At 33.5% G+C, this 72,089-nt stretch overlaps 1 protein-coding gene across 2 annotated transcripts; it reads right to left on the bottom strand.

The window, feature by feature from the left end:
* Positions 1–24,615: 24,615 nt before the first annotated feature.
* On the bottom strand, positions 24,616–38,006 carry LOC131029253 (homeotic protein knotted-1). 2 transcript variants are annotated; one of them, XM_057959662.2, is made up of 5 exons: positions 36,127–38,006; positions 35,313–35,429; positions 34,892–35,027; positions 25,450–25,706; positions 24,616–25,214 (listed from the first exon to the last, which is right to left on the bottom strand). In XM_057959662.2, the coding sequence occupies exons 1-5, from the start codon at positions 36,697–36,699 to the stop codon at positions 25,029–25,031; spliced, it is 1,269 nt and encodes a 422-aa protein (XP_057815645.1). In that variant the 5' UTR covers positions 36,700–38,006; the 3' UTR covers positions 24,616–25,028. The 2 variants fall into 2 exon arrangements, with proteins under 2 accessions (XP_057815645.1, XP_057815647.1); XM_057959664.2 differs by having other exon boundaries at positions 25,450–25,685.
* Between the last annotated feature and the right edge of the window lie 34,083 nt (positions 38,007–72,089).

The raw sequence follows: 72,089 nt of genomic DNA, 5'->3' as shown, positions 1-72,089 counted from the left end.
AATCTTATTGTAAGTCAGTGAGACTTCCCTGAGGTTGTAGCCTTCTGGGCCATTATCTTTGGAGTAGTGAGCTCTAGGTGGTGTGTCTGAATGCATGTGCATTCCCCAATGTAATATTTTCACATGCTACTATAGAGTATCATCTTACTATGGGTAGGTTCCCACCGTGGGTTTTTCCTTAACCAAGTTTTCCACATCAAAATCTTGGTGTTGTGTGTTGTGCTCTCAATTTTCTTATCTTTGTTAATGTTGTAGTTCATCAGATCTATGTTTTGTGATTAAGTTTGATATTTCGCTAAAGACTAATTCACCCCCCTCTCAATCCTCCTTCTTGGTTGCTGCTAACATGCGCATCCATGTGTGAGAAAAGAATATGTGTTCAAGTAGTGATGTGGAGAGATACATGTATGAACTATGTGTTAACTATTAGATTAAATTTCTAGAACATATTTGAGGTGTCATTAATTATTGTGCTTTTAGTATAGAGAAATGCACAAATTGATTGAATGGTTGGGACTAGACAGCTATTCAATTAGTTGGGCATATATTATTTGTCCCTTCTTATCATGAAATAGTCTCCATTAATCTAAACTAAATGTAATAAATTTGGCATAAAAATTACTCTAAGTGGCACCATATAGGAAAATCAATATATTGCCAACCTTGACTTTGTGGAATAGTCAATTATTGCCTAACCAGGTACTAGTTGTATTCATGTTACTAATGGAATTATTTGCCACCAAATTGATATCAGCAAAACCTAGGTCTATTAGATGTTTAGATTGTGTGGGCTCTAGAAGAGGAGAGGATTATAGTTTGACTAGCTTCACATTGAAGAAGTATGCAAACCCAACTTGTTCAGTATGTCAATAAGACAACTGTCTCACTAGTTGTGTGTAGTACAATGTAGAGACCATAGTGTAAAGGTTAGATCTTGTAATATGGAGAACACAATTGTGGATAAATTTAGACTTTTTCATTGACCTAAAATATGCACTGCGGTAAATGCACCAAGATGGGGAACTAAAGGAGATCTTAAGATGCCATTTTTTTATGAAATCAATAAATTTTGATCTTGGATGAGAAATTGAATATAGTTATTCTCACAAATTGAATATGCAACAAGAAAAAGAGTTGCAATGCTACAAATCAACTTTCTAAAGTACTATTTTTTTTGTAAACAGTAGATATTAAGGTTTCAAAAAGGGGGGCCACGAAAAGTGGTCTTATTTTTATGAAAAATTATAACATAGTGTCTAGTGTGCCCACCTAAAATGTTAACTTTTTTAGTCTAATTTTAGTAATCAATATGCTCCTATTAATATTCTCTCGTTCTCTATATCTCACTCTCATTATCTCCCTTGAACTCTAGACTTATCTCTCTCCCTATCACTCTTCCTCTATCTCCTCTATCTACCTCTCTCTATCTCACTCTCTCCTCTCTCTCCAAGATCTAGACCTATCTCTTTATATATAATCCACACTAGCTTATTTGAAATATTTGAGAGATTTTATTTCTTGTAGTGTGGCTTTCACTATCATGTTGCCTCTTTTTTTTTTTTAAAGCTTTGTTTTTCTCACAACAAATAAAGTTTGATAGCGAATAAAGCATGCTTAAGTTTTTTTTAGAATCTTCAATTTTTCTTTTTCTTAGATAAACAAACTCTATTCATATTCAAGTTTTGTATTCTTTTTATAAGAAACAATAAAAGGAGAACTGTTGTATACAATTCAATAATGAAATAGAGTTTTATTGAAATCATTCAGATCATTTTTTCTTTATCTTTGTTATTTTATTTTGTTGTTATTTTAAATCTTCATATAGTATCAAAGCTAGTATTTTCTTTTGGGTTAAAGATTTAGCTGTTGAAATTTTGCCAAAAATTTATCATGTTGAATTCTAATTGCTTGACTATTCTATAATTTGATGGAAATGAGTATAATTATTGGTGCATCAAAATGATGACATTTTTTATAGGAAGGATTTGTGGGAGATTGTTGAATCAATTTATGCAATGCAAGCTGATTGGAATACTCTCATATCCAATGATAAAATAGCTAAGAAGGAGGCTAAGAAGAAGAATGTTCAAGCCTTGTTTCATATTTAAATAGCTTTAGATAAGATCCTATTTCTAAGAATTGCAGGAGCAATGGAAACTCGGGATGCCTCGAAGACTCTAAAAGAATATTACCAAGGTAGTGATCAAGTCAAAGTTGTCAAGCTACAGACATTGAAGAGAGAATTCAAGAATTTGAAGATGTAAGAAGCTGAAAGTGTGAGTGCCTATTGTGTCAAAGTAAAAGATGTGGTCAATAAGATGGCTACACTTGGATAAATTATGAACAATGAAATTGTGATCAAAAAGGTGTTGAGAACTCTCACACCAAGGTGGAATCATGTTGCCATAATCATATAAGAAAGCAAGAATTTGACTACTCTTCAATTTGATCATCTAATTGGATGTATAATGTCTCATGAAGAAGGATGAGAGATTCATTTGGAGAAAGTAACGTGAAATCTTTTTCCTCCAAATTACAAATCATAAAGAATAAAGATGCTAATAGTATCTCAAAAATCAATCAAGACCAACATAAAGGTAAAAATCAAAATTATTCAAGAGGAAATAGAGGCAAAGGTGGTTCAAGAGGTAGAGGTAGAAGTAGATTTGATAAAATGAATATCCAATGTTACCATTGTAACTGGTATGACCACTTTGAAAGGGATTGTAGATTAAAAGAAGGTAAAAGTGTTCATTATGCTTAGGAATGTGATAAAACCAATAATCCTCCAAATATTTTACTTTTATCTTATGATAAAGATGATTTTAAAAACAAAAATAAAGGAAAACTAGGGGGGCGGGGTGAATTAGTTTTCATTGGATTAGACCAATTAAGCATAATCTCAGATTTCTATCAACTGCAGCAAGAGTGAAGATAAACACAATAATAACAACACACATAACACTAAGATTTTGACGTGGAAAACCCAGTCAAGGGAAAAACCACGGTGGGAACCTACCCACAATAATATGATACTCTGCAGCAGTATGTGTAAATATTACAATGGGGAATGCACATGAATTCAGGCACACTGCCTAGAGCTCATTGCTCAAAATACAATGACCCAAAAGGCTCCAACCCTCAGGGAAGGTTCACTACCTTACAATAATGTTTAGACTACAAACCAAATTATATGAACTGCAAAAATAGTATCTTCTAATGCTTGATGACAGTTCCAGTTAAGCTCATTTGTCTTCCCTGCAAAAATCTCTGCTCAATACACTATAGCAAAGGATAAATTCTCTTATACGCACATACACCACTCTTTGATAATGAATACACCACATTGACACCCAAATTACATGATTATAACACCTATTTATACAACTCATCAACCTTGACTACAAGGTTGGCCAAACCCTCAACCCTCAATTACAAAATTACATCACACAATACATAAATAAACCATCGGATCAATATAATGCCACAAATGACATATAATGGACCTAAATCAAACCTCCAAAATTGCATCACCACTAGAAATATCACCACAATCAACCACAACACACTACACCACCAAAACTACAGCATAACACGAAGAATATCACCTGATCAACAAAATCACCAATATTGTGCACAATGATCAATGTAGACCACCAAAACAAATAGTACATGATCAGGAAACACCAACAAGCACATTAGAACCATCTGCAATAGCTACACCAACACCACTTATTCAAATCTTCATTGATCAACACACTAACTGTAACGAACACTTAACAACAACAATTTGGACTAGAAAGCTGACTTGTGGAGCACCAAATCATGAACCATCTGAAGTGAAGAACACATGACCATCCAAAATACTCTCCCAAATCCACAACCAAGGATATGATCATACCTGAGCACAACGGATCAAATACCAGATTCTGCCAACCATAGAACGCAGAAAAGCAATCTTCATACTAGAATCCACAACTCAACCAAATCACCACATAGCATCATGGAATAAATAAATAATGAGTTATCTCTAGTTGATTCAGCATCCCAAATAGATAAACTAACCAGATCAACTCAATGCAATCACCGGAACGCCAAACATAGGAATATGTTGACATCAAAGAAAACAACATATCCTAGCAGTAGCAATATCCAACAATCTCCCTCTTTGGCATTGATGGCAACATATGAATATGAAAAACAGTCAATGCAAAGGAATGAATCAACACCAACAATCTCCAACAAACTCCCCCTAAGATCTTGCACACAAAGGCTTAAAGATAAAGATTTTTCACATGCTTCTCTCCCCCTTTGACAGCAATGCCAAAGACAGAATATAATTTATGCTTCTCTCCTCTAAGAAGGAAAATATCCCCCTTAGGATAAACTCACAACTGATCATCTGAATCACACACTGACTACTCCGACTGAGTAGCAATACCAACTCATCAACCCGGATAGGAAGATAAGGCTCTGAAATCCACTGGATTGATGCAACTCCATGCATCTAGTTCTCATCAGGAGGGGAAGATACCCATAACTTGTCTCTCAAATAGAAAAATATATCTGCAAGCAAAGGCTTAGTGAAAATATCTGCAATTTGATCCATTGTAGATACATATTCCAATCTGAATTCTTCATCACTGACCTTCTCCCTCAAGAAATGATATTTTATTGACACATGCTTTTTTTTAGAATGCAATATCGGATTCGTGGAAATATTGATAGCACTTGAAGTATCACAATATATAATAGTAGGCTCATCATAAATCACTCTAATATCCTTCAACATCTTCTTCATTTAAACTACCTAAGCACAGTTACAAGCAGCAGCAATGTATTCAGCTTCAGTAGTAGATAGAGATACAACATCTTGCTTCTTACTGGACCATGAAACCAACTTCTTTCCAAAAAAGAAAGCTCCACCGGTAGTGCTCTTCTAGTCATCAACGTCACCTACCCAATCAGAATTAGTATAGGCACATAACATGAAATCATCATTCTTCGAATACCATAAACCATAGTCGACAGTCCCCTTCAAGTATCTGAAAAATACTCTTCACGGCTCAGTAACATGAGTTTCTTTAGGATCATCTTGAAATCTAGCACAAAGACAAACAACATGCATAATATCTGGTCTAGTCTGAGTTAAATACAACAATCCACCAACCATAGATCTACACAAGGTCTGCTTAACTTTCTGAGATTCATCATTCTTAGACAACTTGCATCCAGTCACCATAGGAGTTCCAATAGGTTTTGAATCATCTAACCCAAACTTATTCAATAATTCCTTCACATACTTAGATTGAGAAATGAAAATGCCTTTGTCAATTTGTGTACAATCCTAAGAAGAATTTCATCTCACCTATCATAGACATCTCAAATTCCTTTTGCATATCATCAGCAAACTTCATACTCAAATCATTGTCTCCTCCAAAAATAATATCATCAACAAAGACTTCAACAATCAAAATGGTATCACTATCACCCTTAAAGTATAAATTACTATTAGCAATACCTTTACAGAATCCCAAACCAAAATGAAGGCTAGAGAAAGGATACCGCGGAGCATTGTGGATAAGTATGATAAGAAAATTTGTTTTGTAATCAAAAGAGATGAAACATGGATGGAAGTTGTTACTCCTAGAACTATTTGGATAACAGAGATGAGATATGAAATTGATCTAAATAACACTTCTTGATGCACCTAGGGAACCTTTAGAAGAAATTTTTGGTAGTGCTGAGACTATTGAGAGTGTTGTTTCAATGCAAAAGCAGAGAAAAAATCATCCAAGATGGCTAAAGAAGTCAAGGAAAATGTGATGAACTTGAGTGGTATTTCTGCTAGTGAACTAGAAGGACTAGAACCGGTAGCTCACGTTTCACCAATTGTCACTTCTTCTGATACAAACAGTGGTAAGGTAGCAGAGTTCAAGAGAGTTGAAAGGAGGAAGATGAAACCCTCACCGGTACCTTCTCCTTCTCCTAAAAAGGCAAGAACATTAAGGAAGAAGCAGCAGGTTGTAAGGGAGCCTAAGAAGAAACTAACTCCAAAGAAGCAACAACCTAAGGCACCAGATACCCTTACACCGGAAGAACTGGTAAATGAGATAACTCAAGATGGTAATCTATGAAATGTAAATAAACTTTATCATTCATTCAAGGATTCTGATAAGGACACAATAGAGGAGAGCATCATTTTGCATCTTGACATCTACAAGAAATTTTTTATTGAGGTTGTAGATGATTTGCCTAATGACTTGTACATAAGATTAGAAGCAAAAAGGATGTCAGTTCTGGAATTGGACAAAAAGTTAAAGGTTGAAGCATTTTTGGTTGTTCACTCTGTTAATTCTAGGGAAGAGATTGATGAACTGATTGTTGAAGCCAACTGGTCAGTTTTTATGAGTGGTCACCGGCAGGTCAGCCTAATGGCTAGGAGAGTGAAAGAGATAGCTGATGAAATTGCAAACAAATGGGACATATTTTTTGTTGAAAAAGAAAAGAAAGAGGAAAGGAAGAGACAAAAAATGGATAAATCTTTTGCGAAGGTATACCAAAAGGACAAAGGTGGGTGTGTGCAGGATCGTGGTGTGCCAAAACAGGCCATTAAGTGGCAATGAAATTTTAGAAAATCAGAGTTATGCAACTTGACATGAAAATTTGAATAAGTTGTGAACATTATTTTTAAAATATGCAAGAAGAGAATATATAGAAAATTGAATGTAGTTTCTAAGCTACTAGTTGTTTTTTGGAAAAAAAAATCCTATTTGATGAAAATTTCAAATTTCAATGCAGTGGTACTAAAATTTTAGGAAAAAAATAAGAAGTAGACCTATGTCTGACCACCCTAATCACAATCAAATCATTATATTTTTTTATAATATTTATAATATAAGTATTAGACTCATGTCCAGATGTGACACATTTTTTATTTTTTTACTACAGCTTTTCATAAATTCAGAAACTCCTACGTCTGACCACCTTAACTTGGTCAAAACCTTATGAAATTTAATTTTTTTTAATTTTTCCCTATAGTAGACGAAGCATAGGATGTGACACATGTTTCGGATTCAAAAAATGTTATATCGTTTGAAAGTTATGAGTGTTTTTCAATCAGTATATCAATCAAGACTATTGTCAGAATTCAATTAGAAAATAAATAATAATTATTTATTAAAGTCGAAATAAGACAAGCCTTATATTGTTGGAAAGCTGGGAACATCCTTAAAAAACCCTTTTCGTTTTATCAATTTTGGCTACAAAAAAAGTCATCAGCCACCAATGTAAAGTCTGGAAAAATCAAGGAATACTAAAAAACACATTTTTTCAGTTGACTTTCTAGGCTTGTCACTTCCAAGCCAAATACCAAAGCATTCCTGAGCCGAAATTTGAAATTTGAAAATTTGACTACAAAAATCGGATATCCGATTTTAATATATAAATTTGTGGTCCCCAAAATTTTCCCATTGCCGCCTTTTATTTACTGAACTGCCACATTAATGGCAATGGCAGAAATCCGATATCGGATTTTATTAGTCATATTTTATAGAGAGAGAGAGAGAGAGGGGAGAGAGAGAGAGAGAGGGGGGGAGAGAGAGAGAGAGATCGGATTTTATTAGTCATATTTTAGAGAGAGAGAGAGAGAGAGAGGGGAGAGAGAGAGAGAGGGGGGGGAGGAGAGAGAGAGAGAGAGAGAGAGAGAGAGAGAGAGAGAGTGAGAGAGAGAGAGAGAGAGAGAGAGAGAGAGTAGGGGAGAGAGAGAGAGAGAGAGAGTAGGGGGGAGAGAGAGAGAGAGAGAGAGAGAGGAGGAGAGGGAGAGAGAGAGAGATTACGAGAGAGAGAGAGAGAGGAGGAGAGGGAGAGGAGGAGAGGGAGAGAGAGAAAGAGAGAGAGAGAGAGAGAAAGAGGAGGAGAGAGAGGGGGAGACACACACACACACAAAATTATATCGTTATGGGTCATATGTTGTCCTAAGAGGTCATAAGACACAATATGACCCCTTAGGACACAATATCCGATTTTAATATGACCCCTTAGAGAGAGAGAGAGAAAGGGGAGACACACACACACACACACACACACACAAAATTGTGTCGTTATGGGTCATATGTTGTCCTAAGAGGTCGTAAGACACAATATGACCCCTTAGGACACAATATCCGATTTTAATCAGTAAATTCTCTAACTAGATTTGTTTATTAATATATAAATAATTAGTAATATGATATTAGGGACAGGGACAGGGACAGGGGGAGTGAGGGGAGAGAGAGAGAGAGAGGGAGGGAGGGGGGAGGGATAGAGAGAGAGAGAGAGAGAGAGATTAGGGGAGAGAGACAGAGACAGAGACATAGAGACAGAGGGAGAGAGATGGGGAGGGGGAAGGGAGAGAGAGATAGAGAGAGAGATTAGGTGAGAGAGAGATAGAGAGAGAGATGAGGTGAGAGAGAGATAGATGGAGATATTAGGGGAGAGGGATAGAGAGAGATTAGGGGACAGAGAGAGAGAGAAGGAGATGGAGAGAGAGATTAGGGGAGAGGGGGAGAGAGAGAGATTAAGACATCATAGGACATCATGACCCTTATGAGATTAGGGGAGAAAAAGAGAGAGAGAGAGAGAGAGAGGTTAAGACATCATGAACCCTTATGACCTCTTAGGACACCATATGACCCCTAATGACACCATATTGGGTCGCTTTGGGTCATATTGTGTCCTAAGGTGTCCTATGGTGTCTCAAGACACCATATGACCCCTAACAACACCATAGGACCCCTTAAGACACCAAATCATGTCATTAGGGGTCATATTGTGTCTTACAACCCCTTAAGACACAATATGACACCTAACGACACAATTTGGTGTCTTAAGGGGTCCTATGGTGTCCCAAGACACCATATGACCCCTCATAAGGGTTCATGGGACACCATATAACCCCTTAGGACACCATATGACCCCTAACGACACCATAGGACCCCTTAAGACACCAAATCATGTCATTAAGGGTCATATGGTCTCTCTCTCTCTCTCTCTCTCTCTCTCCCTCTCCCTCTCCCTCCTCTCTCTCTCTCTCTCTCTCTCTCTCTCTCTCTCTCTCTCTCTCTCTCTCTCTCTATAAAATATGACTAATAAAATCCGATATCCGATTGCCATGTGGCAGTTTACTAAATAAATGGCGGCAACGGGAAAATTTTTGGGGACCACAAATTTTTGTACTAAAATCAAATATCCAATTTTTGTACAAAAAAAAAGGAAAAAAGGGTTTGTGGGCCATTTTGTAGATTCCAATGGCCCAGAGTCTATATATTTTGTTTTCTATTGAGGATCATGGGTTTTCAGACAGCTAGAGACAAATTTGTGCTTTTGGGAGATTCTTAAAGTGAAAACTTACATTGTCAATCACGAAGGAGCATATGTGTGGAGGGAAATGGGGAGTAGTAGTCGTCAGAAGTCTAAACACAAAAGAAAACTTTCAAATGACCAAATTGAAGTGTATAGACAAAGAGATAGAGAATGTCATAGGAGGAGAAGACAAGGTATGCTAAATATTGCTAATGTTACTTCAACTGAAGAGGAAATTGAATTTGAAAATGTAGATTTTGAAAGTGAAAACATTGAAAATTTTGAAAATGTTGAAAGTGATAATGAAAATGCTCAACATGTGGAAAATTTTGACATAGGAGGTGAAAATGTGGAAAACTTTAACATTGAAGGTGGAATTGCTCAACCAAGTGAACCATATGTAACACCTAATTACTTTAGAAATGAAGACCCTCTCATGGATGAAAGACAAATTCCAAATCCAAGACCTTCAAGAACCCCAAAATGGTTATTTGAAATCGATGAGAACATTATTGCGAATCTTGAAGGCAAGAGGTCAACAAGAACCGTTCAGTTGTGGGCTACACAACTTTTCAGCCAAAATTTTAGCAATAAGACATTGACCGAGCAATGCCAACTCTTTGTTCAATTGCTAAAGATGATAAACATGAGACCATTGCTAAACAAATTGAAGATTTGTATGAACAAGAAGATGGAGAGAAATTCTATTATTGCAAAAAATATATTTGACGCTCTCAATTCTATTGGAAAGAATACCAAAGAAAGAGATAAGAGAGCCGCTTGAAGAGTGATTACAACCTCCTTAGTAAGCCATCAATTGAGGAAGGCTCGTCAAATGAGACAAACTTGTGTTGATTTTAACATAAACCGTAAAACTTTGGATAGAGCACTTGAACGAAGACAAAGACTTGACGATCCACTTCAACAAGATACATGGGTATTTGGTGGGAGGCTTCCATGTGTTGATAGAAAGTTGACTGACAATGTGAAGGAAGAGATTTAACAATTTTGGCACTCTAATTCTAGAGTGTCACCCAATGTAAAGGACGTTTTGAAATTAAGAATCGGCAACCGAGACCGCACACCGCATCCCAAACGTTTCTTGGAATCAAGCCAAACAATGTACAAAATTTTTTGTGAATTACATCCAACTTTGCAAATATCACAAAGGGCCTTTGAATCTTTGAAACCATTTTATTGTGTTCCTCTTAAGATTCGCAATACCTGTTGTTGCAAGTACCATGTGGAGTTTTCAATGTACCATGAACTTTTATGTCATATTCGTTCTATGATGCATACTAATGAGATGTTGTAGGAGTGTGGTGCAATGCTATTTCTAAGATCATCAAGAGACTTGCAAGACCTATTTTTTATGCCCTAGAGATGATGGCTACTATTTCTATAGAAATGATTGTTTGAATGAGAAGTGCTCAGAATGCGGTGGGTTGTCAAAGTTTGTTTCATGTTTTCATGAGGGCAGCGAACACGAGTTTGGAAATAATTATGTTGAGAAAAAAAGATATGAGACAGTGAAATATACTTTGAAGAGTGGAGGTGAAGGTTCTAGATGCGAATTAGTCTCAAGAGAAGTGAGTATTGCTGATTTTATTTTGGATTTTAAGGAAAAAAAAATTTCTTTGACAAGTATGCAAAGCACACCCATAGGTCTCAGTGGTTGGATCAACAATTCAGAATGTGTAATAACTCTTTCCCAATTGGCACTATTGTATCGGTGGTTGATTTTGCAGAGAACTATACATTGCAACCACAGAATGAGGTACAGTCTCAGTACTACAATTTAGTCTAGATTGTTATTTTTGTTCACATTACATATAGACATGCTCCTAATAGTACAGAAGAGGATAGGAAGATAATCAGGGAGTATCATTTTTATATGAGTGATGATAAATCACACTCCTCCGAGTATGTGCAACATTCTTTCAAGAATTTTTTTGAGTTCTTGCATGAGAAAGATATTGCAATTGACCGACATATAATATGGTCAGATAACTGTACGGGTCAATTCAAGAATGCCCGTATGTTTTATTGGTTGAGTAGAATGCATGTGGAGAGGCGTATACGTCATATTTGGTGTTTTTTTTAGGCAGGGCATGGGAAGGGAGAGCATGATGGAGCAAGTGCATGTTTAAAGAGATCTCTAGTTAAGGAGCAATTAAAGATTTCAACTGCAAATTTCTGTGATGCACGTTCTATTATTGATTGGTGTAGTTCAGCATTGTCACATGGAGGTGCTCTTGATTCAACAGTGAGCAGATTATTTTGGTTGGTTGAGGAGGGAATAGTGGGAGATAGATTGGATTGTCAAACAATTAAAGATTCTTCAAAGATGCATTCATTTCACAGCTCAGATGCAAGTACATGGACCATTTGGACTTGAGCATTGGCTTGTTTTTGTCAGAGTTGTGTTCGGTGTGATTGGGATCAGTGTGAGTCAAGTGAGTGGGTTGATACGTGGGTTCCCCACTATCTAACTCCTTTATCTCAAACAATATCCTTGTCAAACGATGACATGGAAAGTTCACTTGAGTATGATCGTCTATTATATCTTGTACAACCAGGACATGTTTTTGCAGTTGTTGCACCGCAAGGGAATGAAGAGAGATCAAAATATTGGTTGGCACGATGTGTACAGGGAAAAAAAAAAGCTAACACAACTAGTGACAGATGATGATGGGTTCACATATCCTACAGGTTCAATTGTTGTTGTGGGAACTTGGTTGCGAACATGCATGATTAGAAATAATGGCATACCTGCATTTGAAGACTATGAGAGACACAAAACCATTATAATGTATTCACACCTTATTATAGCTACAAATGTCAAGTTGTTGAAGCATCAAGAAAAACCGAAGACTAAAGAGCTATGGACAGTGACTACTGCTGATCATGAAGCAATACTGGATACTCTTAAACAAAGAGATGACCCTTCAGGCACACTTAAGTAGTAGGTCTTTAATGGTGCCTTTTTTTTTTATCATGCATTTCATTTCGAACAATGATCATTAAACCTTAATGATCAAGTTTGTTACGTGTATATTAAGGATGTCTTGAAAATGCAGGTCTATTGATGAACATTTTTTTTTTGGCAACACAGTTTTTGCATGCACATAGCGGGTACACGATATAATCAGAAGGGACGTATTTTTGCAACATGACTTATTATCATGCATTTGATGAGCTTTACAATTTTTGATGATATAATTATCGCAAAACCCTTATGCTCATGCAGGTCTTTATTGATGATATACAATAGTACATCACATTATGATTTTTGATGATATATAGGTTCATGCTAGATCATTCGCCATTGACAAGACCCTCTCTTAGTGATGTTACATATTCTTTTGTGCATTATTGAGATAAAATTTTGTGCATAAACATTAAGTCAAGTGAATGTATTGCTATTTAGAAATGACCATATCTACCATTATCTTCAACCATGCAGAGAAATGCAGTGAGAAGGGCTTTAATCAACATGTGTCTTTCTTCAAAGTTATGCTTGTATACTTTTTTAGAGAAACTGGTAAGTTTCGTAATTATACAATCTTGTGCGTCTTAAAAATGTTTGAAATGATCTATTTATAATTTGCCAAACTAATTTATATTAAGTGTTATAATTTGTTTCTTGTAGCACATTCATTGTACATAAAAAGGTTACTTATTTTTGGTCTTCATTTATATGCAGGCATTGTTGTACGTAAGCTTTTCTCTTAGGACATGAGGATGTCTGATGCAGATGAAGTGGGATGTTGTATTTGTATATGGATGTGAATTGTTGTAACATTGTTATGATGATATACAATGCCCATGAGCAAATTGGTTTAGTTATATTGATGATAATGTCCATGTATCTGTACATGAGTACATTGGTGTAGTTGTATTGATAATGAAAAACAAAATTATGTTTGCATATCCCTTCATGGATGTCACATGCAAGTGTAATGGTAATTATGTGTATACAATACATGGAAATATTCATGATCATTATGTGTCTAAAGTGTAATGCTTGTTTATATATAATTTTAGTGCTCAAGGGACGACGCCGGTAGGGTATGACCCCGAGCGTTGGATCGAGTGGGGGGGAAAAATAGGAGCATGCATAAGGTAATAATGCCTAAATGGACATGTTAGAGCAGACAGTTCATCATCACGACGAGCAGAATGAGAAATCGGCCACACGACAACATTCGATTGAGTGAGACTGACGATTTTTTTGCCAACAGAAAAATTGCTGCCCTAATAAAACCGTAGGGCAACTTGAAAAACTGAGATAGGATTTTGTAGGGACCCCTCTCGTGGCCCTGTAGGTTCAAACGGATCATTCGCAGGTGCCACAGATTCCGAGTTAGGGCCCGTCAACGTTTGACAATTTTGAGCACTTAGGGCAATCAAGGGACGACACCGGTAGGGTATGACCCCGAGCGTTGGATCAAGTAGGGGGGGAAATAGGAGAATGCATAGGGTAATAATGCCTAACTAGACATTTCGGAGCCGATTGTTCATCATCGCGACGAGCAGAACGAGAAATCGGCCACGCAACAACATTCGATTGAGTGAGACTGATGATTTTTTTGCCAACTGAAAAATTGCTACCCTAATAAAACCTCGAGCGTTCGACCGAGGTGGGGGGCACAATAGGACCATGCATAGGGTAATAATGAATTGTATCAAGTATTGTTCATTAAATGAATTGTATTGTATTGTTCATTAAATGAATTGTATTGTTCATGAATTGTATTATTCATTGAATGAATTGTATTGTATTGTTGATTAAATGAATTGTATTGTTCATTAAATGAATTGTATTGTATTGTTCATTAAATGAATTATATTGTTCGTTATAAAAACAACACTTACGATGAAATGAAATGCATTGTATTGTTCATTATAAAAACAACACTTACAATGAAATGAAATGAATTGTATTGTTCATTAAATAGCCATTATTAACCATTGTTAATTATTGGAATGAAGATTAAAGATTTCCATGATAACACCACGCACAGATGAGCAACAATTTATATGATCGAATATCAACTTCTGTATATATAAAAATGTCAAATGATTACAAATGTATGTCCATACACAAATATGGCATAAACGCCAACTGAAACAAAATGTATGTCTAAATACGTGAATGTATGTCCATATACAAAATATACATGCCAACTAGACATGTAAGCATCCCAAAACTATCTATAACATCCTAAGCTGCTGATGGATCATCAAAATCGATCCTCTTCGCCACACTGCTCGGCTCTAAAGGATCCTGCACAAGAAAAACAAACCACGATTAATATTAGTTATATTATATAATTCACATTCGAAAAGTTAACATAAAAATGAACTATAATTGAACTATTCATGTTTACCTCATCTCCACGTTTTCTCTTCAGCTTTGCAGGATTCTTGATGTATGTCTTCGGTAGAGGAGGTATATTTTGAATATTTTCATACACAACCTACATATGTTCAAAAACATGACATTGATACAAGTTAGCATATAATTGTCACTGATAATAACAAATTATATCTACTAATCAAAAAATAAAATAAATATACATCTACTTGAGGCATCTCTTCTTCTTCTTCTTCAGGTATACTAGATGTAGTCATGAAGGATGTGAAGCCAAGAATTCTCTATATATCTACACAACAAGTATATGAAACTATCAATCTATGTCTAGACATGTATAATCACTATAAGTTATTTAAACTATTCATTCAATCATATTTGCATTCAATTACCTTTCCCTTGTCCCCAACTGCACCACCAGATCCTAAATCACATTGCCCCACACTCATGCTACTTGTGCCCTACAAGAGTAAAATAAGATATATATGCAAGTTACTACGTAATCTAATTAATACCAATATAAATGATGAGCATGTATGTACAATAAAATACAAACGACTAGGTGCAATAATATATGTACCGTCAAGCTATCAAAGCCAAATGAAATGGCTGACAAGGTGCCCTCCTAAATCTGTCTCAACTCATCCTCGGTCATCAACTGTTAAATAGACCATGTAAATAAAAATTAGTACTTAATATTATCTAATTTATAAATATTTAATTAAAATATAACATGAACTGTGAAAATACAAATCTTACCACTACATCATCAATGTATGATGACGGTGCCTCCTCACCTCTAGCATGTGAGGACTCCCCAGGGTATCCTCTAGTCTGTGTAATAACATCTGGTGCATCATGCATCTCATGCACCTCATAATCTGCACTGTCCACAGGAGGATCAATGGGATGTCCAACTGGACCCAAGCATATGTGCCCACACGTGACACAACTATGGGGCATGCATATGTGTGGAGCCGAGGATGACGTGTCAACAGCACTGGATGCACTGCTACCATCAAGAGTAGGTTGAGCTACTGACACAGCCTGAGAAACCAAAAGGCTACTCAAAGAGTGAATAATCAATATGGTTCGTGAAGCCACCTCACAAATGATATCAGGATGCTGCACTGCAGGTGGGGGATCAACAAGAGGAGGGGAGACATATGGGCCCTGGACTACTCTGACTGCCCTAGGTCTATTTTGGGGCATACCTAAACCTAGACCCTGGAAAGGTTGGATGTCAAAGTAGTTCACATGTTTGTTTAAAACAAACTTAGCATACAATTTTTTTATGAAATAGAAGGGGATATCAAGATTGTTGTTGGGTGGTTTGTCAAAAACCATCCACCAATGATCCTAGAAGTTTTTCACAATCCCATCATGTGTGCACCATTTAATAGAAAGTTCTATTTTTTTGGGATCTACGAGCTGACCAGTATGGGGATTGACAAACAATGAGACGATTTCGGCTTTGGATATCTCGAGATCCTTGATATCCTTATACGACAAGCCATCTGCATATTTTTCCCTCATAGAATCTCACCACAAAAGGGCAGCATTGTGCTCCTAAGTCATGGTTTCCATACTTTTTATGATCGACATGAGAGGATCAAACATTGGGTTTAGACAAGGGATCCTATGATATACTTCTGCAATCCCCCTCAATTCATTCAAATTTTGTGCAATCAAATCCTGAATTGAGGGGGGTTTTGGCAAATGAGGGTTTGGTTGTTGCAGTTGTGGTTGGTCGGGGTTTTCATTGTTATCCCCCGTTTTTAACCCAATTGAATGCAAACAATTAAATTTAGTTAACAAATTTAAACAATTAGGTATTTGATTTTAAAAAACCTAGTTTTCATGAAAAAACCATATTTTCAATGAAAAATAAAATAAACATTAACAAAAAATTATAAAAATTAATGAAAATGATTGAAAACGATAAAATTCTTATCTCTCAATCTATTTTTTAGCAATTTTTTGCCAAAACACCGGATATCGAGTGCACCAGATATCGGATTTTGATGAAATCGTGCGGCCCGTGAGTTAAAAATGACTCACGGGCTGTCATTGTCGAAATATTAAAGTCTCCGAAAATTGGATATCCGATTTTTATACTTAAATTATTTTTAAATAACATATATAATATAATATATAATACGTATTGTATTATATTATATATATTAAAATATATAATATAATATAATATAATATAATATAATATTATATTATATTATATTATATTATATATATTATAATATATAATATTATATAATATAATATAATATAATAATATATTATATAATATGTATTATATAATATATTATTATACTATATAATACGTATTGTATTATATTATATACATTATAATATTATATAATATAATATTAGATATAATATAATATAATATTATATTATATAATACGTATTATATAATATATTATTATATTATAATATAATATAATATAATAATATATTATATAATATGTATTATATAATATATTATTATACTATATAATATGTATTGTATTATATTATATATATTATAATATATAATATAGTATATAATATAATATTGTATTATATAATATATTATTATATTGTAATATAATATAATATAATATTGTATTATATAATATATTATTATATTGTAATATAATATAATATAATAATATATTATATAATACATATTATATAATATATATAATGTAATAATATATTATATAATATATTATTACATTATATATATTATATAATATAATAATATAATATATATTATATAATATATATTATATAATATGTAGCATATAATATATTTTTTAAATTAAAATTACAAATAAAAATCGGATATCCGATTTGCATAGGTAATTACCAGGCCAAGGTGTACTAACACCCAGGCCAAGCAAAAAGTCAACACAGATTTTTGCGTTTTTAAGCGAGTGAGGAAGGCTTTTTTTTCACATCGCCACTTTTTGGCCCCCCTTGATCCTACACTAACCCAGGTAAAAGAAAAATCGGTAGTGTACCTGTTATAAAGGTCATAGATAACCTTTCTCCACCAGCACAGGACACCCCACCAATAACTTCAGGAACACCGGTACATACAGACAATCAACCGAATAAGGAGGCTGAAGAAATAAACAATGATGATACTAATCCGGATTCCGAAATTCTCTTTACTATGAATGTTGACAAATAGGATGTTAATATTGTTATGGATAAAGAGACTACAGAGGTTAAGACTGCTGATGCTACAAACATCGAGATCTTTGAGTCACCGGTTAACACTACTGACTCTCGGAACATTGAAATACCGGCAGAAGCTAAGAAGCCTGACACTGAGAAACCGGCAGATGCAGAGGTACATACTCAGACTGAGAAACCAATAGAAGCAGAGGTAATAACACAGAGTGAGAAACCTGCAGCAACTGTAAATAAAGAGGAAACAAATGATGGTAACAAGGAAGAAATTGTTAAGGTAATTGGTCAAGTATCTGTGGAAAAGAAAGTTATTACAAAACCAAGCACATCCACTATAGACTTCACACCTACAAATGTAACAGATGTTCTTTTGGATTCAATTAAGAGGATCACAGAGTGCAACGCCTTAGCATACAAGGCCATTGATGATACATTAAATGATTGTACCGATATGTAAGTTAGATCATATTGATGGTTCTTTGAATAAATTGGATGCATTGTCCAAATTTATTGCTTCAAATGTTCTAACTGTAGATAAGGTCAATGAAGAAACTATTAAGGAAAGGGTAAATAAAGAAAAAGGTGAATTCTTTGAGAAGACTATCAAGGACTATTCTAAGCATATTGATTCCTTATTACTAGTAGTTAATTCCACAATTTTGGAATACAAAGAATTGTATAAGGAAGCTTGTAAGCCTCACCACTTGATTGAAGACATTGATGAGAAGATTAAGGAAACACAAAAGGAGATAGATAACATAGAAGATAATATGATAGGTTCTTCGAAACTTACCTCAGCTCTTGATCAAAAGATGGCATTTTTTGAGGAAAAGATAGAGAAATTGGAGCAAGAAAAAGCAAGGATAAGGTTGAAGGCCCAAGAGCTGAAAAACAAACTTGGTCCAAAATTGGACAGTCTTATAACTTAGCGGCTTGAGCTATCTAAGGCATTAATTCAAGGAGAACAATCACCGAAGCAACAGATGCATTATTTGACCAGCATGATCCAGTAGACAGAAACCATTATCTCTGACAGTAATAAATTCATGCAGAGCTTGAATCTAATATTGGCAGATATCTTTCAAATTGTAAACAACCGGTTACAAGCTATGAGGTAGAATTTTTGTATTCTTTGATTATTTTTGACATCCTTTGTCATTGATGTCAAAGGGGGAGTAGTATGGAGACAAATGTATGAAAAAATGCATAGAAGAAATCACTTGCTTAGGGGGAGCACACTCTTTTTGGGGATCTGTTTTGGACTTCATTTTTGGACAGCAGTTTTTGGATTTTTCTCATGAGTGTTGCCATCAATGTCAAATGGGGAGATTGTTGGCATTCTAAACTCATATGAGAATGGTTGATGTTGTCATTGATGGCAACCAACCGGTAACAGGATTCGACAGGTTCACCGGCAACGCAGACATCATTCACCGCCACTGGCAGGCACAACAAGTTTATTCATTGGCATTAGTTTACACCGGCAATGAAGCATACCGGCATCCAGGCCAACATGAGACATGTTTTGTTTATGTGAATTATATTGTAATATAATTAATTATTTGTAAGCCGACATGATGTATTGTAAAGACTCATATATGTATGAGATCTTATAGGTCATTTTTTATATAGCATGGAGATGAAATTATGTAATGGTATTATGTAGAAGATAGCGAAAAGATTTTGTAATAAGGTAGATAGGTTTTGTGAGTGAATATCATTCACCAGCAAGTTTTTGGTTAAGGTTTCTAACAGAGTTTAAACTAGTATTGAATCAAGCATTGCAGATGCTATTTTGAGCAGTACATTGTCTTAGATTTAATTATCCATTTTGTAGTCAGTGAGACTCTTTCATTGAGCAGTGAGCTCTAGGTTGTTGGCCTTCCTGCATGTGCAAGCCCCTATTGTAAGTAATATTTATTTATATTGGACAATGAGTAAATATTGTGGGTCACAAATCCCACCAAGGTTTTTCCCTTACCGGGTTTCAAATATTTCATTAACCGGTTAGACACTAATTCACACCCCCCCCCCTCTCAGTTTCTTTGGGAATGTCATTACATTTAACATTTGTAAATTCTAAAAATAAAATTTGCCAAAGTGCTATGAATGAAAAGATGCAATGTGAAATGAAAGAAGCCATGTTATCCAACACATGATTATGATAAATGTAAGTAAAAAGAAAAGTAATCATATGTGAAATAACAAATATATCAAGTCTATTAAGTGTCATGATAAATGTTTAAAATCAAATCTTAAAATTAAAATAATGAATTATGCAACCCACAAATCCAACTAACCAAAATTAATTGGGGTTTTTGTGAATCAACCTCTAAATTTATGTAATTTTATTAAAATAAGATCTATGAATATAAATTTGAAATTTAAAATATTTTCAAATCATATCTGGATCTTTTGGTGCAAAGACAACCCTAGCTTGTAACAAGTGGTATCAGAGCTTGGTCACAAGTTCAAATCACACAAGGTGCGGCGAGTGACGCTAGGAGGGAGATTGTTGGCAGTGGGCCAGCATCTCTCACGGGGATTCGTGACATGGTTTAACAACCTCCTATGGATTCTATAAGTCTAGTGGTTATATCGGGCATTGACAGGTCGATCTTTTAGTGCAACGACAACCCTAGCTTGTAACATTAAATTGGCGAATTAACTTGGATCTCTATAATAACTTATAAAATTTAAGTGAATTTGATCTAATCATGATTCAAATATTGTGGCAAATCTTTGAGTTAAAATTTTAATAAAATAAATGCTCTATCAATTTAAATATGACTAGAATAAAATTTTGGAAAAATATGGTGATTCAAGTCACCTTAAAACCTAAATTATTAGCCAAACAACGAATATTAGCCACTAAAAAAATAATTGAACACTAATCTCTCTAATGATTTATTATTATACTTGTTGTGATGGATATTTCGTTAAAGTTTCCCAGGTTTGTGCCTTTAAGTTTTTTATAGATAGATTTGCTATCTTTCAATTCTCTTCTCCAAAGCCACTAAGAGTTAGATTTCTTGGTTAAAATTGAAATATAAATATATACTTGGTGATCAATATTATGAATCCTTTCAAACCATTATGGAGTTTTTTCCCCTAGAAATTCATAAGGTTGGGATTAGTTGTACACTAGAGCCTATGAAAAGGACTAGAAGTGGAATCCTAACTTTTTCAAAAATTACATATCTTTCAATACATAATAATTACTTTTTTCACCTATCGATGATTTAAAAACTCAATGGCATGTAGAATCTTCAATAGATATTATCACTTGTTATCAGTGCAAATTATATAAAGTGTGGTCTACCATTTTAGAACCCAATGTAGTTTATTTTGTTTAATGTTTCATTTACCAAGTCTTCCCATTGAATCTTGACATGAGCATTATTCCTTGTGTGAACATCACCTACCAATAGAGATTCTTCTCCTTCACATGAGCATTGTCATGGTTGTAGCCATTGTTCCCTATGTGGCTTTCATGAATCTCCTTAGCATAGAAGATATGGCTAGTGTCCTTCATCATGTGATTAATCTTCTACTTTTCAACATGATCATACCATTCCCATCTAACATGATGATGTAGAGTTCCTCTAGTTGGACCTTGTCATATCTCTTTTTAACATGACTTATTAATTAAGAAAAAGATAAAGAGAATACCATCATGGGCTAGGAGCCTATTCTTGATGATCATTACCTTGTGAATGGCTAAGGCAACCCCCTCCTAGAAATACTTTTTGTTTTGTTTATGAACTCACATGAACTTTTAAGGTTGTGAATATATTCCACCTATATTTTATGTAAAACACTAAGTTATGTTTTTATATTTTTTTCTAAAAGGAACACTATCATCATCAAAAAATCTCAGTTCTCTCTTTGTTCTCTATTAATACTAAATTTATCTTCTTTTTAATTATTTTTTATTTTATGTTATTGTTGACTCAACTCTTTCTACCTTCAATAACATATATATTTTTTGAAGCACATATGCATACCTCTTATAAAACATGTTTTTTTATTTCAAGTTTTTTTACACACTTCCAAATTCAATTGCTTTTTTCACTTATAATATAATAACACATTCAAATTCACAAATATGAATTGAAATTGTAAAAATTATATAAATTTTTTATTTTTTTTAATAAAAAAATTAATATAATTTGTTTTACAATTTTATTAATATTTTGATTACACTCATTGGTCTATCATAATTAAAAAGAAAAAGAAAAGAAAAGTAAAAGGTAAAGAGAACCATTTTCATACAAAAATATCCAACCAAGCAAAGCTCCAGGGAATGAAAACTATAGCAGAAAATGTAATCAAACATAAAGAGCAACTTCTAATATGTGTGGCCGACCAAAAGAAGTTCAGCCAACCATGAAACACCATCTGAAAAACCTGCCTTCAATCATCGCTGATCCAAACATATAAAAAGCAGAACATACCGTAAAAAGAGATACCAGACCCAAACGCCAGCAGAGAAAACTAAATAAATACTTACCAACTTCAAAAGATGACGGTAAGGAATGCGGCAGAAGGTGATAATAAACATCCATCACCCGATAAAAATAGTCAAAAGATTAAGCAATGAAACATCACTAAGTTACCAGGAGTAAGAAGAATCCAAACTGAAGGTCACCAAACCAACGTAGAAACTTTCAAAAACAGCAATCGACCAAACGCAGCGATGGAAAGAACGGAACGAGATCTCAAAAATCACAGAAATTACAGTAACAGAAAGAACAAACCTTCATTGATAAATAAACTTTTTTTTTAACAAGCTTTTTTAGTTCATCAAAAAACGGTAAAGTGATCAAATCCTTTCCCAAGATCTGACAGTCACTAAAATATCCCTGAATGCTTAAATTAACAAACCCAATCTATCGATTGATTTCTTTCCCAGAAAATGTTAATTATTTTATTTGGACTACGAGCTAAATCTGCTGTTCATTCCTAACGATATATCACATCATAGATGTTAATGTAAACAAAATAAACACAATTATTTCCACAAGCGCTGATACTCAAACGCTTCGGGCACTCCGTCATCTATTTTAGCCTCTTTGAAAACTTTTTAGACTCAATAGCATTCTATTGATAAAGATAATAGCTTCATATAATACAACCGAGCTGGCCAATAATTTATCTGTTGGATTAATTGTCATATCTTCAGAATTGATTTTATAGTTTAATCGTCATTCTGGTATAGGTGAAAGATGCTGATTTAGAAGCTTACTAAAACTTACAGATGTTGGTGCAATAGTGAATCTACATTTGATATCAGAACATCAACCCAAATTCAATTCTCCCCAATTATATCCAGAAAGATATGCTGAACTAACCACCACCACACCTCTAAGAAATGATCCTTTTTTGATACATTGAGAAATTACAATACCCAGTATGCTCCATGACAAACATGAATGTTGATCTTGTGTCATACAATCAAAAGAATATCTGGCCCACTTCCACAAGGTCTGCATTGCATCACATCTCCAACAACCACCCTCAAGCCACAATTCTAGTGGATTTTCCCCAGCTGTAATTCTCATCCATTTTCTATATTTACTGTTAGTATTCTTTCCTTTTGCTGCTGTTTTATACAGGACAAATTCAGTTTCATGGCTATATTCAGTGAACTCGATGTTTAGTTAGATCTACGCATCTCTCTGTTAATAAAGTAGAACACATAACTAAACCATTTAACTCGTTTGTATATACATTTGGATCCTAATTTGGGATATCCATGTAGCTATGACGAGTAAACTGACAGCAAGAATCTATATTGAATGTTCAACGATGCTCAACAAGCATCTCGTCATACTCAGAAAATTCACAATATAGCTGAGATTTTCAACAAGGGTAACTATAGAAAAAAAATTTAAAAATGATCTTATCGAGAAATACGATTCAAGGAACAAACATTCCCATACCTCCTTCCCTGCCTGGAACGCATTGCATGCTTCTAATGATAAGAGCACCTTCAATTGTATTTCTAGTATTCCGACCACCTTAACTCCGTAAGGTGTATTCAAAGAACGTATTGTGGCCTACGCACACGTGGAACAAATAAATTATAGATCATGCAGACGAATTATTTAAATTACCCAACCAATGTACTGAATGGTGCAGGTTACAGTAGTATTGAAAACCTGGGATCATGAAAAATCCAACTACAGGGAGGAGTTTAAAGAGTTTATATATGGTAAAATCAATTTATTCAAAATTCTAATTAAAGTCGACATTATGTTTGACAATTGACAAAATAGATATCCGTTAGTCTTGAATTGTCAGTCAAAAATATATACAAATACAAATCGATTGGGCAAGTCGCTAGACCATTCAAACAAGGTTACAGGATTGAATCTTGTCCTCTAACCTTTATGAACTGCTGGCATACTGTTCATGTGTCAGGCTAGAACATTTCGATTATACAACAGCCTCTGTAACAGAGCACTGCTAAATGACTGTTTCAATGCTCATTGCCTTTGAATGATGATGACGATGTTAGAAACTGAGTATCAAACTTCAGTGTAATTTTTTGTATGTTGTAAAGTTTATCAGTTGATTACATTTGTTTCACCCACATGCCCAAAATACCAACACGTATCGTTGGATTTCACACACAAAAACATATTCAAATGGGTAAATAAAGCATGGATATATTACCAGTAGCCTTGTAATAGCATCAATGGATCATTGCCCATGTAAATTGTTGATAAACAGCAAATACAACGAGTTAATTTAGATCCTTGAACAGTTATATCTGGAATCTACAATACCATTAGCGTCCAGAAGACAATATAGTACATTTAAACACAATACAAATCATATTTATATCACGAGGATCATAATGTGGTTTAATAAATTATGAGTATCAAAAAAAACGAAAAGATTGAATCAACTTCTTTTGAAGCAATATTTGTTCACTGGCGGTAGCGAAGTTTGGTGCCTGTGCTCAAGGCTAGTGGGAACACATGCAATATGTATCCTACACTATAAAGTTAACTTATTAAGCATCCTTCACGAAAGTGTTACCCATATAATTTTTGCTGCTGTCTGATGAAAACAATGGAAGTCGAGCTACCAATCTAAATTAAAAGGCAGAACCCTCATTCATGTGATGTCTCTCCACGTAGAAGGATGGACCATAACTATCCATTACCACAAATTGTGTATCTTCAGAAGATTTCCAGTGGCGTTTCCTTTGGTTTATAAACCAATTATTTATTTGCTTCTGATCCAGCCCTGTAGATTCGGCCAAAGCTGCCTTTTCAGTCTCCTGCAGTAACAATAAAAATATGAATGCCATTTTCCTAGTAAACAGCTCAAATTGATATAAAAATTATTATTAACAATGTCTACAAATAATTACAAACAAATGATGATAGAACTGAAAATGAAGTCCAGTGTGTTTAAGGACTCTCAGAAAAGGCAGGATACAATGCTGCTGAAGCAAGTCGTGAGGCTGAATATCAAAACTTCTAAGTAAAATTTGTAGTGTAAGTATTGGTTACCGAAGGATAAGGCCACTTGTAGTGGAGACTCCACCAATCAAATAGTTTCTCGCGGGCTTCTTTAGGTAGCTTCCCTTTCTTCTTTTTCTTCATAAATTCTTGTTTCAGGCTGCTTAAATATCCACTATATTTACGAAGTAGACGATCCTTCAATTCTCTGTCCTGTGAAGTTTGATTCAGTTCCTGGTATTCCATTTCACCAGTGCTGCAATCTTCCTCTGAAGAACCACCTCCCTCTGTTTTATCATCACTTTCGGCTGTGAGAAAATGAAATTTAAATCAGACTACAGAGAACACCTTCCAGAACTTAGATCACCTCATCACATCAGTTTGTAGGAGTTATGTTTTCTTAATTAATAAGTTGTCATCCTCGTTCTTTTTAATAAATTGATCATTTCGAACCTTTTCATAAATGAAATGTGTCAGTTTTGTTCATTGCAAGCAGACCTTAAATTTGATGGTCTGTGGGGTGTGTTTGTTGGTTTTTTGTTTTGTTTGCTTAGTACAGTCTAGTTTCGTCTTTGGATTTTATGGTGTTTGGTTTTGAGTGTCTGTTGTGTTCTCTTCTTTTTTGGTAGCTAACAATGGTTTAGGGCTCCCACTCCTCATGAGGAGGAGTGACTCTGGGTTTCTTGACTTTAACAGCTATATAATGGCTGGGACCTTTGCCTATTTAATCTAATTAAAACTATTTTTTTATGAATGATTTCAAGTATTTTTAACTAAAAATTTCATACAGTTATCTAAAATCTCACATTTCACCTAATTATATGCCAAATAATACAATTCACATTATTCAAAACTATTATAATATAAAAAATATTAAAAAACTAAATTAATCCCACAAAAATATTTTCTTTCGTATCATTACATAAAATAAGATAGATCAATATCATATAAATGAAATTAAGAAATAATTTGTCCCATGATCTTCGGTGAAAAAAGAAAAAGAAAAAATTAAAATTAAACTTATGCCTGAATTATGATGCCAGCTTAAAAAACTCCACGTAGTTTCTTCAAAATGAAAGAGTTAAATGAAGCTTGTTCAAGATAATCTATAACTGTAAATTTAATCCATTCTAAGGCTATTATTATCCATGCGATTCCTAGCAGCTTGCCCATTATGTATACGCTCATTTGTCCGGCATTTTCTGCAGTTTCACGATGAATTGCTCTGACCTATTGAATCTCGATCATGATCAAGGATAATTCAGTTTTATTTAAATTAATTAAAGGAGCCTAACATTGGAAGATCAAATTACGTCAACTTTTCAGAAAGCATTAATTTTTTTTCATATAAAATTTTCAAATGTAGATATGCTAATTATTAATTTTATATTTTATTGAGAATTTCATTAAAATTTTGAAAATTGAAATTAAAATTATTATTGAAAATAAAATTTAATACAATATACTAAAGATTCAAGAGAAAATGTTTATTAGAATCTTTATTACATTACTTAAAACAGCATTATACAAAAGACTAAACAATTAAAAGTGAAAATCAAATTAAAATTCAAAAACACATCAATTATCAAAGAAATCTGTAATATGAGTGCCTCTATCAAGATGTATATTTAGTATCGCACATCTCCCAGATTTTGCAGCTTGACTACTGTGAAATCTTCCTTTTCTAACTTTAAAAAATGTCAAAGAAATCTGTAATATGAGTGCTTCTATCAAGATGTATATTTGGTATCGCACATCTCCCAGATTTTGCAGCTTGACTACTGTGAAATTTTCCTTTTCTAACTTTAAAAAATGCCTAGAATGAAGAAGATCATAGTTCTGATATTAGTAATAGTACCTATTTGTTTGTGCTCACTCAAGTGAGGACATCTAAATGTGCAAGCTTATCTGATGTGTAATGCCAAGCACTTCTAATCTTTATACCAAAAGATGGCTAAGTTGTCAGTCCCGGTTCGGATTCGGATTGTCGTTTGAAAATCGGATTTGCAAATTCGTTCAAATTTATTTTAGGATGGGTTCGGGTTCACTTTGGGTTCGTCTATACAAAAATATATAAAAATTAAAAAATCAAAAATATATACATATATACAGCAGCAAATTCAGGACCCTGGATGAATTTGGAGAAAATTTGTTGAGGACCAGAATTTGGACAGAACCAAACCAGAACCCAGCGATTTTCCAGAAGAATCTAGCAACTTAGCTTTATAGGTATCTAGGTAATGGAAACTTTAACTGCATGAATGGTTTTAAAGATAGCTCAAAAAGATAAATGTAGATGCATGATGATATTATTTTGGACTCAATAGCCTAAGTAGAGAAATTTGGGTATGCTAGATGTAGGATTTTTAAATTTTCTCTTGAATGCATTTGTTAATCTCTTTTTGACCCATTCTTCTATTGGATGTCTTCCATGAGAACTTCTATGGTAAATATACAAACAAAGAAGTCAACAATCTACATAAGAGAGCTCAATCTACATAACTAACATTTTTCCTTTATTAAAAGTGCTCCATAAAGGATAAGTATAATTAGAATACCTCAAAGTATCCTTTAGACTAACTATAAAATCTCCCAATCTATACAAATAAAAATAATTCTCTTAAGGAATATTTTGTTAGCTCTATTCCACACAATCCCACTCAATTCCATTGAGAAAACTTCCCTAAACTTCAAAGCCATTAAGAGAGGTTGTCCAAACAAAAGTGTCCAAAAGATCTAACTTGGGTACAAAGTATCACGAAACAAAAGCTAAAAGCAACCCTTTTCTAACTAATTCCAAGTAGAAAAGGCTTAAAAACCTTTGACCTCAACATCAATCTAGAAAGAAAGTCTAGGGTCTTTGAATGTGACCCCAGGATATGTGTAAGAAAAGATCAATGTGACCATCTGACCTCAAAATTTGAATGAATGAGATTGGCTCCTTCTATGAGAGAAAAACATGACAATTATTTGCTTAAGTTAACATACAACTTTTGTTGTCACATAAAGATGCAATTTATCTAAAAGAAATCTATAAAACATTTTTTCTTTCAGAAATAAAGACAATATTATTAGCAAACAACAATAATGGAAGAAGTATGTACCCTAGAATGAACCACAAATGCTAGGAAACTCTTCTAGAAAAAAAGTTTCCAACTCATCAATGGAGAAATCAAAATTTTGTGGGAGAGACTAGCAACCTTGCTTATGGTATTATAGGCAATCAAAAAAAAAAACTAAACTGTGTGGAAATGACTTTTGATTGTTTCATAATGTCTCAAAACTGCTTTAACAACAATGTCACTTAGACCAAAGCTATGAAGTTTTCAAAGACAAGATGTCTAGTAAGTATATTTTTCCAAAAAAAAATCAATGTAGCAACAATATGCAAATTCACCTTTATGATGATATTCCTCAATAATAGCTCACAAAGTGAAAATGTGTTCAATAGTTTAATGATCCCGTGTGAATACAACTTGACCATGAGTACAAAGCTTAGAATTACCCACAAAGGAAGAGATTTGAGCATATAAAAAAGTGGCATTAAACTTAAAAGGGTGTTGTAAAATCATGATATTCCTCTTGAAATTAGGGAGGTCACCAAACTTGTAGATAGGCCGAGTCAAAAGTGAATATCAAGATAGAGGGAATTCATAGATTGCTACATTAAATAAATTAATAATTGAGAAAAAGACTATAAAAGTTACATTGTTTAGAAAATCAAATTATAATTGATCAAAATCAATGTTCTATTAGTTTTCAATTTTTAAATGGCCTCTTTTACTTAATGATAAATAAATAAGTTACAAGTAGATTATGCCGAGGTATTGTGATTGCAGGCCCACTTATAATGTCACATAATCTAGAGGCATGCTAGAATTAAATACAAGGATCTATGATACAACAAATATTCTTATGAGGAAAGAGGGTATGCTAAAAGAGTTTAGGGTCATTGCATAAAGTGTATATAGGATGTCATGGTGATGGGTGAAAAGAAATTGTAGCATTTTATGTCATAAGTAGTGTGATAATTTTTATGAAGATTCTTAGCAAAAGTAAGGTCATGTTTACAAATGTCCTTGAATGTGCAATGAAATTTTTTATGCTCTTTATTGAACCATTTAGTCATAAGAAACTCACCATCTCTATGATTTATATCTCTAGAAGTAGAATATGAGAAGGTGTTTATGGAACCAATCCATAAAACATGCTAATGAATAAAAAGCAAAAGTGTCTTTAGGAGTTCAACATAGATAATGGCAACAGAAGAATCAAAATGAATAAAAATGTAAGTGTTCATAAAGAAAGAGAAAGTAGGCTTGAGGAAAATGATGTTTTAATTTTTAAGTTAAAACACAAGTATAAATATCTTCAACAAGAAAGATTCGACTTTATTAAAGATTTATCAAAATCTTATGTTTTTTGCTCCATAAAAATTTGCTCACACACATATCTATAATTATTAAATGATAAAAAAATTATATTTAATGATCTCCTATCCAAATTCTATAATGTACAATGAAGATATTATTTGGGGAAGAAATATAATAATGGTGTTCATTACATGTCCTATCAAAACTATCCAATGTGACTAGTGGCAACACCAAGAAATATGATTAGTACAATGAACCAATCTATGGTCAATATTAAAGGTATATTATTATGATAGTTTATTAAGAAGCTATCATCCATAATTAGTAGAAAAATTCTAATATACCAACATGAATCACATCTTCATATGTACCTACAATTTTGATTCATCTAATTTAAATATAATATAATTGCACTCTTATTCATATCCTAATTAATGGTTTGCTAAAAGATTATTAAGTATATTTATCAAAGAAGTTCTCATACACCCATGAGGACCACATTCCCAACTCTCACATTTTCAAGTGACTCTTGTATTATGAGTAGAAGATTAATAGGAAGTTAAAAATTAAAATATACTTTAATATCTCAAGGTTTAAAAGGTAAATGTAGTATATTTGTAAAACCCTAACATATATGCAACCCTAAAATTCAATTCAAAACAAGTCGTAAAAATATCTAGTTACTATACTCTTAAAAACAACCTTCATTTAACAAAGGGATTATTAAAATGCAATTACATATTATTTCAAACCTAATCCAACTATTTTAAATTAATGAAAAATAAACAAGAACACTAAATTACATGGTTTAGATTATAAATGGGTAGGAATATATTTTTTTTTATTTTCTCTATTTCTTATTTTGTTTTAGAAAACTACATGCAATAAGAAACTAATGTTTAATTAAGCATTCTACCTATATACTACATGAAGTCCTAGCCATTGTGGGTTAGATGGAGACTAATACATTAAGTCAAGAATTCTATGTAGGACCTCTTAGTACCATATAAAGCAATTATGATCAAAGATTGTTCAATCAAATATATCGGTCAAACTTAACTTACATGAAGTATTTATGAAAAGAATAGTAACAATTCAAATTATATTATTTTCTCTTTCAATTGTAAATCAAATTAGATATGTCAATATTAAAATTTGTATCATAAATTAACTATCTAAATAATAAATAAGTTATAGACATATTATTGGCTGACCATTTTCCTAAATCTACTTAAACATTACTAATTTACATTACCAATTTCCATGGTTAAATATTCAATAGTAATTTTAAATTTTATCAACACTAAAAAGTGGTAAAAAATTGTCTTATTGTTATTGATAAAAAAATACTTTTAACTATTGAACTAGATGATGTTTAAGAATATCCCATTTTCTTAATCCTTAATATACTAACAATTGTTATAACATATTAAATTCTTGTATGTTAAGGACTTAACAATATATTTAATGACTTAACATGTTAAGGACTTAATATTTAATGTTGTTAATTATAACTTATAAACATTTGATGTAAGACAAAAGATTTTAAGTTGCACTCTTTATATTTTCATATAATTAAGGAGAAATCTATGAATTGAGTTCATTTTAATGTGATAGTAGCTTAAAAATTAAACCCACATTATGGGTGAATAGTTTTCATAATTAAACGTATTGGTAAAATTCATTCATATTAGTGTATAGTCTATCTTATACTGATATAGCAAGTGTGCAATAATCTCAAGATGGTGTAATATGTGAGCCTAAATTTAGAAATTTTACTCAAACTTAATCAGAAATATTTATTTTTAAGCATAATATATTAAAGAATCTCATCCCAAATATCACAAAAGATACATACTATATAAATATAATAATGCTTGTAGAACCTTTCAAAAAGGTGAAAAATCTAAAAAAGAAGAAACTTGAATCTTGCTGCAAATAACTATCAAATAGAAAAGTTATGACACGAAATATCTATATAAAAACCACACACAAATATACAAACATATCTATAGTTGATAAAGACTATGACAACAGCAAACTTTTAAAAACCACAAAAGATCCAACAAACACCTTCATGACTTAACTACACACTTTTAAAAAAAAAAAAAAAAATTTAAAACTACCCATCAAAGAATAGCTACACCATCTAAGATAGACCTCCAATAATCTTCAGCCCTATTAGCCATGCTCTCCCCCAAAACCAACACTACCTCTACTATCACTAGAGAAGTCTAGAAGAAAGATAAACTCCAAACAATTCAGCCCTTCAAATGGCAATCTTGATAATATAATTAGCATAAGTAGGAATAGAATAGACACTCATGACTTCCAATCATCCATGACAATGAGACAAACATATGTTGAATAAACTACCTAAGATCCTAGAATAAGACCATCAAAATCCTTTGAGGGCTCCCTATTTAGGGTATTAAACTTTTCCATCATCACTTCAACTTTAGCCATCATGGGAATAAAAGAAACAAATGCAGGCACCTTTAGCTGGAGAAGAGATCCACAATAAAGCGTCTCATTAACTTATCACCTCTTCGAGCTTAGTATGCAATACGCCAGAATAATAGCCCACAACCAAATGAAACTAGAAACTTAGTACCTCCATCAATACCTAGAATTGCCTTAACAAGATTTAGAGCCTAGGCATTTAGAAGATTGTAGATCTTTTTAATCTGAAATTTCTTACATGCCCGCCTCTCTATGTCCCACTATTCAAAGGAAACCTTAATTACACTAAAGAAAGACAAATAAATGATTCACAATTAAACACCATAAGCCAACACACAATACCAGCAAATAAAACCCACTAAAAAGCCTCATCCACTAATGAATGTAAACCTGCCTACTCACTATAACATGCAGCTTGAGTTCACCTCACACACAATCATAAGCATTCCACACTTAGCCACCATAAATAGTCTTGAATGCACAAGATGCTTGTCGCTGCTAATTGTCAAAGTGGACACCGAAAAAGAAGAGAATGACTGTAAATTACAGGTGACCATTTCTATCATTCTCAATAACGTATTATTGAGACACTCCCACTCCATTGTATCAGTGCTTTCAATAGAAGTTATAATAGAGATTCCGCTCCCCTTATTTTCCAGAAAATCAGTAGCTTTGTATTTTCACAATAGCAATGCCTATACTTCACTGGGGCGAACTTTTTATTATCTAAGTTCTCATATATCAATTAGGACTAATCTCTTTGAACAAAGCCTTTACCATTATTGAGAGATCCCTTCAATATTAACTTTGCAATGAGCACTTTTTAGTTGTCTTTACTGCTGATTTTTGAATATAAGTTGTGAGATTTTATATCGTGAAAAACTCATTTATTATCTCGAAACAAATACTTATTTCCTATTGTATCAAGATTACTCCTAAATACACCATCAAAATTTAATTGAATACCTATCCAATATGTTTGAATTTCTATCTGTACACTCGTTAACATGAAGTAGGTACACCATCAAAATTTAATTGAATACCTATCCAATATGTTTGAATTTCTATCTGTACACTCGTTAACATGAAGTAGGTGTATATTGTCCATAAATTATTAATTATTTTTTAAGTAGGTGTATATTGTTCATAATTAATTAATTATTCTTATGAATCATTAAAACTGTAATATAAATAAAATCATAAATGACCTTTAACTTGTCAAACTTTTAGATGCCTTTTAATCGAAGATGAAGGCACCTAGTGAATGTTTTTAGTGCAACCAGTATGAGAGCAGGATCAATGGATGGGCATACCACCTTTACATTCACCCAAAATGTCTACATAATAGGATTAGATGCACCTAGCCTGGCCATGTAATATTCTACAGACAAATTATAAAGAGTTGAGTTGATATATCTCTTCATTCTCATTTCAGAGGGAAAGAATTACAGAAAGGATATATTAAAGATAAAATATAAGATGGTAATAATGTATAATGTGTACGCCTCATAAATATTTTTCAGAATTATGCAGGTTAGTAACATAATATGTTATTACATCCATACTGTAAACCTGCGTATAAGATACAGCCAACCAAAAAGAACAGTGTATACAAGGTTGGAAAATGAATATTTTTTAGTATTAACTCAAGCTGATTAATACATAGAAGATTGCTAACAAAAGACAACAGAGCTTAGCTTTCAGATTGAAAACAAAATAATGCATAAGGGGTTTAACTACCCAAAAACTAAGTCCTGCAGCAGGCCAAGATTATAAACATCTTAAGATGCAAACAGATGAGGACATTAATAGCAGAGCCATATGTTCTCAAGTCCCTCTTAAGTTTTAATTGCTTTAGAATTTCTTACCTTCATTATGGCAGTTTAACAATTTGGTTAATGGAGGAACTTATATCATCTAGAGTTCCTTTTGTTATTCAAATGGGAGCACGGATCTATGCTGATATCTCTTGACTGCAGACTCAGAAGTAACGATCGGAAAAGAAAAAGAGTAATTGTATGTGGATGAGATGTTCAATTCCTTTGACTTGTTTCGCTGTTTCCGTTCAATCAGGACAAGATTATAGCTCACTTAAACCATAGTAGCAGTGGCGTCCATGTTCATTTTATCACCTCCTATGGTTTCACACATGGTCGGGGATTTTCTAACGGATTAAGACAGCCTACGCTAGGGTGCGGTACTGTGGCGCGCTGATTGCGGAAATCTATTTGACGTTGAGAAACCCATGAAGGATTCCTTCCCGTACATTAAACCCAATACTTTTGTTTTATTCATTCGTAAATGCTTACTCCAGGCTGTTACGTTAATGGAAACGGCTTTTTTTGCTTTATAATATGATATCCTATACCCAAATCGATGAACATATTCATCGGTAGGTTCAGATGAATTGTACTCCAATAATAATTTAATCTTTATTTTTGTCTCATGACTCACCGACTACCTATAGTACCTATTGTCGGGCTCATATCTTAGGAACATGGTTTTGTAGATCATGGTCGGATATTCGCTGATTTACTCCTAAGATTCATGTCATAAACTAGAAAAATATGTTCAACAAAATGAAAATAATTGGGTTTACAGGGTCGTAAGAGTAAATAATCCGTGGATGGCTTATGAAATTACTGCAGAACTTTTACCTGAAGGGGAGATTCTTATCGTCTCTTTGGTGAGAGCACTAAGCTGAGTTTCAATCTTCTTAAAATATGCCATGGCTTCCTTGAAAGGCTTCGTCATCTCTTCATGATACTTATTTAGCACGTCGCAATAAGACTCCTGATAAATTTTAAAAGAAAAAACACAGCATCAGAATATTTCGGCTTTTCACACCAACTATACATTTTACTGCAACTAGAAACCCCAGAAGCAAAACCAGTCCTCCTAAGTCAAGACCTAGATTAAAAACTATATTGCTTCAGATGTGCCCGTTTAAGAACTAGATTTGTAGAAGAAAAGAAAATGCAAGCAATTTTGTGGGAAAATCCTTGTTAGGAATAGCCTAAGTTTCTAGAAGGAGCACGAATGAGGTATAATGAAGTAAAATATGTGCTTGAAAATCACCATGAACCTGTCGAGTTCTGGATCCATTCCAAAGCTCAGTTCCGTCCCGTTCCGTCGACTTTCATATTCCCCACCGGCTGCATCTAAACGAGCCACAACTTCAGGAGGAGCCCCAACCTGAACCCATTATTCCAAACAAGGAAGCTAAACTTTTAGAACTAGTAAAAACAATGGAAAATGTCTCCAGAGATTCAGAAGAATGAACGTGGTATTTGGAATAGTAAACCCTTAAATCATATGAATAAATAAGCACATTTGCAAAAGTGGCAATGAGATACATATACACTGCAGAAAAATTTACACATAAGAGGCTTTCTGACATTGCAGATGACTAATGCACTAGGTTTTCCATTTATGAGTAGTTTTGGAAAAATATATGAATTTGTTGTACATAGCTTCTGGTTTTGACAGTGTCTTTCATCATTTTTTATCAAATTCTATGATTTATCATCAGGATGAGAGAAAAATAGAAGGAGAAAATGAATTTAGTTCTTTTCTTTTCTTTTGAATTCATTATTTCAGATCAAACTCCATGATCCATCATCAAGAAGAGAGCAAGAGGAGTTCTTTTCTCTTGTTCTTAACTTATATCATGAAATTAGATGAAACTTCTAGAAAAAGAAGTTACACAATCGAATCCAGAAATAATGGATATATATATAATATGATCCAAAGCATTTATGAACATATTTTCTTGATGATATAAAACATGATTCAAAAGATCAGTCTTAAATAAAATTACCAGAAGCTCTTAATAGCAAAACACATTATACACACTATACACTGGTATTATCCGGTAGAAGCAAGGGTTTACCTTTTGACAGTTGATATAAGCGTCCAACAAGCAGCGATAATGTGGATGCCCTAATATTTTACCCTTCATTGCGTCCACCTCCTCCTCATCAGTAGCTGTAGCGACAGGAGGCCGACTATTACTACTGAAATGAGGGCTATCAGACTCTCGGGCTTGAGAGGCCAAGGAAGTGACCGACTGGCTGCCCAACTGGGTGGACGACGACTCTCCAAAACAATTTACAGCCAGTTCTCTGTGAAATTCAAACCGGCCAGGAAGGTTATGGCAGCCCCCCTCCATCTTAACCAGCGGCACAGAAGAAACCGTTTTGCCGGTCAACTGGTGTTCCATTACCGACTGTGAATGGCGTTGCAACATGGGCGGCGCAGACACAAGGCTTTGAGCGGCCTGGCCGTGAAATGCTACGTACGAGTTGTTCTGAACCGGCATTCTCCTCGTCATGATGCTCTCGCCGTCGCCGTGGGGACGGTGTGCCGTCATGATGGCCATCATGGAGCTCACACCCGCGTCTCCGTACTCACCCATGTTCACACCGTAAAGTGAAGAGGAGCTCTCTGCATTTGGGTGCTCCATAATACACACCACAATACCCGTAGATCTACTACTGCATCATCATCATCATCATCATTTCATATGGATTACTTACTACTGAACTCTGAGATCGACCTTAGGAAAGCAAACGAAGAGGCAAGACACAACCCACTTACGTGACGCATTCGTCCATCTCAAAACAGCAATATCCATATCCAAGCCATTTAGATTTCCCTAAGGTTGCTTTCGTTTTAGAAAAACGTGCCCATCACAGGAAATCCTTTTCTCTGGATCGAGACATTCGCAGATGCTGTTTCACCTCCCCTTTTCATACACCCTTAGTCTCCATTGCAATACAACACACAAGAATATCATGCTGCCCAAGCCAAGCCGCCGGCTTCAACAGTTGTGGTGACTCTCATCGTCATATAATTTTTGACTGCCACAATCTCATCTCCGTGCAGGCTGGAGCTACTCTACTCTCTTCTTTCATAGTCGATAGAAGCAAAGGACAAGGAAGTACAGTGCTGTCTCAGCGAACAAAGATACCGATCTCCACAACCTGACAGAATGTGTACTATGCAAAGCGTAAAGAATATTTTGCTGTTGAGGTTAATATTTCTGTGCGCTGTGGTTCTCTTCTGACTTCTCTGGGTATTCCTCCCTTCCTACTGTGATACCTAACTGGTGTTAGCCTAACAACATGTATAATCTACAAAATACTAAATGAAGAGACTGGACAAAAATCATCCCCAATGCACTGGTAACTTCTGATTCATCCGCGGCTTAAATTAAAAGAGAAACATATATTCTCCGCCGTACACCTGACGTGGTGAAACATCTGCCCTAGATCGTCTCCGCCAAATTCTCCCACTAGCAACCACCTCGAAATCTGCAAGAACTGTCACACTAATCCTCAATAGTAACTCCCTACTGATCGTCACGTGCAGAGAGCGGTACAGCTTGAGAAAACCGTGAAATCCAACTCCAACCTCAGTACGTAATCGCGCGCAGGGCGAACGGGCCCGCCAGAGGAAAAGATCGGTGGATCATGATAGTGATTGCCCAACCCGAAGGTGCTGCTTGGCTGGGCTGGGCTAGAATGACGGCTGACGGCGCACTCCAGAGTGTAGACTCCCAGGGTCAAGCTATTTGGCCGACCAATTGCCCTCCCGTAGGACACTTCTTACCCCATACTTCTAAGCTTTCCTACCACGATTTGTAAAGATCGAGGAGAACGAAGCTAGCCGGTAGCTCCTGACGGTCAAGTTTCTCATTTCCTTGTTGCTCCTCCCCGTGCAACCAGGCTCTTTCAATAATATCATCTAACTAGCTATTTTTAATGGTTTCCCACATATGGGATGGGTTATTGGCTTCCCGTTTTTCACTTCTAATTAAAAAGTTAATTTTATTTTTTGAGTCTACATATATAGGTGAAGAGCACCAATATATGTGACTCCTTATATTTTCAATATAGGGGAAGAGGACCGTGGCTATCCAGCAGATAAAACTGATTTTATACAAGGAGCATATATTTCGATGTATCTTTTTCTTCTTGTATAAAGTTAGTTTTATCTGGACAGCTACCGTTTATGCTTCAATAAACTGTTTAGTCTTTGCACACATACAAGGGGCATATATATTTAGTCCTTGCACACCCACTCCTCAATTACTAACTTTAAAAAAAACAAAAACAAATAACAAATAACTAAAAGTCCATTAATAAATTTTACATGTATCAATAGCTTCTCATTTTTTAGCATTTTGGGACCATAATTGACCCATTTGTGCACCTTTATTGGTAGCCATAGCGCACGACTATTGGAGCATTTGTGCATAAGTATTGGAACTTTTAAGTGCATGGTTATTGGGGCATCTTTAAGTAGATATCATGCGACACTTTCAAATGTGTATTTTTTTACCCTTGCGCTCATAGATCCCACAACGTGCATCGTTACTTCCCAAAGGCCAAAACAATAGCTATAAGCAGTTAAGACGCATGCGCAAACAACAAAAAAGAATTTGTGGGTGCACGAAGTTATGCTTCCCCTACATTAACCTAAAATTAGTGGGGTACATACTCTAGATTTTGAACTTGCCTTTTTTATCAAAAATATAAGTATTTTTAATTTGTAAGAATACATATAATTAAAATTAAAATTAAGTATAAGCAGTTCATTTTAATTCTAAATAAAATTTGTATTAACATTAAGTTTTAAAATTAATTAGATGTAAATGAAATATGTAATTTCAAAAAAAAAAATTGAGTAAATTTGCAAAATAAAATATATAATATATAATATAAGACAATTGCAATTCGAAGAGAAAACAATGTAAAAATAATATTTTACTTAAAAAAATCGTTTTCACTAGAAAATAGGTAGAGTAACTTTCATTATTGCACACAATTCAATCATTCTCAACAAAAATAAAATTAAAAAATAAAGTTAAAATGAAAAATAAAATATATTTAATATAAATAAAAATTAATAGAAAATAATTAATTATTGAAGATGTTGATTGAGTATAAAAATTTAATCATAATAAGTAGAGTAACTTTCATTACTATTTGCATAAAATTTAAGCATTCTTATTAAAAACTAATAAAATATTTATTGTAAATAATACCAATCAAAATAATAAAATGAAATAATTAATTATTATCTTAAAAGAAATAATAAAGTTTAAAATAAATATATAATTGTAAGAAAAAGAATTTTAATAAATTTATACAATAAAGTAATATATATAAAATATAAGAAAATCATAATTTTCAAAGAGGAAACATATGAAAAGTATGAAATATTTTATTAGGGAAAATTATTTTCTAATAACTTTCATTACTATTTCATTTTCAGCTTTAAACTGTGGATTAGAATAGCACATTCAATAAACTGGCACACTTAATAAAGAACTTCTATATAGTGATCACCATTCTTGTATGAAACGTGAAAGATAAACAACACACTTGCAATACTGAATGAGTGCTTCTATTGAGACATATATGTCATGCTATATGTTTCCTAAGTTTTAATGCCTTACGCTTCACATAATTATTGTCCCAAAGCGTATTTTTTAAATAGATTAGTATATATAGAACTATCATATACAAATTTATTAACCACTAAAAAATTTGGCTAAAATAACATCTCAAGCACTTAGAAGTTTGTTTTCTATTTTTTATACATAGAACTTATCTAAAAGATTATATCTCGACAACAAATAACATTACTAAACATGAATTTTTTAGAGTCCATGAAATAAAGTGGATTGTGTAAGAAAAGTTGTTTGTTTTATATTTCATTAAACATTTTCATGAAAAGTTGTTTGTTTTATATTTCATTAAACATTTTCATTACATTTTGTAATTCAAGGATGTAGAGTTTTTTTTTTAAAAAGAGATAATTGTACTTTTAATTCTATAAAAGTGTGAGATGTGACAATGGAGCCCAAAAACTTAATCATAAGATTTGAATTCAAGGTAAAATATAAGGGAACTAGATTATTCGAATTAAAATAATTTATAAATTAGATTTTTCAAGTACTATAAATGAGTAATATATGAGGGATTAATTGAAAAAAAATATTTAGGAGTTAGAAAGAGGGAGGAGACCTAGTTGAAAAGGTTAGAACAAAGGAGAAAAAAATCAAGAGTTTTATAAGAACCATAGTTGAAATAATAGGGATAAGAGAAAGGGTCGACGAGAATGGAAGTGAGTAAGGTAAGAATGTAAAAAGATTGAAAAGGTGATGAAAGAGGATAAGATAGGAATTAGAATCGAGTAATATTTTGTTTCTTATAATAAAACTTTCCCTTTCAATTCTTATATGTCATGTCCTATCCTCTTCAATTGCCTTTTTCTACAATCTTACCTTTCTTCCTTTTCCTTTCTCTCTTCTCGTACCTCTATTATTTTAATTTATGGTTCCCACTTTACTCTTTGTTCTTCTCCTTTATTCTAAACTTCATTAACCAAGTAGCATCGTTTTATCCAATCCCTATTATTTTTTGATTTGTTCACTCATTGTCTATTACTACTAACACCTACACTAATTATATGAGATGTTGTGTATTCACTAATATGAAATATGGATATGTGTTAATTGAAGTGCCCTTTTCTATTTAGAATAATGATATTTTTCCTATAAAATAGATTAATTTTATTGATTGAGTATTTTTTCAATATTGAAACAACATTTTCAAAACGAGATTTTTTAGAATTAAAAGCTCAAAGAAAAATGTGTGTCAACTAATTAGTCATGCAAGACTTATTTATTTATACATGAAAAAAATATTAGAAAAAAGCATTGAAATTTTTTAAATTATAGAAAAATTATTTGGAAAGAATTAAACCTTTCATTTAATTAATGCAAAATAAAAAATGAGCCTTTTTCAATTTTTGCAAGGCATTGAAGGTGAAAGATGAGAAAAATTGTTTTGACTAATAAAACCTAATTCCTTTACTCAAAAACATAAATTATCTCTCTCAACAAAAGATCCCAAAAAACTCCTAAAAAAAATAATATCAGCATAAGCTACTAAAACTAAAAATTACCATCATGAAAAATTTATATGAATTGCAGGCAATCAAGTAATTAAAAATAGAGTCCATCATATAAGGTGATAAGTAGCATGTGTTAATCCCAACCGGTGCTGAGAGGGGAGGGGTGAATCGGCACTATACCAATTATTACAGATTTAACCTTAATCAAAACTTCTTATTCAAACTTAACACTTATCAGTATAAGCAGTATTGATAAGAAACATGCACACAAAAATGTAACACACAAGACTACCAAGATTTAACACGTGGAAACCCAAATGGGAGAAAACCACGATGTGAGTAGAAACTCACAAAATCTGTACTCTTCTGGAGTACGCCCGGTGAGGAGCCATCCATGTTAGGATATTACAAAGACATTGTTAGGTGCCACCCGGTTAAGGGATTTTCTTTAAGGCCTATTAAAGGACTTAGGATCATCATTTAATATGTCACCCGATTAAGGGATTTTACAAAGGGACCTGTTAAAGCCCACCCAATAAAGGGATTTTACTGTTGCAGTTATTAGAAAACAACAAAGAGAATGATCTACTGTAATAGCTACTCTTAGCTTAATCAGATCCAAATGAAGCTCTTCGGTTGACCACGGGTTACACTTGCTATGCACGCTAGTGGTGCTCTGCGTTCTTTCTTTTCTCTTCACACCATCCGAGCTCTTCAGCACTCTTCTATTCACTTAGAAGTTCTTCCCTCTTTTCATCTTGTTGGATCGCCTCTCCTCAGAATTGCACTTTTGCAATTTTTACGATCAAACTTTTTGGTTTTCGCTAGAAACCTTTATACAAAACTCAGTAGATTTGAAATTCAGAACTTTCCAAATCTTCCTCCAATCTCTCTAAGCACTCTCCATCAATCTCACCAATGACTTATCCTTAACTGCCTCTGCAACTCATAATTTCACCAACCTCTGGGTCGTGTTTTGTCTTTTTAATGCGAACCAGAAAATCTGCACAAAACTCACCTTAATTGATTGTAAACTATAGTAGACTTCACTATCCATTTGTTTGATGATATCTCACCTTAACTGACTCACCTTTGGTCATCGCATCCATCTTACCGGTCATTGCTTCAAGATTCCCAGAGGATATCATCCTTCAACCTGTATCACTGGTGTAACTCTTCACTTTTTACCACCTGTCATTGATCATCAATTAGATCGATCACCTATCTGTCTAGAGTGTTTTGGTCGTGCATAAGACTACTAAACTGTAATCTAAGTGACCTCTTGTGACCGCATCATCATTTCATCTATCAGTTTAAAGAAATTGATCTCAATACCTCTTGCGTGCTTGACTAACCAATCGGCTACTCTATTTTCCCTTCAACCAATTAGCCTTCTAACCACACACTGCATAAGTGTGTCAATGATGCATATTTGGGAAGCATTGAATCCTCCATACTATTTGCAACCATGAGTAAACCATTGAGGTTTATCACATCTTCTTGCCTATGATCTTGATCTTATTCACTGGTAAGTGTTGGTCATCAATGACAATACTAACTAATGAACCGGTTGTGCCAACACCATCAATTATGCCAATAATCTCCCCCTTTGGCATTGATGGCAACACTTCAAACTTCTCTTTTAGCAACCAATCACTTCTGCTTTTGTTGTACTTGAGTAAAGATATTACTCCCCCTTTCACTGGCTTCCATTCATGTCACCTCTGAATTCACTCCCCCTTTGACAACAATGTCAAAGGTGTAGTCTAGACAACCTAATGCACATACTACAATGACTACTCCCCCTAACAGGAGTAGTCCATAATCATCAATCCAAATACATAGAATTTTTAGGAAAATCATACCGGATTGATGTTATTCTGATCTTCACTCACCTTAGAGTATGTAGGGGAATTACCCCTAGCTTGCCTCTGAGATACTCAAAAGTATCCTTAGGTAGGGGCTTGGTGAATATGTCTGTAATATGTTCCTTGGTTGGCACATATTCCAGTCTAACTTCTTTTTCCTACACCTGTTCCCTAAGATAATGATATTTTATTGCAATATGTTTGGTCTTAGAGTGCATTACCAATTATTTTGATATGTTAATGACACTTGTATTATCACAGTGTATCACCACCAGTTCAGTCACCTTTTCTTGGATACCTTCCAAGATCTGTTTAATCCATACTACCTATGTACAGTTGATTGCAACAGCCACATACTCCGCCTTAGTTGTGGATTGAGAGATACAATTATGTTTCTTTCTTGTCCATGACACAATCTTATCTCCAAGAAAGAATGCACCTCCACTAGTGCTCTTTCTATAATCAATGTTCCCTGCCCAATTTGCATCGGTGAAGACACTTAAGTTGAAATTTACCTTATGTGGATACCAGAGACCATACTCATCAGTCCCCTTAAGATATCTAATATCCTCTTAGCCGCCACCATATGAGTCTCTTTTAGATTTGCATCAAATCTAGTAGCCAAGCTAACTACTTGTGCTATATTCGGTCTACTATACACTACATACTACAACTTACCGATCATGGATCGGTATAGTGTCTCATTCACTTCATTAGCCTCATCATTTTTTGAGATCTTGCAACTTGTAACCATCGGAGTTCCATCGGGTTGGAATCTTCCATTCCAAAGGTCTTCAATATTTCCCTTATGTATTTGGTCTAGATAATGAATATACCATTCTTTAGCTAAGATACTTGCAGGCCGATGAAGAATTTTATTTCACCGATCATGGACATTTCAAACTCTTTCTTTATTTATTTTGCAAAACCTCTAGTCGTTTCTTTATCTCCTCCAAAGATGATATCATCTACAAAAATCTCCGCAATCAGATGTTTTCCTTCGTGCACAGCCTTTAAATACAAGTTACTATTGACATTGGTTCTCATGAACCCTGTACTTATCTGGTATGAGTGCAACCTCTCATACCAAGCTCTGGGTGCTTGTTTTATCCCATACAGAGCCTTTGTCAGCTTGCATACCATGTCTCTTCCATCTTCTAAAGCAAACCCTTTTGGTTGCTCAATGTACACTTCTTCCTCTAGAACACCATTCAATAATGTCGATTTGACATCCATTTGGTAGACCTTGAACTTTTTGTAGGCAACATAAGCAAGAAGGATTTTGACTCCTTCCAATCTGGCCACCGGTGCAAAGATCTCTCCATAGTCCAAACCTTCTTCCTGTGCATACCCTTTGCAGACTAATCTTGCTTTGTTTCTTACTACTTGACCAGTTTCATCTATTTTTTTTCTAAACACCCACTTGGTGCCTATTACATTTTTGTTCTCTAGTCTGGGCACAAAGATCCAAGTTTCATTTTTCTCAATCTGTTCCAGTTCTTCACCCATAGCTTTGATCCATTCTTCATCTTTTAGATCCTCCTTTATTGTTTTGGGCTCAATTTTAGAGAGCAGATAGGTACTCTCCCTTTCTTTTCTTCTAGTCAATAGTCCTGCATTTTTATCACTAATAATATTGTCAATAGGATGATTGTTTCTGACATACCTTGGTTGTACCAGTTCATTTCTTGGAGCTTCTTCTATCGGTTGTGCAGGCTCTACTTCACATGTTTCCTCATTTGCGGCTACAATAGGATTCTCTACAACAGGTTCATCCAGTACAGTGTAAATGAATCCTTGATAGTCCTCTGGGGTGAATTCACAAAGCTGGTTCCCACTTTTGCCAACGAAGGAATTTGGCGAAAGTGGGAATTTCGGATTTGCCCATGTTCGAGCGAAATGAGAATGTTTGCTCAGACTACCCCTAGCAGTCCGAGCGAACCAACCTTTTGACTTGGGTTCGCTCGAACATTGCGTAACTTTTGGGTTCGAGCGAACCCACTTTAATATGAATATTTTAATGGGTTCGCTCGAACCCCCCATTCGCTCGAACCCGTTGCGGTTAGGGTTTTTTTTTTAAATTTATAAATATCGAAAATGACAATTAAAAGGTCATTATCAAATTTGACTTTTTCTGTCTGGTGGGGGTTGGATCGAACCAGTCGTCAGCATGATGTCACCAAACTTTGTCTGTAGCAGTTAGCATCTTTCCTATTTCAGTTTTCGACCTTTGTTATATCAGGTGCACAAAATAACCCTTTGTTTGGTTTAATAATGTTTTTTTTTTATTAAATTTGTAAATAATTTGTTTGTTAATTTATTTTTTTAATTAAATAATTGTATATAGTTATTGTTTTTCAACATTTTAGAAAAATGTTTGATAATTTATTGTTTTTCATTATTTTAGAAAAATGTTTGATAATTTAATGTTTTGATTGAAATGTGTCAATTTGTTTTTAAAATTACATAATTGTATAGATGTATATTTTTTTCAACATTTTAAAAAATTGTTATGAAAAACATAGAAAACTAACCTGTAGTAAATCAGAACTTAGAAAAACATTAGCAAAAAAAGAAAAACGTTAGAAAAATTAATTTAAATAAACATTAGAAAATTTAGATAACAAATTTAAACAAATTAAATTTCCTCTACAATGTGACCCATTTTCACATCCTATTACACGCACAACATGACCCCTTAAGACCACATATGACACTATACGTTCCCTTAGGAGGTCATAGAGGATCACATATAACATAGTAGTGTACATGTATGACATTCCCTTTAGGATCACATCTAGTGTCCTAAGGGGTCAGACGTAGTTCTAAGGGGTCACACATGTGTTATAACACATGCGTGACCCCTTAGAACCACATATGACCCCTTATAAAATTGTAGTGTGAACGACATACCCCTTAGTCCATCAAATAGTGTCTTAACACATGCGTGACCCATTACAACCGCATATGACCCTTTATAAAATCCTAGTGTGAACGACATACCCCTTAGTCCATCACATAGCATCTTAAGGGGTCGTATGTGGTCCTAAGGGGTCACGCATGCATTAACACATGTGTGACCCCTTAGTAGGTCACATAGGACCCCTTATAACATCCTACTATACATATGACATTCCCCTTAGGATCACATAGTGTCATAAGGGGTCATATGTGGTCCTGAGGGGTCATGCATGTGTTATAACATATGCATGACCCCTTAGAACCGCATATGACACCTTATAAAATCCTAGTGTGAATGACATACCCCTTAGTTCATCACATAGTGTCTTAAGGGGTCGTATGTTGTCCTAAGGGGTCACGCATGCATTAACACATGCGTGACCCCTTAGTAGGTCACATATGACCCCTTATAACATCCTACTGTACATATGACATTCCCCTTAGGATCATATAGTGTCCTAAGGGGTCATATGTGGTTAGAACCACATATGACCCCTTATAAAATCCTAGTGTGAACGACATACCCCTTAGTTCATCACATAGTGTCTTAAGGGGTCGTATGTGGTCCTAAGGGGTCACGCATGCATTGACACGTGTGTGACCCCTTAGTAGGTCACATATGACCCCTTATAACATCCTACTGTACATATGACATTTCCTATGTGTCCTAAGGGGTTGAATATGTGGTCCTAAGGGCTCACGCATGCATTAACACATGCATGACCCCTTAGTAGGTCACATATGACCCCTTATAACATCCTACTATACATATGACATTCCCCTTAGGATCACATAGTGTCATAAGGGGCCATATGTGGTCCTAAGGGGTCATGCATGTGTTATAACATATGCATGACCCCTTAGAACCGCATATGACCCCTTATAGAATCCTACTGTGAATGACATACCCCTTAGTCCATCACATAGTGTCTTAAGGGGTCGTATGTGGTCCTAAGGGGTCACACATGCATTAACACATGCGTGACCCCTTAGTAGGTCACATATGACCCCTTATAACATCCTACTATACATATGACATTCCCCTTAGGATCACATAGTGTATAAGGGGTCATATGTGGTCCTGAGGGGTCATGCATGTGTTATAACATATGCATGACCCCTTAGAACCACATATGACACCTTATAAAATCCTAGTGTGAACGACATACCCCTTAGTCCATCACATAGTGTCTTAAGGGGTCGTATGTTGTCCTAAGGGGTCACGCATGCATTAACACATGCGTGACCCCTTAGTAGGTCACATATGACCCCTTATAACATCCTGCTATACATATGACATTCCCCTTAGGATCATATAGTGTCCTAAGGGGTCATATGTGGTTAGAACCACATATGACCCCTTATAAAATCCTAGTGTGAACGACATACCCCTTAGTTCATCACATAGTATCTTAAGGGGTCGTATGTGGTCCTAAGGGGTCACGCATGCATTGACACATGTGTGACCCCTTAGTAGGTCACATATGACCCCTTATAACATCCTACTGTACATATGGCATTTCCTATGTGTCCTAAGGGGTTGAATATGTGGTCCTAAGGGCTCACGCATGCATTAACACATGCATGACCCCTTAGTAGGTCACATATGACCCCTTATAACATCCTACTGTACATATGGCATTCCCCTTAGGATCACATAGTGTCATAAGGGGTCATATGTGGTCCTAAGGGGTCATGCATGTGTTATAACATATGCATGACCCCTTAGAGCCGCATATGACCCCTTATAGAATCCTAGTGTGAATGACATACCCCTTAGTCCATCACATAGTGTCTTAAGGGGTTGAATATGTGGTCCTAAGGGCTCACGCATGCATTAACACATGCATGACCCCTTAGTAGGTCACATATGACCCCTTATAACATCCTACTGTACATATGACATTCCCCTTAGGATCATATAGTGTCCTAAGGGGTCATATGTGGTTAGAACCACATATGACCCCTTATAGATTCCTAGTGTGAACGACATACCCCTTAGTCCATCACATAGTGTCTTAAGGGGTCGTATGTTGTCCTAAGGGGTCACGCATGCATTAACACATGTGTGACCCCTTAGTAGGTCATATATGACCCCTTATAACATCCTACTATACATATGACATTCCCCTTAGGATCATATAGTGTCCTAAGGGGCCATATGTGGTTAGAACCACATATGACCCCTTATAGATTCCTAGTGTGAACGACATACCCCTTAGTCCATCACATAGTGTCTTAAGGGGTCGTATGTTGTCCTAAGGGGTCACGCATGCATTAACACATGTTTGACCCCTTAGTAGGTCACATATGACCCCTTATAACATCCTACTATACATATGACATTCCCCTTAGGATCGTATATGTCCTAAGGGGTCATATGTGGTTAGAACCACATATGACCCCTTATAAAATCCTAGTGTGAATGACATACCCCTGAGTTCATCACATAGTGTCTTAAGGGGTCGTATGTGGTCCTAAGGGGTCACGCATGCATTGACACATACGTGACCCCTTAGTAGGTCACATATGACCCCTTATAATATCCTACTGTACATATGACATTCCCCTTAGGATCATATAGTGTCCTAAGGGGTCACACATGCATTAACACATGTGTGACCCCTTAGTAGGTCACATATGACCCCTTATAACAACCTACTATACATATGACATTCCCCTTAGGATCATATAGTGTCCTAAGGGGTCATATGTGGTTAGAACGACATATGACCCCTTATAAAATCCTAGTGTGAATGACATACCCCTTAGTCCATCACATAGTGTCTTAAGGGGTCGTATGTTGTCCTTAGGATCATATAGTGTCCTAACATATGACATGTTAGATCTCTCTATTCTTGAATTTTTTATGTATGTCAAAGATTTAAATATGTACACATGTTAGATCTCTCTATCTCTCTGAAATATATGTTATCTCTAGATCTGAAATATATGTTCTCTCTCTCTCTCACTGAAATATTTGAAATTTTTACATGTATTTTTTGAAAATGAAAATGATCTCTCTCTCTCTCTCTCATGAAAATGATCTCTCTCTCTCTCTCTCATGAAAATGATCTCTCTCTCTCTGCTTACGTATTTATTTTAACTTTATCACATGTACCTAGATAGATGGCATCCTAGGATATACCTTCGCAGGCTCCTGATCAGGATCCACCTGCGCAAGCTCCACATCAGGATCCACCTGCGCAGGCTCCACATCAGGAGTCACCAAAGCAGGATCCCCCCTTGCCTGACATTGCTACTATTTTTCATTACAGTGCTCGAGAGTTGTATAGGTTGAGGGCCATACTAGATGACCCTCTTACTGATGGCGTGTATAAGAGTACGTGCACGTCCATTTTTGACAGTTTGCGGACATTGAGGGACCGCTTAGCATCTCATACCTCATTCTCATCTGAGGTTATAGAGGATATATATAGACAGTTGAGGAGTGAGGTGAGGAGTCCTCATTCTTTTGCTGATGTGGTGGGGGTGGTCTCGAAGGAGACCATCAAGGAGAGATGCTTCCCACAATATCAGGAGAAGAGTAAGGTGAGAGGATATCAGGTTACCAGATGTATTGACCCACAGGTTGCATCACTGATTTACCCACGATTCTTAGCAGCCCATGGTCATTATCCTAATAACGACCAAATTCCATTATACTTTGCACAACAGGTATTTGCTGAGGTTCATTGTCAAATGAAACCAAACTACCTTGATATTCCGGGATATTATGGACAGGGGAGGGGCAGGATTGCTGATAGAGATGCATATCGTAGGTGTGATAGAGCTCCGCCTAGACACAGGGACCTTGTTGGCCAGAGATTTCCTACAGTAGTCCCAACCATGGCACCCATAGCGGATCACGTTGTGATTGCTTCTCAGAGAGAAGCAATTGATAGGATTGGACAGATTGCATCAGCAGCAGCCACCATATCTTCTGACAGGGTGGGCAGATATATGATGAGTCGACCACGTTCGCGATCATCCATAGATCATGCATCTTCTAGTCATGGGGGGGCTTCAGATTCAGATGATCGGTATATTTCTGCTGGCATCCCCTCCCCAGATGAGGTAGCAGCTATAGTCAGAGGTAGTAGACATGTACAGATGTCGCAGTATTTAGTCGAGGACCTACTACATGCTTATAGTTTTATTTCATCTCGACTTGGGATACCATTGGGTGATGTTAGAGAGGAGATTCTCAGAGATGGTCGGGCTACAGTGGCATCGATGCATACCTCGAGGTAGTCACAGCATTCTCATCACTCTACGCATGCTCCAGGCACTGACCCACCTACAGATCACTCTGTTGCTGCAGAGGAGGAGCTACGAGCTGATCAGCTCCATATCACAGATGAGGGTCGGTTGGATTCATTTGAAGAGGTTAGTTATGGTTTTTGGTATATATATTTGATGTACATGCACGTCTAGAGAGATAGATATATTATATTTAATATTTAAATAAATTCTACTTTTGCAGGACTCCCCCTCAGATGGTCGCTCAGTTCGTAGCCGACATGATCCCTGTTGATTTGCTCAGACTTTATAGCTCATTTACATTATCTTTTTATATACTTTCATATTATATATATTCATGCACGTACATGGAGTTTAGACTCTAGATTATACTTTATACCTGGTTTGTGTTTGACTCTAGATTATACTTTATACTTTATACATGGAGTTTAGACTCTAGATTATACTTTATACCTGGTTTGTGTTTGACTCTAGATTATACTTTATACTTTATACATGGAGTTTAGACTCTAGATTATACTTTATAAGTTTTATACATGTTTGATTATATTAGATTTATACATGTTTGATTATATTCTAGATTTATGTACATGATGTTTGATTAAATTAGATTTAAATACATGTTTGATTAGATTGTATATTTCATGCATGTACAACGACTTGTTTAGACTCTAGATTATACTTTATACTTGGTTTGTGTTTGATCAGATTATACATGTTTGATTATATTAGATTATATTAGATTATACATGAAATGAACAAACAAAACTTAATAGTTCATGTATTGAATAGTTCACATCCAATACATTGTAGGTATGTGAGCTTCTAGGTATGTATATTGTAGTTAAATAGTTCACAGATCATGTACATGTCCTAATTCCATATTAAATATCAATTTTACAAATGTACATATTACATTTTAATTTAAATATGCATTTTTTTATTTAATTACAAATACAATTACATACAATTAAACATGTATGTACATTTAAATACATCCTAATTTGATATAATGTATAAATAAACTTAAAAAATATTTATCCTTTAGTTTCAAATGTTCAAGTTACTTGAGATCTAGAATTTATCTTGATTGTATTAATTAGATTTATACATGTTTGATTAGATTAGATTTAAATACATGAAATGATTTTCAAATGTAAAAGAGTATGTATGATTATACATGTTTCAATATTTTCAAACAAAAGAGTATGTATGAAACGAACAAACTAAACTTAATAGGTCATGTATTGAATAGTTCACATCCAGTACATGTATATTACATCTAGGTATGTATATTGTAGGTATGTGAGCTTCTAGGTATGTGAGCTTCTAGGTATGTATATTGTAGTTAAATAGTTCACAACATGTGCATGTCCTAATTCCATATTAAATATCAATTTTACAAATGTACATATTACATTTTAATTTAAATATGCATTTTTTAATTAAATACAAATACAATTACATACAATTAAACATGTGTACATTTAAATACATCCTAATTTGATATAATGTATAAATAAACTTAAAAAATATTTATCCTTTAGTTTCAAATGTTCAAGTTACTTGAGATCTAGAATTTATCTTGATTGTATTAATTAGATTTATACATGTTTGATTATCTATTGGATTTAATTTATACATGAAATGATTTTCAAATGTAAAAGAGTATGTATGATTATACATGTTTCAAGATTTTCAAACAAAAGAGTATGTATGAAATAAACAAACTAAACTTAATAGGTCATTTATTGAATAGTTCACATCCAGTACATGTATATTACATCTAGGTATGTATATTGTAGGTATGTGAGCTTCTAGGTATGTATATTGTAGTTAAATAGTTCACAACATGTGCATGTCCTAATTCCATATTAAATATCAATTTTACAAATGTACATATTACATTCTAATTTAAATATGCATTTTTTAATTAAATACAAATACAATTACATACAATTAAACATGCACATTTAAATACATCCTAATTTGATATAATGTATAAATAAACTTAAAAAATATTTATCCTTTAGTTTCAAAACAAGTTACTTGAGATCGAGAATTTATCTTGAACTTACATTAAAATTCAATTCATGTGGATTACTAAATGTATATATAGTTCATACCACATCAAGTGGTTCACAACGCTCTTCAATAACACTTAATATTTTGTCATGATCTTCACTATCTAGTCTCCACTTTTGAGACCGCCCTCGACGTGGAACTGTTTGAAGAATTAGGCCAATAGCAATGACCAAGTGACTATACTGATATACCTTGTTGTCAATTTGGTATTCAGTGAAATGAATCCCATGTTGAACAATTTTAACTTGTTTGAAAAATGTCCCTTGCACTACAACTGATCTTGCATGTACATGTATATAAGAAATGTGAGAAATCAAAAAAATTCACATAAGCGATTTGTACATGTACATGTACATATTCAAATCAGAACTCAAACCTGTGGGAAATGACATTCCATCACTCATCTCAGATTTTGATAACTTCTTTCTCTCTTCTGTGCAACGCAATAAATAATAACTAACACCTTCTATATTTCCATCTTCTGCTATGACTGCAAAAATATCCCCTGCAATTTGACACAAGTTAAATAAATTCTAAGTTATATGTCATTTTTAAGGAAATGTTTACATGTGTACGTCATGTATGTACCTTTTTTAATCAATCCTGAAATATGATCGTAATCAACAGAAATCAAAGGAATGTCTTCAAAGTTTTCATCCTCATTTGAATCCTCGTATGTGTCAGAAACATCTAGTGGCACCATTTTCCATTCACTAACATATCCAAGCTCTTGGTTCTTGCAATCAACATAGTTTTCGAAAATGCATTCAGAACAAAAACATGAATAATCCCTAGTGTATAATGTCCATGGGCGATTATCTGTACTCATGAAACAATGCAAAGATCTTGTCCTCTCCACACTCTTGCATCCATGCATTGATTTTCTATCCACATCTGCAAAATGTACATGTGTACAAGAATGTACATGTAGATCAAGTTGTTAAATTAAAAAAAATTAAATAAAATACTAAAAGAGAACACGTACCAGTTATCTCCCAAAACACTCTATATGGAATGGGCTTATATGTTCTCGATGATGATTCCCCAGGATAATTCGGTTGCTCAAAGTGTTTCTTACACCATTCAACAACATCATGTGCATTTTCTATATGTTCTCCTGTGTACTTTATTTGATGCTTTCTTAGAGCACGTTCGATACAAGCTCTTGCACCATCATGTTCACCCTTTCCATGACCACTCTCAAAAAAACTCCAAACATGTGGTATTTTGTCATTTCGATGATATCTACATAGTGCATAAAATGGCCTTGAAGATTTAAATTGTGCCGCACATCCATCAGACCAAACAAAATGTTTAACTGTTGTTATGCCTCTATCTTTCAAATATTCAAAAAACTTCTTAAAGCAATGTTGTACAAAAAGTGTGTCATGCTCCTTATCATCACTAATATAGAAGCGGTACTCTTTCTTAATGACACGATTTTCAAATGTACTATCAACACCATCCAAATTCATCTGTGCATGTTGATAACACACATGCACGAAAATAGTGATTTGCTTTGAAAAGTAATACTCTGATTGAATCTCTTTTTGATGTGCAAAAGAGTAATTCTCTGCGAAGTCAACTACAAGTAGAATAGTTCCAAGTGGGAAAGTGTCTCTTAATCTTTTAAATTGTTCTGCTTGCCACTTGGCAAAAAAACCATGGCATATGTATGGTTTTATCAACTTACGAAAATTTTCCATAAATGTTCCAATAGGTATTTCCTCTTCTACATAATCTAGTCTTGTAGATTCCTTTCCAAATTTTGTTTCAAATTTTTGGTACTTGTAACTCTTGCAATTTACCATCTTCCTCATGTCAGTATCTTCATCTCTCAAAGGCAATTTAGCTAAGTCCCCGCATGTTCCACAAATTCTTCTTATGCAATTTATTTGACCGGTTGCATTATCATCTGATTTATCACATAAGATGGATGCTATGAATTGACTTGTTCGTTTAGGAGGAGCATTTTCATAACCATCATTATCTTCTCTAATCTTTTGAAACACCTGATAGTACAAGTCAAATTCTATGTGATAACGACAACAACAAGTTTCAAAAACTTTGTTTAACTTCACATAATATGGCCTTAACCGTTCAAACATGGTTTGTCCAATCTTTATATGAGGGTTTGTTTTAGTAAACAATACATACAATTCATGTTTTGTTGTGTCTATCCAATGTTTTACATGGAGATCATAACGATCAAGACCAATCCTTTGCTTGATAACATCTCTACTATTTGATGAAGGGCGACTATTATCATTCCAAAAACTTGTCACAAAGTTCCTAACAACATCTTCAATTCTATCAGAACGAGGAGCTCTACACATAATTGCCCAATTCCCTTCTGAGGTAGTATCATCCAAAATCTTTCTCCTTTTAACATATTTAGATATTGTCCTTCTACTAAAACCAAACTTAGATGACAGTGAAGAGATTTGTCTTTTTTGAGGCAATCTTTCATTTACTAAAGATGTCAACATCACTCTTCTTGAAATGGTCTTATCTATTTTTCGAGATTTTTTACCAATGTTCACCAAACCTTTCTTAACATTATCAACAATAGATTTTTGTAGCTGAGAAGATTTCCTCTTTTGACTTGTTGTATCTATACCCAACAATTTCATTGGATCTATTAAGTCTTTATGAGTAAGTACAATTGATAACAATTGAGCTTTTTCTAGTGTAGTATCAAGATTGTTGAAATGCAACATTATTTCTTTTCCACTTTTATTCATTGACCTCCTTTTAGTATGTCTAGGTTCTTCACTGAAACGTTTCAACTCATCCACATCCATTTCAAGTAAATGATCTAAATTTTTATAAGAAATATTTCTCTTCACCTGTTTAGCTAGATCCACAATATGCTCATCCATATCAATGGTAGGAGGTAAGGAGCCTGACCCCTCTCCTTCAAAGGTCTCCATTGGTTCAACTTGGACAATCTCCTCCCTATGTTCATGAACTATATTGTGTTCTTCAACAGGTTCGTTTGCCCGTTCTGCACATAATTTAAGAGTTTGTGTAAGGTTCTTGAATTAATCAGAGATTATTCAATTAGGATTAAGAATAGGGATGAATTTGGCTTAAAGCTTTACATGTTAAAATTAGCCCATTCAATTTGGTTTATTAAATTTAATTACTTTCAGGACCTTATTGAACTTATAACTCTAATTAAATTAGCTGTTTAGATTTAAAGTTCAATTTGTTCTCAGGTTAGGATTAAAGTTCAATCTCTAATTTTGAGCACTAATTTAACACATAAAATAAAATTTTGATAAATTAGAAATTCCAATTTTGAAAATTAAAAGTACAAATATTTTGATGCATGCATATGATAACTTAGGTGACCTCATATTAATTTGTTATGGACCATAATGTAAGTGGACTATAATTTGTCACATGTGTTTATATTTAAGACCTATTATTGCATAATAGACCTCCTAATCTGAAATGTTTTTGCATGTACGTGAAGTTGAATATAAATAGTTCACCTAAATTATTCAACATGTTTAATAGGTTATAAAGTTATGTCACATTTAAGACCTATAATCAATGTAATAGTCCTAATAGGCCTTATTATTAAAATCAATATGACCACATTTGAAAAAACATTTCACAATTAATATACTTAACTACCCTTAAGACAAATATATATTATGTGATATTAAAGGACCTATCACATGAAATTACTTGTACATGTAGATTAAATATTCAATATATATAATTTAGTACCTAGAAATTATGACATAATACCTGTCTTATGAATTTTATGACTTAATAGGTCTTATCTATTATAAATGAACTTAATTATATAGGAGAAAAATACAATTACACAACAAGCAAGTTGATGGAATTTGAAATTTGCAAATACACATGTATTATCTCAAATTAATTATGCTTTCCAATTAAAACAAAATTATTTTTAATCCTATTAAAAATGTTAGATAAAAAATATTGAATTCTAATTAATTGATACGTAATACATATTAAATTAAAAATACATACTTGCATCATGATATCTTTGTCTTCTTTGTTCTCGATATCTTTCTTTCGTTTCAGGAGAATAATTCCTTGAAGTCTTATTTTGCCTTCTCTTCTTGTTTCCCATGCTTTTACAAAAAACCTTCAAATTATTGCCTTCAAAATAATTTTCAAATGTCTTCTTTCATCCAAAAATGCGAATTATTTTAATCATTTGGGTGATAAAAAATGAAAAAAAATTATGAATATTTATACGATTCCACAAATGAAAAAAAAAATAAAAATGCATCGGCCAGAGTTCGAACGAAAGCCGATAGTTAAAAATTGTTGGGTTCACTCGAACATGACAGTTACAAAAATGTGCGTACCAAAATCGAGCTCATTGGTTCAAGCAAATGGGGGTTCGCTCGAACCATTTTGGGTTCGAGCGAACACAATTCGCTCGAACTCGTGTTCGTTCAAAACCGCAAACTAGGGGTTTCTCCCAAAAAATTTCAGAGTTCTGAAGAATTAATGACTTCGGAGCTCTGGATCAATACACGAATGAAATAATCTTGATAACCCAAAAATATTAGATAGTAGTACTCATAGCAAGCTTTCTAACGAGTATAATTTTGTTATATTTTGAATTTATTATGTTCTTGTTTTTTTAATTTTATGGAAAATTGGTTTTTCATCGAATATGAACTTCTTTGTTCAATGCCTTGGGAAAAATAAGAAACTAATTCAAAAAAATTCTGAAAAATATCTAAGCCCCTGGTATTGATGTCTTCTTTCTAACAAAAAAAATAAAATTGAATTTCAATTTATATAGAACAAGTTATGTGTTCAAACGTAAACCTATGTTTGAATTATGACTAGTCGGACTTCAAAACTTTATAAAATGAAAATATTGAACATATCACTATAAAACCAAATGCAAGCCCTGGATATTGATGTTACAAACCAAAATTTGAAAGAATTGAGTTTTTATCATTTATATAAAAAAAGTTATGCGTTTCAGGAGGCACTTCACTCTTAAAAAATGTAGTTTGTTGTAAAAAACTACTTTTCGAGGGAGATGGAAATTTTTTAAAAAAATCCTTCAAAAAAATTTGAAAAAAATGTATATAGAATCTACAAACAAAATGCTAGAAATCACTAATTTACATCATCTTCAAATTTTTATTAGTTTAAAAGTTATAGTTCTCGGAAGTTGAAGATTATTTTAAAAATGTACATCTCAGTGTCAAAAGTGGCAAAAAAGTGGGAACCATTATTGTGAGTTCACCCTCTGGTTAATTCTTGTTGTCCTATTCATTTTTCTTAGAGAAATCATCCACTTTTATATTTGCACTATCCACAATCTTACTGGTTCTTTTGTTCAAACACCGACATGCTTTACTCTTTGTGGAGTACCCTAAGAAGGTTCCTTCATCACTCTTAGGATCAAAATTTCTAGAGTACTCATCCCTCTTGATGTAACACCTGCTTCCAAATACCTTGAAGTAACTCACACTAGGTGAGTATCCACACCATAATTCATAGGGAGTCTTGTTTGTCCCCTTCTTCACCTGAATCTGGTTTAATGTATACACAATAGTTCTCACTGCTTCTCTCCAGAAAACATGTGGAATATCCTTTTGTATCATCAGAGTCCTTGCACAACCAATTAGAGTTTTCTTTCTTCTTTTAGAAACTCCATTATGTTGAGGTGTTCTAGGTGCAGACATCTGCCTCATAATCCCTTGTTCTTCATAGTAATTTATGAACTCTTGAGAGGTGAACTCTACTCCTTTATCCAATCTCAAGCATTTCAAACTCGTATCGGTTCCTCTCTCCACTCGAGCCTTGAAAACCTTGAGCATGTGAAAGGCTTCATATTTTTCTTTCAATAATACAACCCACATCATTCTTGAGAAATCGTCTACAAACAACATGAAGTACCGGTCCCCATAGAAACTCTTAGTCCTCATAGGACCACACAAATATATATGTACTAGGTCCAGCACATTCTTAGATGAATAAGATTTGCTGCTGAAACTAGATCCAGTCAACTTTCCTAGCTAACAATCTTTTTCACATAGCATTCTTAGGTTTCATAATGTCAGGCATACCTCTGACAGACTTCATTCTACTAACCTTTACTATGCTATCAAAATTAACATGATACAATCTTTTGTGCCATAGCCAATTGTCTTCTACCTTTGCCATTAGGCAACTTCCTACATTGGTACCTAGGTAGAACAGATTACCTTTGGTTTGTTTACCGGTAGCAATCAGACCTCCCGATTTATCACTTATTTTTCATATTCCTTCATTAAACTCCAACTGGTAACCCTTATTGTTAAGTTGTGCAACACTTAGCAAACTATAATTTATCCCTTCTACCCAGTAAACATCTTTACAATTGGTTTTATCATATAGGGCAATAGATCCCTTACCTTTTATTGCACAGGGAGCATCATTGTCGAATCTCACCACTCCTCCATGCTGAGGAATTTGTTCCTGTCACCAGTCATGTGGTGAGTGCAACCACTATCAATTACCCAGTCTCCACACTAGTTTGAACTAAAAAGTAGTGTCATATCACTTTTCTCTATGCTATCTTCCTTTACCACTACAAATACAATCCCTTCTCCATCAGATCCTTCAAATTCTCCATCGATAAGTCCTTCTTCTACAAGATAGCACTCCTTTCTCTTCTCTTTGTATCTTCTGAAGTTATCCTTCCTATCATTGTTAGGACTAGATGCAATATGACCTATTTTATTACATGAGAAACACTTTAGGGGTAGTTTACCTTTGTACTTCCCTTTTCCTCTTGGCAACTTTCTTGCTATTAGGGCTTCAAGCTCATCTTGTTCATGTTCTTTAGATAACAAGTTGTCATGTTCATGAGAATGATCGATTCTTGCAATAGAACTACTTCCGGTTTCTTTTCTTCGCATTGATGGTGAAAGTGTCATGGAAGATTTGAAGGCAACATCAATCTTAGGCATACTATTATCATAGTTGGTCAGTTCAAAGGCAGTCAGCTTACCGATCAGAGAGTCAAGTGTAACATTAACTATTCCCACAGATCCGAGTTCTTGAATTGTAGAAACCCTTATGGAATATTGTGATAGCAAGGTTCTCAAGATTTTGCTGACCACATCATCTTCTTCAAGTTTTCATCTAGCACTTCCGATGGAATTTACCACATCCTTTATTCTTTTGTTGTACCGTTCTATATTTTCTCATTCTTGCATCCTCATCTCATCAAATTTGTCTCTCAAACTGTCCACCTTAGCCTTTTGTACATGAGGATCTCCCCCATAGACAGTCTTCATCTTATTCCATATCTCATAGGTTATTTTTTAGATCTTGAACCTTAGCATACTCATTATCAGATAGAGTACTAGCAATCTTATCCATAGCTGCAATGTTATATTGCTTCTCTTTGATCTGATCTGCAGTGAGAATCCCTGTAGGTTCATTTTACTCTATGACTACTTGATTCCAGTAATGATCTCCTAGGGTTCTTAGGTAGAGCTTCATTCTACTACACCATAATATGTAATTCTCCTTAGAGAACTTGGGACCCTCCTTTCGCATCATCTTGGATCTTTCCTTAAGTTGTTAATCTCTTCTAAATCTAAGGACCAAGGCTCTGATACCAATTGTTAATCCCAAATTACTAAGAGGGGAGGGGTGAATCAACACTATACCAATTATTACAGATTTAACCTTAATCAAAACTTCTTATTCAAACTTAACACTTATTAGTATAAGTAGTATTGATAAGAAACATGCACACAAAAATGTAACACACAAGACTACCAAGATTTAACATGTAGAAATCCAAATGGGAGAAAACCATGGTATCAGTAGAAACTCACAAAATTTGCACTCTTCTGGAGTACGCTTAGTTAGGAGCCATCCCTGTTAGGAGATTACAAAGACACTGTTAGGTGCCACTCGGTTAAGGGATTTTCTTTAAGGCCCGTTAAAACCTTTACCCTATTAGAGGTAGCCTTGTTAAAGGACTTAGGATCATCATTTAAGGTGTCACCCGGTTAAGGGATTTTACAAAGGGACCTGTTAAAGTCCACCCAATTAAGGGATTTTACTGTTGTAGTTATTAGAAAACAATAGAGAGAATGATCTACTATAATAGCTACTCTTAGCTTAATCAGATTCAAATGAAGCTCTTTGGTTTGACCACCGGCTACACTTTCTCTACACGCTACTGGTGCTCTGCATTCTTTCTCTACTCTTCACACCATCTGAGCTCTGCACTCTCTCTCCACCACTCTACTATTCACTTAGAAATTGTGTCCCCTTCTCATCTTGTTGGATCGCCTCTCCTTAGAATTGAACTTTTACATTTTTTACGATCAAACTTTTTGGTTTTTGCTAGAAACCTTTATACAAAACTTAGTAGATTTAAAATTCAAAACTTTCCAAATCTTCATGCACTCTCTTTGTGTGCTCTCCATCAATCTCGCCAATAAATCATCCTTAACTGCCTCTGCAACTCATAATTTCACCAACCTCTGGGTCGTGTTCTATATTTTTAATGCAAACCACAAAATCTGCACAAATCTCACCTTAACTGATTGTTAACTGCAGTATACTTCACTATATGTTTGTTTGATGATATATTGCCATGACTGACTCACCTTTGGTCATCGCATCTAGCTTATCGGTCACTGCTCCAAGATTCCCAGAGGATATCATCCTTCAACCTGTATCACTGGTTCACTGGTGTAACTCTTCACCTTTTGCCACTAGTCACTGATCATCAATTAGACTGATCACCTGTCTGTCCAGAGTGTTTCGGTCATGCATAAAACTACTAAACTACAATCTGAGTCACCTCTTGTGACCGCATCATCATTTCATCTATCAGCTTGAAGAAACTGATCTCAATGCCTATTGGGTGCTTGACTAACCGGTCAGGTACTCTATTTTCCCTTCAAGCGATTAGCCTTCTAACAACACACTGCTTAAGTGTGTCAATGATGCATACTTGGGAAGCATTGAATCCTCCATACTATTTGCGGCCATGAGCAAACCATTAAGGTTTACCACATCTTATTGCCTATGATCTTGATCTTATTCACTAATAAGTGTTGGTCGTCAATGGCAATACTAACTGATGAACCGGTTGTGCCAACACAATCAGTTATGCCAATAGCATGAACAAGGAGATGTGACCGCTAGGAAAGTTAGTTTGAATTAGTGGATGGTCATACTTAAATAATAAAGAAAACTAAGTCTACTATTTAAAATATAAATCTAGAATTTAAACCTTGATTCACTTTTCCATAAACCTCTATAGAGATAAATGTAATGCTTATCATATATATTTTGACTGACTATAAGATTTCTTTTGATCATATAATGTCCAAGTTCTTTACAAGAATTTTGATTATTGGAAACACTATAAAAACCATTCATTTTTTATTAACTCATATTAGATTTCAAAATCTTAACATTGTTCAAAGTATTTAGAAAGATATTAATGAATCCAATCTAATTAAAACCTAAACCCTCAAATCCCAGAAGTAGTCATAGACTCTTGTCTCTATGACTAATTTGCATCAAAGTGTTCAAACAACAAATAAGTAGAGGGGGAATTGACAACCTTTCCCTTTTAAAATTAAACTTCAACTTCATCATACTCCTCAAGTTTTCAAATTTCAAGGCCCTCACAATCCCCTCTAGTGGGAATGGCATGATTTCCTAAACTATTTGCATAATAAGACCCTTTACATGAACTTGCTATATCCAATTGTATGGTGAACTCACTATTAGAGGCCTCTTGTAGGTATCCAAAATCTATTCATGATTGAAGTAAATAGTTCTTGTCAAAATTGACCTTAAGTCCACAAGAAATATAAAATACATTTAGACCCATATAATTTTCTCTACACTTTGCATAACACCATCAACAAGATCCTCAATTTTTTTATTACAATAATACACATCCTCAAGGAGATGGAAAATCTCCTCATCCTCAACATTGAGACTAAAAACTATTTTGTTACTCTCACAAAACTCATTCCCCTCAAATAATAAATGAAACATGAAAATACTTTGTTTGGACATGTCAAAAATTTTGTCCTCTCAAATTACGAGCCTTGTAAGGTGTGAATTCATTCCAAGGAGGTAAATGTATATAAGTTGTAGCTTCATTAAAGGGATTTGGAGTGTAGATAGAGAGATTGGATTGACAACTAATTGATAAAATATTTCATAGGATTGTCTTACTTTCCCTAAATGGAAATAGTTTTAAAGAACGAGACAAAGTGTCTAGTAATTTTGGACTTGATGCTCATATTAGAATCTTATTGGATATATGTTTATGATTTATCTCTTTCTATTTGATTATTTTTTGATTCATTATATTTTCTCAAAATTTGAATAACTAGTGTGTTTTGGTTTTCAAGGTTGTAAATAAGTCATGCTTATGCAAGAGAAGAATATGATAGGAAATATGATTTAGATACTTGATAATAATAAGCCACTTTTAGGAGTAAAGATTACAAAAGTACATTATAAGAACATAATGCACAATTCATAATATGATGATATACCACTACTCATTGCCTCCTATATATAAGAATAATTAGGTATTATTACTATCCTTATCCCATTGAGGTTGACTTACAGTGTGCCATAATTATACTTATGAACTTATAAATGAATCAATTAAGAATTAAGCTATCCACAAGTCAACCACACATATCTCAATATAATAAAAGGATTAAGGGTATAAAATTATCCCTTTTGGAGAGGCATTATCCACAACACAAATCAATTATGAATGATTTTGCATGGAATCTTCATTTTCTTAGGTATAATCTTCAATGGGAGAATTCTTCCACTTGATCAAATACTTTGTAATCACCCTTGTCTATAATATCTTAGTGCATGTTTGAAGGAATCACTTAGGTTCAAAAATTATTTTAACCTCCCCATCAGGCCCTAATGACTAAATATAGGTTGAAACTCTTTGTCTAATAACCTTCTTCAAGTAGGAAACATGGAAAACTATATGCATTTTTGTTGAGTTGGGTAACACTAATTTGTATGCTATAATTCTAACTTTTTACAAAACTTATAAGGACCATAATAATTGGGTGCAAGCTTGTTATACTTATCTTATTGCTTTAGTGACAACTAATTATATGGCTTAATTTTATTAAAGACCCAATCTCCTACTTCAAAATATCTTTCACTATAATGTTGAACAATTTGTTGATTCATTCTATTGTGTCATTTATAGGTTCTCTTTAAGACTAGAGGGTATGATTTGATATTATTGAATGTGTTATTCAACTACTCAAACCTTTGGGTGTTTCTACAATGAAGAGGTGATGGATAATAGATGGTTTTTATCAATAAAATTTATCATAGCTAACTAGAACCAAATAGGAAATCATGAATCTTGTTCTAGATAATGAATTCTAATAAATCAATGAAAGTCCAATTAAAGACAATAGGGCTATAAAATAATCAGTCAAAACTCCCTATTCCATGATCGCATGTCACTTCCATTGTCCTTCTCTTCCTTGAGTGATGGTGCTGGCTCTCAGATATTGTGTTGCTAACCTGCAAAATGACATAAAGATTCAAAGTTTGTGATTGTTGAAAATGGAGAATTGATGCTAAATTTATAGATTTTTAGAGAAGATTGATTGAGAGGTGGAACTCAAGTGAGCTCACATGTTGATTGATAGTTGACCTGATTTGATTTGGGAGGTGGAACTCAATTAATTGAATTGATGACTGAATAGATTGAATAGTTAATTGAGTTAACTGATTGATGACTAATTGAATGCTTTTTATAAAAAAGTTGATTGGAAGATAGAAATAGGAGATTGGAGAGAGTACTAATTTAATTAATCAATTAATTGAATTGATCAATTAGTTATAATTTTAGCATGTGCTATAGTATTTTTTAATTGAAATTCAATTTCATTTGCATGTAAATTAAACTTGATCTAGAAATTCAATATGATTTTTGCATGTATTTGAATTTTGATTTTTGAAGAGTGCAATTGAAATGCACATGTATTTGAAATTAACTGAAATTGGAATTTGGGCAAATTCGAATTTGAATTAGAATTTGGAGATTTAGAATTTGGATTAGAAGAATATTAGTTAATTAAATAATTTAAAGAAATTATTTAACTATTTGGAAATTGAATTTAATTAAATAATAAAGATTATTCAATTAAAGTTATTAAATCATAATTAATTAAATAATAAATATTTAATTAATATTAGGAGGAGGTTAAATGATTAAATGATGAAGAGAGGATAGAAATTGAATAATTAGTAAGATTATGAAGAGTGATGAATTCAAAGAAATAATAATTAGCTTAATCAAATAAATAATTATTTAATTAATTAGGACAAATAATTAGCATGTTAGCGATGAGACATTTTTAGGTGTCTACAGATTGTATTCATATAGTGTCATGAATGAATATGTTTTAAATGGAATGTGGATTGAAGTGTTATTCTATCATTCAACTAGTGGTAGTCATTGTACCTATCACTCATACTTATCAAAAAAATATTGTACACTTGACCCTCACAACACTTGTTAACCACCTTATTCCACCATTTGATTAGGGATTATATGATAATCTAAAAATAATTTGAGTTCCCAAACATGAGAATAAATTAGCCCAAAGATTACTTATAAATATTGAATCACAATCACGTACTATAACTTCTAAGTACCATGTAACTTTAGAATGGTAACCATAAAGTCTATTGCTACAATACTTTCTATACTTAGTTGTGACAAAGAACAAAAATATGTACATTTGGTGAGTTGATCCATAATAACTATGATATAAAAGAACCAATGACAAAATCCTTGGAAACCTCCTCCCACCTTTGAATTGGAATAAAAAAGGGTTGAAAAATACCTTTGAATCTTAATTGTATCAACTTTATTATGCTATCATTCCATGTATATTGCCATATTTTTTTATAAAATCCCTTGAACACATCCCCCCCCCCCAAAAAAAAAATGATTTATTATATGATAATTATTAAAAATATTTAATGCCCATCTGCTAGATAATTATGTAGCTTAGTCAATTTATCCTTATACTTAAGGTTTGATTTCTTACATATGTACGATATCTCTTTTTATCATAGAGCATTTTATTTCCATGTAAATTTGTTTGACATACTTGAATCTTACTAGATTTTTTGAATGAGAGTTTGGGTACCTATATCCTTCTCATATTCTTCTATTTCCTCATCCATCCAATCTTCCTACAATATGGAAATGACATACAAGAGTGACTCTATTGTTTCATTGTTGCTAGATAGAGCATCAACCACAAAATTACTATTTTACTTCTTGTATATGATCTCAATTCACATCCAAACATCTTTGTGACTCAATTTTACTATTCTTTAAATGAAAACTTTGTTCCAAGAAGCATTTGAGACTATAATGAGCCATATTTAACTTAAAGAAGATAGATAATATTTCTTTCTCTTGAAATAGTTTCAAAAAAATCTTAACTTTTAGTAAGAAACTCTCAAATTTTATGGATCTTACCTCTTACACGAGTATTGCTCCTATGTCATTCCACAATGAACCTGTCTAAGAATAAAAGGAGGTAGCTAGAGATAGTGTTGTGAACATTGATTCATCCATCTTCTCAAATGCACTACTAGTTGCCTCATTGGAGTGTCCTTCTTTAACAAAGTTGTCAGAGGTGCTACTATTTCTCCATAATTATTTATAAACTTGTGTAGTAAGAAATAAGCCCTAATAAATCTTATAAGTTCTTAAGGGACATAGGAGATTTCTATTTTTCTATGACCTTGATCTTGTGAGGATCCAACTTAATTCATTCATGTGAAACAATATTGCCTATGTACTCCTCCTCTTTGACTCCAAAGACACACTTGGGTGGTTTACCATAAAGCTAATTCTATTTAAGAATGTCCAAAACTATCTTCACACATGTTGTAAGTGTTCCTCCTAGATTTCTTTTATATTAACATGACATAAAGAATACTAAAATCAATCTCCACAAAAATGTATAAAGATAGAGTATGTTAAACTTTGAAGTGTAGAAGGTGCATTTGTGAGGCCAAAATAGAGAGTATGTTAAAATTTGAAATGTAGAAGGTATTTGTGAGGTCAAATGATAAACTAAAAAATCAAAGTGACCCTCATGGGTTGGGTAAATATATTATTTATATCATCATCTCTAGTTTTGATTTGATGATAACCAAAAAAAATGATAAGTTTGATAAATAAACGTCATTTTGTTTATCTAACAAAACATGAATAACAAGATTTGGAAACATATATTTTATGGGGTACCTATTGAGCTCTCTGCATTCATGGCACATCCACTAGGTGTCATTTTTCTTGTGGAAAACTACTACTAGAGTACAATCATGAACTCTAACTATGTCAAAGAATACCTACCTATAGCATTTCTTGTATCATCTTCTCAATCTCACTTTTTTTTATATATGGGTACTTCTAGGACCTATGTTATACATGGTTGAAACTCTATTACTAGTTGAATGACATGATCATGCTTCATGTTAAGAGGAAATCATTTTGACTTCTCCAAAACTACTAAGTACCTGTCTACATGCACATGTAGGTCTAGCGGTATAGAAGCCTTTAATTGATGTGCTTCCAATGAAAACTATTGGGTTGAAAACCCATCTATTACCTTGTTAAGTTTTTTTGCATTTGATGGGAGCTTACCATTTGTAGAGAATTTTCACTAAGAATCTTAATTTGACTATCCTACCCTTTGAGTGAAAAATGTATGAATAGCTCTAAGAAGTTCATCTCAATTGTTCCAAATATAGTAATTATTAGACTCAAAAAATAATATTTGTTATGCCCATGGAGATAACAAACTTAAGAAATCTATTCAGTAATTTCCCATGGAAAATTTAATGCTATGACATTTCTTTGAAAAATTATTGTACACCATCTATAATCATGACTTGAAATTTGAGATTTAGACAAATAAAATAATTCAAATGAGAAGCCAACTTATTATTAATCTAATTATTTGGGTTTCCTAAATCCAATAACATTGTTACTCTCACGTTTTCGAAGAAATCCTTTGCCTTGAAAGTTTGTGGGGTGATAATTATAGAAACAATATAACAAGAGAGATAGTTGATTGGATACGTTCGAATTCCTCATTCAAATTATTGATGATCTCTAACACTTCTTCATCCTCCTCACTAGATACTCTAGTGTATAATAACTCATTCTCAACTTATTTATCTCCTTGAGTTCTTTTTCTAACATCATTAAAACATAAGCCATTTGCCCTCTTTTCTTCAATTCAAGTTGAGGATTCAATCTAGTAGGCTAAGTGAATGGTTGCACTAGGAGTGTCTTCTCTCATGTTATTAAACTATTTCTCTCTATGAGATAAGAAGTTTTCCTATGCCTTGCATGTCATGATAAAAATAATCAGATTGTCAAGAAATAAGTCATTCAAATTCTCCTCTATAATTGTTTCTACTCATAATGATATATCTTAGAATTTCTAAATATAATCTTTGAAAAATCTTATTTTTTGTAGTTTGGATAGCTAGCTAATGTAAGTATTTGATACACTATTATTATACTGTAACTATAACTCCATAAAAACTAACTGTGTGATAGCCTTTTTCTTTCTTTGAGTACATAACCATGAATACCAAATGAACCACTTTGGTTTTAGATATAAGGAATCCACTATCACCTTCCCAATTGCAATATGGTATAGATAAAATAATATTCATTTGATTTATACATGTAAGTCAATCCTCAAACTATAAAATTTACATATATCAACCTTCTTTAGCAAGTTTTGAGATCTAGATTGAGTGCTGACATTTAGAGTCTAGGACTAATTTGTCTAAATGAAATGTCTTGACCATTCAAAACATGTTTTTGTACATGTTGTTGTGAGAGAGAGATAACATCCTAATAGATTCTTGGATTTGTAATAGCATTTCCTTGATTCTAGACATTTCTCTTTTCATTTTAGACTTCATACTAGTTATTTCTAGTCCTTCATTTCAAACTTGATACTAGTTGTTTCTCCTATTATTTGAGACTAAGTATTCTTCATACCTTCTAATAATAGGTGCATATTTTATCTACTAAAGAGGACATTAGAACTAAAGTTCCATATTGACCTTCTGAGCAAAAAATTGTGTGCTAATAAAGATGATTGAAACAATTAAACTAACAATCTAAGCAAACACAAAAATCAACCACACTCAAGATTAGGACATTTGTAAAAGGAAATTTAGATGAATAAATGGCAAACAATAACAATCAAGATCTTAAAATCCTTTGACTTGATGGTCCTTCGGTTCGATGTGTGCTCGATCTCCATGCTTCCAAGGGTGCTCCAAAAATGCTCTATGATGGTTGAAATATTCAAATCGGGCTAAAATTGGATGCAATATATATGTGGATTGTGATCTCAAACTGACATGGTAATGCTATGATATTATGAAAGTGGATGATTTGTGAATGAAAATGAAGGGATTAAATAGGCATAAATGAGGAAATGAGGAGGCTTGGGAAAGAACCACTTGTCTCAATTGACAACAAGCGACAATGCAAAGAGTGACAAGTATCCTCTAAGAGGGCAAGTGTCATTGCTTAAGATGACAAGTGTAACAAGAGACACATGACTATTTGGGAAAGAAACACCCAAATATATGAGATCTTTTCCAAATATTTAGAAAATAAGGAATGTGCACACATGTGACAAGGGTGGTTGAAAGGATACGGTTGGTTAGAAACCCGAGTTAGTTAGTGGGTTAGGTCAGATGGGAGGTTAGATGGGGGTTAATATTAGGAGCTCCATGTTCTCTAATTAAAATATTTAAAATATTTAAATTCAAATAAAAGGCTAGGAGGAAGAAGATGACAAGAATTAAATAAAATAATAAAATATTTATTTTATTTAATACAAGAAGGATATGAGAATTAATTAATTAAAATGCTCACATGATGCATTAATTAATTAATTGAACGTAGCTTGATTAATTGAATTAATTTAGCCAAAAAGGGATGCAATAATCAATCAAATAATATTAATTATTCAATTAATATGCGACCAAAGGGATTGAATTCGATTAAATTAATCAATCAAATTCAAGTGTCTACAGTCCTAATAATTAATCTATACCCTCTTTATGAGGAGTTTTTGTTGGGGAATAGGAACTCTTGCCTTGACCTCTATCATACAACCTCTCTAGTATACAACCTCGCCATTATGTCATTATAATATTTTTATAATAACTTATTCAAAATAAATTATTTTTATTGTAACTAACCATGATCTAAATCTCGCTTTCCTAGATAAATCTCCTAATTTTTATTTGATTTATAATTGTGCAAGTGAATTTGTTAAAAATTTAATTTCACAATAAATCCTTCAAAAAATTACTTAGATTATCTCAAATTTAGATTGTAATATCTTCAATGTGCCTTTGATTAACCCTTTAAATTTTATAAAAAAAAATTGTGCAATTGAAATAGACGTGTTCTTCAGAATCTCTTCTAGATATTAAAAAATTGCATTGTTTCTCGTCTTTTGGATGCTAAGATCATTCTTTAATACCAATTGTAATGAAATTACTTGCATATGAGAAGAATATAATAGGAAATATGTTGCAAATACATGGTTATAATAAGCCACTTAAAGGGGGCAATACTCCAAAAGTCTCCAATATGAACATAATTCACAATATGGCGATCAATTACTCTCATGACTTCCTATATATAGGAATACTTACTTAATATAACTACCCTAATCCTAATAAGGCCAACTTAGCATACTATAATTATACTTATGAACTTACAAACTACTCAAATAATAATTATGCCTACCACAAATTGGTCACACCTATCCTAATATAATCAAAGGATTAAGGGCATAGCAAAGTCCCTTCAAAATATCTCAAGTTTTTATAAAACTAAAATACTTTCTTCTTAAACATTTTTCCTCTTCTGATAATAGATCACAAAATATATTGATATAAATAAAATACATACATTTAAAAAAAAAATCTACTCTAACAACTGTTTTATTTTATTTTAAATATTTAATATATGAAGAAACCTCAATTTATATAATTTTCTTATCTCAAATAATTCAATAATCATTGTTAGTATTTATCTGATAACATATAATATAAAAAACAGTCTAATAATCAAATACTTTAAGAAAACATACAACCAATATAATTATATCAATGATTAAAGTATTCCTTGACCTATTTAATTAAAAGAAAAGACTCATTTTTTATTAATTGACATAAATATAATCTATATACATTTAAAATTAATTTAATTTAATATAATTTAAGTTCAAGTTGTAAAACTTTACGACTACTTTTAATCATTTTATATATTTATTTATTTATTTATTAAAATACTAATATCAATATCAACATAACTTGAGGGGTCAAATTGGGGGCAAATGGAATAAGGTGAACGTGCAAAGGAATCCATTTCTATCATTAACAAATGCTCGAACTGGAAAAAGAGAGTGCAGTTTGTTGGCAACCTGAAGAAAACATTTTATTATTATTATTATTATTTATATTTGAGGATATCGAATATTTAGCACGAACTGGACTTTAATAATATTTATTATCGAATCACAAGAAAGGAATAATAACGAGTAAATTTCGGGTGGAATACACTATCATGGTTTGAGCTTTTTCTTTATTTTTTCAATGACTCTTGTGATTCGCCTCAAGGGGTGGTTTGACTCTATACTTCATGCTTTATTTTAAAGGATGAGAAGAATATTGACCTAACCACTTTCTTAGTGGTATCCTCCCATCTAATATAAGAATTATTTTCTATTTCTTCTAAGACAAAAAAGTATAGGGGAAGAGTACTAGTGTTCATTTATTTTTTGTACGTCTAATTTTTTAATTATTAATTTTAAAGAAACAAAAAAAAAGTTAAAAGTCTATTAATAAATTTAACATATATCAATAGCTATTCTTTTTTTACCATTTTTGGATCATGATTGATCCATTTGTGCACCATTATTGGTATCCATAGCACACGACTACAAGGGCATTTGTGCATAAGTATTGGTAATTTTAAGTGCACAATTATGGCAGGTATCGAGCGACACTTTGAAATGTGTATTTTTTGATCCTTGTGCACATAACAAATCCCACAATGTGCATCGTTACTACCCAAAAGCTCAGACAATAGATATAAGCAGTTAAGTTGCATGCAGAGAGAACCAAAAAACAAATCATCAAAATCCGATGTACCGTTTAGAATTTGTGGTTGTACGAAGTTAGCTATAACAACTACTGGTACGCTTCCACTACAGTCTATATATTTATATTAAATAAAGGATAGAGATTATATATAGAAAGTCACAACTATCAAAATTTGGCAGGCTAGCCAAAATAATATAACATAGCCGAGTTTCATGAATAGAGTTCTTAGTCAAATAATATTATTCATTTATATGATTGAAAAACTAAAATGTGGATTATTTAGCTGTAATATCTATAATAGAATATTATTTAAAATGTTCTAATTTATTTTTATCTTTTGATTGATTTGCTCTTTTGATTGATTTTCTTGTTTGATGATTTGGCGATTCTCTATGATGACAATTTGTCCTCAAGGTTGATTTTACATGTACAATCTAGGGGCTTGATTTGATCTATTAGATACATAATTCAACATTCAATTACTAAATTTCATAAAAAGGTTGACTTAGGG

The sequence above is a fragment of the Cryptomeria japonica genome, chromosome 5, assembly GCF_030272615.1.
Source record: "Cryptomeria japonica chromosome 5, Sugi_1.0, whole genome shotgun sequence".
Taxonomy (NCBI): domain Eukaryota; kingdom Viridiplantae; phylum Streptophyta; class Pinopsida; order Cupressales; family Cupressaceae; genus Cryptomeria; species Cryptomeria japonica.
Note: the sequence above shows the minus strand (reverse complement) of the source record. Positions and strands in the feature narration are given on the sequence as shown.

What these genes read in the sequence shown, in the direction of transcription:
- LOC131029253 (XM_057959662.2), bottom strand. Translation starts at nt 36,699, where the DNA reads ATGGAGCACCCAAATGCAGAGAGCTCCTCTTCACTTTACGGTGTGAAC. An exon ending in CTTATATCAACTGTCAAAAG is followed by an intron (nt 35,430 to 36,126) that starts GTAAACCCTTGC and finishes TAATGGGTTCAG; the next exon opens with GTTGGGGCTCCTCCTGAAGT. An exon ending in GATAAGAATCTCCCCTTCAG is followed by an intron (nt 25,707 to 34,891) that starts GTAAAAGTTCTG and finishes ATTTTCTCACAG; the next exon opens with CCGAAAGTGATGATAAAACA.